The following is a 72,089-nucleotide window of genomic DNA, read 5'->3' on the forward strand; positions in this document are numbered from 1 at the left end:
TCGGTCACGAATTTGGCCAGAGGTTTGGGTTTTTCTTTTCTTAAGGATGGAAATTGGTTGTGCATCCTCATCAGAATCACTGTCTTGTGTGGGTGCGGTTGGTTTGGTTTTACGTTTCTTGGTGGGTGCGGTTGGTTTGGGAGCATCCTTGTTGGGAGTTCTTTGTTTCTTCTTGGTGGCCAATTGCTTTCTTCTTTGAGAAAGATTGGAGAGGGTAGTGGAAGAAGGGACTGTGGTACCTTCAGGGTTAACGATTGAGGATGGATTTTGAAGAGGCGGGGTAGGAAGGTATGGGGAAATACCTTCCGTAGCCTCAATGTGATCTGAGACATCAGCAGTCTCAAGACCAAGAGTAGAAAGTCTTCGAATGGGTCCAAAAATAGATTGATCAGAAGTGGGATTGTACCTTTTCAAATCCTAGGTGACAAAGAAATTGATGTCACTGCCCATGTTGATCCCAGCATTCGCATGGAGGTCTGAAATGCAGAGGGACCAGAACCTTGCGAAAGTGAGTTCGGTTGGGTTCTCCCTTGTACTTGCCTTGGGAATGTATTAAAGAAAGTTGTCCCATAGGATCTGCCCGTAGTTCACGTCATGACCTGTGAAGATACTCCACACCAGCTCTAGAAGTTTAAGTCCCATGTTGTCCATGCCTCCGGTTCTGCCGGATAGACTGCGGATGACGAAGTGGCAAACAAATTGCCAGACCGCAGGCAGTTGGTTTTTCTTGAACTCCCCAATTCCTTTAATCTTTTTCTGATATCCCATTTGGTAAAGTGCTGAAGTAACGTCCGCCATGGATGGGGTGAAAATCTGGATGGAGGGATGAACAAGGAGGTTAATGGCAGAAAGAAATTTTTCTTTGGACAGAATGACCAAAAAATCGTCAACAAGGTTAAGATGAACTTCTTGAGGGTTTTTAAGTGGGCGATAGGCTGAGAAGGCACATTTGAGTAGGGTTGAGATTGGGACAACATCTATGAAGGCATCGAATGGGCCAAACAGGGGGTGATTCTTCAGAAACTTGATCATCAGCTTGATCAGAGCATTGTAGGATGGATGATCTTCGAACACAACTCTGAAGTTGCTTGAAGCAATCGTGGGAGAGTCTGAACCAGTAGGGTTTACTGATCCAGATGCCTTGGATTGTTTCTTGGAAATACCGGATTTCACCATTGTTGAAGCTTGAGAGAAAGAGTAGAAAACAGAGTGCTTTGAAGGAATTTGAGAGGGAAGATTCAATGTTCAGAGAGCGTAAAGGGATTTTGGGGAAGAAGAAAGATTTATATAGGGGTGAATTTGAACAGTAACTGTTTTTACCCTAGTTAAAAAGAAAGGATAAGCTAAAAGGTCGCTTGGGGGGAATCTTTTGAATTGGAAATTAAATCTTTTGAAACGGTTTAAAAAAGTTTTTGAGATTTTTCCAAAAAGGGATTTGCATTTAATGAAAAGTCAGATGTACATCATCACGTCAGATGATCGTATGGTGAGGGGAAAGGAAGTTGTAACGGATGGGACATGCTGGGCAAGAGGAAAAGACAGATTAAGGATGTGTTTATGGAAAAACGTTCTTTTTGTCGTCATACCTAAAATAGGTCTGACACAAGGTTTATTCAGAAAGAGAATGAGACAGTTTCTCAAGGAATGTGTTTTATTTAATGTTTTATTTAATGAAGGATCATTAAATAGCACACCATGATTCAAGGGTTGATGAAACAGTTGAGAAATTATCAACGTGATTGCGGATGGAAACTTCATTGCGGATGGACAGATGTTATTGCGGATGGACAGATGAATGTATGCAGTATGGGAACTGAGGAGAGCACTTGTACACAATGTTAGTAATAACAAACGATAAGGACCCATGAAAAATAAGTATGATATATGGTTGCGGTACATAGACTGCGGTACCAAAACCATCTATTATAAGTAACTTTCAGTTAGAACCGCAACGGAGACCAACGATGGTCTGCGGTATCTATCAATTCAAAAATAATTGCGGGTCTGGATTCATCATTCCTAACATTTGTAGGAAGGTGTTAAGTTTTGTGGAGTCGAGCGCATTTGTGAACACATCAGCAATCTCTTCATGAGTATGGACAAAGATGAGTTCAATGTTACCTTTCAAGATGTGGTCTTTGATGAAGTGATATCGTAGTTCAATATGCTTAGTCTTGGAGTGCTGAATTGGATTGTGAGAAATAGCAATAGCACTTTCAGAGTCACAATAGATCGGTATCCGCAACATTCTATACCCGTAGTCCATAAGTTGTGTCTTCATACATAGGACTTGTGAACAACAGCTGGTTGCGGCCACATATTCAGCTTCTGTGGTAGACAGAGATACACAACTTTGTTTCCTTGATGACCAGCTGACGAGTCTTCCACCCAAAAATTGACATCCTCCTGAGGTACTTTTGCAGTCTAATCTGCATCCGGCGTGATCCGCATCTGTGAAAGCTTGCAGGCTGAAGTCATTACCTGCGGGGTACCATAGACCAAGAGATTTGCTTCCTTTTAGGTACCGTAGTATTTGCTTGGCTGCGGTCATGTGAGACACTTTTGGGTCAGCCTGATACCGTGCACATACACCAGTTGCAAAGACAATGTTTGGTCGGCTTGCGGTGAGGTACATTAGAGAGCCTATGATACCTCTATAAGTCTTGTGATCCACAGGTTCTCCTTAGGGATCAGCAGAGATCTTATAACCGAAGGCCATGGGGACCTTAGCCGAGGAACAATCGTGCATAGAATATTTCTTTAACAGTTCGGTGGTGTATTTTTCTTGATGAATGAAAATTCATTGTGGAATTTGTTTCACTTGAAGACCTAGAAAGAAGTTAATCTCTCTATTCATGCTCATTTGGAACTTGTTAGTCATGAGCTTAGCAAATTCATTCACTATTTCTTGATCAGTTGATCCGAAGATGATGTCGTCCACATATATTTGTACGAGCATAAGGTGGTTACCATTTGCTTTTCTAAATACCGAGGGGTCAATCACTCCTCTCTTGTACCCGGCTGAGAAAAGGAATTCAGAAAGAGTCTCATACCATGCTCTTGGGGCTTGCTTCAGACCGTAGACTGCTTTTTCAAGCTTGTAGCAGTGGTCTAGGAATTCAACACTTTCAAAGCCCGGAGGTTGCTGAAGATAAACCTCTTCTTTTTGTTCCCCATTGAGAAAGGCACTCTTAACGTCCATTTGATGAACCTTGATATTCTTGTGGGCTGCGTATGCTAGGAAGATCTGGATAGCTTCCATGCGTTCTACCGGAGCATACGTTTCATCGTAGTCAATGCCTTCAAGTTGACTATACCCCTTTGCAACTAGCCTTGCCTTGTTTCTGACTACAACACCAGATTCATCCAGCTTATTTTTGAACACCCATCTAGTGCCAACAATGGTGTGACCATGTGGCTTCGGAACGAGCTGCCATACTTTGTTTCTTTGAAATTCTTCTAGCTCTTCTTGCATTGCAGCTATCCAGTCAGGTTCTAGTAATGCTTCTTTGATGGTTCGAGGCTCGACTGAGGACATAAATGCTGCGTAGTGACAATGATCAGATAAGTCCTTAGAAGATCGAGTCTGGATACCTGCGGATGGGTTGCCAATGATTTTACCTGGTGGGTGGTCCTTCGTCCATACGTGTAGACGGGGCTGCAGATGATCGGCAACTGCGGTAGAGGGAATATCTTCAATATCAGAAGATTTTGCGGTTGGAGATGGCAGTTCCCCCTGGACTTTAGAACATCCTGCGGAATCATCTTGGTTTGTTGGAACGAGAATGGATTTCTCTTGAGCAGTTGGAAGAGGTTCCCCCTGGATTGGGGATGGGAGTTCCTCTAGAACCTGAGAAGGTTCCCCCTGGACTGCGGATGGAAGAGTGATAATCCTTGAATCGGTTCTTGTGTCAATCTTCTCTATGACTTCATCATCCGAATCCAAAAATGCGTTTGATGGTAATGATTCTCTGCGGATAGGAATTTGAGCATCATCAAGTTCTGGAACCTCGACGGTTGTTGCTTGATCCGGAGTAGAGCTTTCCACCTCAACCGGAAAGGTGGAAGTATTGAGAGATGCTACTTCGGATAGTGATGGACCAGAAACATCAGCGTGTTGTTGTTGAGCTGCTGGAGACACAAGAACTTCGGATAGTTTTGCCGTTTCAACAGGGTCGAAGAGATCGTCATAATTGACTTCAAGTAGATTTAAAGGACCTGAATAGGTAGGAATATCGCTTTCCATGATTGCGGTGGTTTCAGTAGATGGAGGGGCGTTGCGGATGTGAGAATCATCAAATTTCACATCGAAGCTTTCAATGAATAGCCTTGTACGTCTGATGAGAACTCGATAAGCAACCTTGTTAGTGGAATAGCCGAGGAAGATGCCTTCATCTGACTTCGGTGCAAACTTGTTAAGATGATCGCGGTTGTTGATCAGAAAACATCTACACCCAAAGATATGAAAGAAACGAACGTTTGGCTTGCGGTTGTTGAGGCCCTCATATGGTGTTTTGTTGAGACGTTTGCACACAATGCTACGGTTTTGAACAAAGCATGTGGTGGCTACAGCTTCAGCCCAGAAGTAGAGAGGAAGGTGTGCGAAGTTGAGCATGGATCTGGTTGCTTCTACTAGAGTGCGGTTCCTTCTCTCTACTACTCCATTTTGTTGTGGTGTATAAGGAGCTGAGAAGTTATGAGTGATGCCTTTGGAAACCAAGAAACTGTTGAGAAGGTTATTAGTAAACTCGGTTCCATTATCACTACGGATACGTCTTACTGGAAGCTTAATCTGAAGCTCTATTTCCTTGATGAAATTGATGAGAATCTGCGGTGTTTCTGACTTGAGTCTAAGGAAGAAGACCCATGTGAAGCATGTAAAGTCATCTACAATAACCGGTATGTATTTCTTGTGATGGAGACTGGCTACGGTGGATGGACCGCAGAGATCAATGTGTAAGAGCTCTAGAGGTTCAGAGATTGAAGAATCAATCACCATGGGGTGACTTGCTTTGGATTGCTTCCCACATTCACATGGAGGACAGAGAGTATCGTTTCTGAACTTGAGAATAGGGAGACCTATGACTAGTTCTCCGGTGACCAAATTGTTGATGTACCTGAAGTTGAGATGAGCTAGCTTGTGGTGCCATAGCCAGCTGACTTCGGATACGGCTTTGGATAGGAAACACAACTGCGGTCTACCAATGATCAGAGAGACATCCAAAGGATACATGGTACCTTCGGATCTAGATTTGATCAAACATGGTCTCCTATCACTTGTCATTACATAACAAAATTGATCATCAAATTCAACTCGATGGCCTGCCTTACATAGTTGGCCAACACTGATGAGATTGTGTTTAAGGCTTTCTACATAAGCAACCTTCTGAATAGACAAGTTCCCCGTAGTGAGAACACCGTAACCTCGGATGACTCCATTCGCATTGTTGCCGAATGTGACATTTCCACCATTGCATATTGGCATAAAATCCAGAAGGTATTCTAACCTTCCGGTCATGTGCAAGGAGCAGGCACTGTCAATTAACCATTCATCTTCTTGTTCCTCCTTGCACAAAGCCTGAGAATTACACGGTTAGTTTAGGCATCCAAACTAGTTTGGAGCCTGGGGCAATTGGTGAATTTCTGAATGATGCATGGACCGAGGTTGCAGGGACGGGTCTTTTGTCAACTTTTAATCCTAGTCCTAGGTGTTTGTATAGATTTGGAGTGTTGTGAGTTTTTGAAAAAGTACGAGGTTTCTGACTCTGACTAGATTTGACATAGGACGAATCCTTTTGACAACTACACTGACATTTACAAAAAGAGGTTTTGTCTTTTGATCTGACACTATGCTTGGTCAGCGGTCTATAGGATGAATTGGACTTGTTACCGGTCCGAGGTTGGTAATCCCTGACATGAGTGGTGGTTGGTTTTGAAAAAGTTTGTTTTTGAAAAGGTTTAGCATGTGTAGGTCTTTGAGTTCTTTTTGGTGGAGTTGGTAGAATACCCTTCCACTTTTTGACATTTTGACGTGACTTTAAAAATGTTGGAGTGGGTAAGATGCCCTTCCATTTTGGGTCATCTGAAGAATAGACTTGAAAACCATTGTTTTGAAAAGACTTTGCACCTCTTTGGGTTTTGTCAGATTAATTAGGAATGACTGATGAAACTTGACATTCCTTTTTGTGTGTTTTCTTGATAGGAGAGTTTTTTGAAAAGTAGTGTGAGAAAACAAATTTTTCTGGACTCTTGGACTTTCAAAATCTGACATGCTTCTTGTTTTTCGAAAAAGTTTGTCTATTTGTGCCACGGGATCGAATTTCCTCTTTGAACGCCTTTTTAGCTAAGGATTTTGGTGAACCGCAGTCTTTGTTGTTCAACTGCGGTTTCCTAGAACCCTTTGAAAATTTGTGAAAACGAGGGCTTGAGTCATCAGAACTTGAAGATTCAGGGATTTGAGAGCATTGACCCACTTCAAAGTTTTCTAAGGGTAATTCATGATGGATTATTTGAAGAGTGGCAGTACTTTTGTTCGAAGACTGCGGTAGGGATGACTTGACTACCGCAGAGTAAGTCTTAGTTGGGACTGCACTGGGACTTTTGTGGGACTTTTGGCTACAGTGAGAAACACTGCGATCTGAGGGCAGAGATGGAACGTATTTCGAGACTTCGGGGCCCTCAATGACAATTTCTTCATCAACTACGGATGAGGTTTGAGAATTTGGATAAATGGTGCCACAGATAGGAATTTAATCACATGTGTGACCCGAAACCTCAGACACAGTTTCATCAACTATGTAGTCTACCGAAGTGAGTTTTGATGTCTTCGGGAAAGGTCTTGTCATTGACTGGGAAATGAAATTCTCGGTCTGGAGGGACATACAGTCTGTCTTTATTGAACCGGGGTAAGGAATCCATTGCGGTAGGATATCCATTCGACCAACCCCAATTGTATGTATTGTCCACGGTTCCATTGTTTACCAAATTTTCAATAGCTTCACTTTCATTGAACAATTTTTCGATTAAAAGATTTAAGCGTACAATTTCACTCGGAGTTAAATCTCTTTGGTTCAAAGTTATCTCTAATTGGGTTTTACTCAACATTCTTGCATCTTTTTCTAACTCTAAGTCCTTCTCTAACATAGCCATTTTGAGTCTTTTGTTATCCAATCGTCCTCAAACGTGGAAAATTTATTGGGTCGCAATATTCTTCTCATCTAAGGCTTTGTTATAGTCTGTAAGGACGGCAACACAAGTGTCATTAAGATCATTTATGTAGGGTTGACAGTCATGCATGCTATCGTTTAGAGTTTGGATCATAAGTTTTACCTGTTCGACGATGCTTAGAGTTCCATCCTTTGCCATGTAGCAGTAGTTGTTGTCCATCTTTGTAGGCCCATCGTCATCCGCAGTTGCTGGCATGCCGATTTTCCCTTTTCCTTTGACACTGCTGATGGCATCATCTTCGTCTCCGGATGACCAAACTTGATGGTCTCTTTTGACATGGGCTATGTATGCCCTTGCCTTTTCCTTATCTTCTAACTTTTGAGCCATTCTAAGGTAGAATGCTTTGTCTTTCACTACATTGGCCTTACAATCTCTTGGAAAGTGATTCTCTTTGTTCCATTTGTGACAAATTACAACATCAGTCTTGTCTTCTGAGGGAGTACCGGAGTCAGTGTTTTGAGTAGACTGCGGTGCCTCCTTTGGTTGATTATTTTGAGATTGCAGTGATGGATGAGAACTTTCGGGATATCGAGGATGGTTATTATGGGAACTGAAGTTACAGTTGAATGGAGGTTTGTTGAACTGTTGATTCTTGCGGAAGGAAGGAGGTGGTAGACGGTTGAACTGTTGGCTAACCAGAGCAATAGCCTTCTGAAATTCTTCTTCATCATCATACTCTGAATCAGCTTCGTATGACTGCGGTGGAGTGTCATACCAGGGAGAGTAAGATTGATTATGTGGAGCTTGTGCTATGAGAGCAAGTGGTCCTCCGAAGTCAGCACAGTCTTTGAGTACGGTGGATTCTTGTGCTTGGAATTCTCCATAGAGCTTGTAGAGTGACAAGGAATGAATCTTTCTATCGCCTTGGACTATCATCTTAGCCGTAGTCCAATGTCTACCCAAACCATTAAGAAACTGAAGATTTGTTTCATGGTTACTGCGGATGGTGCCCGCATTGGATAACTTGGTGACTATCAGGTTGAACCTTTTGAAGCAGTCTTCCAGGCTTTCGCCAGTATGAGATTTGAAGTTGTTGAACTCGTTGAGTGCGGTAGTAAGCTTCTTGTCTTGTGCTTGTTCTGAGCCTTTGTACAGATTCTTGAGAACTTCCCAGATCTCTTTTGCTGATTTGCAGTTTATGATAATATCGAATTTGTCAGGAGCAACTCCAGAGGAGATTTCATAAAAAGCAACAACATCATTTTCCATTTTATCGAGATCATCCTTGGTGGGACGGCTCATGACTGGTTGTCCTCCTCCTAGTCTGGTTGTAGCGCCGTCAGTTTGGACTGGTGTAAGGACTGGGACATGTGGTCCTTCTTCTACGGATCGCCATACATCTCTACCAAGTCTCCTTAAGTATCTTTCCATTCTTTGTGACCAGTGATGATATTCATTTGCTACCAGTATTGGGGCTCGGTTAGAACCACCGACATTGTTGGAAACATTCAGAGATAACGATTGTGCGATTTTTGAAGTTTTTTTTAAGAAATGAGATCCAGTGGTATCGAAGGCCCTTTGAAAATCAGAGTTCCGTTTTCAAAAAGCAACCACTATGGCTCTGATACCAATTGTTGAGAGAAAAACTTAGAGACACACATGAACAAACGTTAGAACAAGTAGATTGTGGAATAGTTAATCTCAAAGGATCTAAAAGCTCAACTATAATATAGTTAGAGAGTTAGTTGCACAAAAGTAAAGAAATAGAAATGACAACAATTGTTATATCAAGTATACACTTAAGTCGATTCATAACAAGGAATGCATTCAAACCAAGTTAATAAGGAAGATCAAACTTAGTGATTAAGTCACAAAAGACTTGCTCCGAAGAGAGGTTATAATCAGTTGTATTCTAGTAAGATTTGAGAGTAAGAAGGGATGCGTAGTAAGATAGAGAGATAGAAAAAGATAACTTCAGAAATGTGTATTCAGAATAGATAGATGCGCGTTATGAATACAAGAGAATGAGCTCTATTTATAGAGACTCACGAAGTACACTAGATTAAATCTCTAACAGCAGCCATGAAATGCATACTGGACAATAGAGAGTATTACATTAAAAGACAAGTAAAGTAATCTTGCAAAGTGACTGCGGTAGGTAGAGACTCATGACGCGGTTGCTGATGATGGAGCTTGACTGCGGGTGCTTGACGACTGCGGTAGCTGAAGTTCAAGAGGGTCACTTTTATGATTCAACAGGGTCAAGTCCAGGTTCCTCATATAATAGTTCTCAATAACTAATCGTCTGACTTAGGAAGCGAAAGAAGAACCAAATCAATGGCTTGCTCCCTTAGGAAAACAACACCCATTCTATTCAACTTGTCAATGTACAATTTCATTTCTAGAACATGCGCACCCACACAATTTCCATCTTGATCTCTACATGTCGATAGGGCTTGAGTAGTTTTGTATCTTTCATCTCGAGGAAAACATGATGTGGGGAGAGTCACGGGAGGAGGAGGAGGAAGAGTTGGAGAATCATGACGTCCAGTTCCACCATTTCCGAACAAGAGAAGCATTTTCACGTTGATTAGAAAGTGGAAAATCATCTTCAAAAGGAAGAGGAAAACAATTTACAAAAGAATGAGGAAGACCATTTGTGACAACCCGAAATTTTTATTTTTTTATAAACTCCGCAGTCAAGCACATCAAATAATAGTCAAATTCATCCCTGTACATTTTTGGCCGGTTTTAAGTTCGTTTGGGTGTTTTATTTTAATTTTTCGTCAAACGAACAAATAAATGGAGGTATCCGTTAGGAGTGTTATGTAGCAAATAAACAATTAACACCTTGACTAGGTGTTTACGGCCAAACAAGGGGACTTTGGGCCGTAAACTCCCTTTGACCTTGAACTCATGCATATAGCATGAGTTTACCCTCCATTCCTCACTTTTCACTTCCTAACTAAAGAATACCAAGATTCTGTCTCAAGTATCATATCACATTTCTTCCAATCCTCCAAAAATGTAAGTATTTCCTTCCTTGATTCGTTCATATAACACATTATCTAGTGTTTATACTCGATTTCATCCATGGAAATCTCCTCTTTTCTTAGATCTTCAAGTGTTCTTCAAAACACCAAGAACACAGACTAGTGTTTTTGGCCCTTAAACACTTTTTGAAGCTTCCAATAAGTAAGTACACTCCTCCTAACTAGTTACTGGCTTAGTATACTTGTTAATCCATGGAAAAACACCAAAAACCCTCAAGAACACTTGTGTTTACGGTCAAGGGATATCCTCGAACCGTAAACACCACCAAGTGGTGTTTAAGTGCCCCTAACACTTTCTAATGCTTGGATATTGGACTAGAACCTTGCATGCATGAGCTAGAAACCCCAAATCACGAAATGGTTGGAGTGACCATGATTTTACGGCCGTAAACTCATTGGTTTACGACCGTAAACCCAAGGGTTTACGACCGTAAACTCCCAAGGAGTGGTCCAAGGACCGTAAACTCCACTAAGGGGCCATTTCGAGCCCTAGTCATTTCCTAAGCCTTGGATTCGAGTCTAGCTTACTTCCTTGTGTGGTATAAGACCTTAAAACACCCAATGGTACCATTACCATGAGTTTATGGCCGTAAACTCATGGGGGAAATGGTTCCAGAACCGTAAACCCATATGGAGCTACCATATGGGGAGTAAACTCCAATGTGAGGCCATACTCTGTTAAGATGCAACCCTTAGCACTCCTAGCACTTGAATCAAAGTGTTTTCCATGCATTAGGGTGTCTTAACTTACTTAATTAGTTATTAAATGACTAATTAGATACAGAAATGTATCATTACATGTTCAATAGGATCCGCGTGTGTGTTCAAGTCCTCACTTGACACTTAGCATCCTATACCATCCGTTCATTCGAATCACCCACTACAGGTGAGTTCATACCCCTTAATTAACCATTTAAATGATTTTAAATGCTTTTATGGGGGGGGGGGGGGGGGGAATACAAGTTGAACTGATAAGTTATTATATCAATCACAAGTGATTAATAATTGTCACTCAAATAGATTTTTGCATGTTAAACTGTTTTATCCAGCTAAAGGTTTTCATATCTTGTTTTCAAATCTCTTTCAAAGTACCAAAATCTCTTTTTAAACTACCAAGCTTTTATCAAAGTCTTTTAAACTTATATTCTTGATAGATTCATGTCTGTGCAGATATGGTTATATAAGTAGGGTTTGAAGGACTTAGGACTGATAACCCGCTTTATTTCCTGTTCCTTGTTTGGTTGTGGACTTAGAGCATCCGATTATTTGTCCGAGTGTCATTGAAGTCCTAGTTATATATTATGTATATCTGGTTAGATAATAAAACTCTTATTCCAGTTCAACACCTTTGGGTAGCAAAGGCACCTAGATAACCTCTCAAGTAAACTATAATAGGTATAGTTTAGAAACCAACTATAACTTTCATGAAGGAGAACTTAGTCATATCTACATTCTAAAAACTTGTACTTTTAGTCGAGTGGTAACCAGAGTCTCCTGGAGGGAGAGCGGGTATTGTGTGTATAGATCTATACAGGACAGACCATCCCACATCCTGACTGCTAGCTATAGTCCCGGCCGACCAAGCCAAGGAGTGACAAATGTCACATTCATTTCGACGCCAGCAGGTCGTCGTGTTAACATCCGTCAATGAGTATGGTTACGAGTATCTTTACAATTACCTTATAATTCATGGCTTTAAGGTAAGTATTATCACAGTATTTTCTACATATGAAACCATCATAATATATTTTCCTAGTTATACACTAGGCCACATTTTAAACCTTTAAACTAACCTACTTAGGATTAAAGGTTACTTTAGACTCCCCGAGGTGTATTGTCCATTTAATACCACCTGGAGTCTGTATTTTATTACTTTAGACTCCCCGAGGTGTATTGTCCATTTAATACCACCTGGAGTCTGTATTTTATTACTTTAGACTCCCCGAGGTGTATTCTCCATTTAATACCACCTGGAGTCTGTATTTTACTACTATAGACTCCCCAAGGTGTATTGTCCATTAATACCACCTGGAGTCTGTATTTTACTACTATAGACTCCCCAAGGTGTATTGTCCGTTTAATACCACCTGGAGTCTGTATTTTACTACTTTAGACTCCCCGAGGTGTATTGTCCATTTAATAGTACCTTGAGTTGTATTTTATTACTTTATAAACAGCAACGTCATTGCTGAAGCAAAGCATTATTTTCCCTATTACTTTTACTTGTGATCTTTTCACATATTCATTAAAGTATAAACTATATTTTGATAATGATAGTAACTTTTGGGGGAAAATACTCCTTAAACAATAAAACAGTCGGGTCTTGGTAGAAGACTGCTTTTAGTAGAGAAACTAATTCGTTTAAACATAAAACAATCGGGTCTTGGTAGAAGACTACTTTTATTAGGAAATATAGGATTTTCTGGAAGGAATTCTAATACTCTGTAAACTCAAATCACCATCATCTAATGAGATTATTATGAAGAAAACATGTATTTACATCAATGTCATTAAAATACTTATGAACTCACCAGCATTAAAATGCTGATACTCTCTTTCAAAATAACTTATATTCTCAGGTCATCAGTAGACAGGTACACTCAGGGAGCTTTTGCGAAGTCAGCCTAGTACCAAGCTGCAACTTATGTTATTTTCTATATCTACTTTTGGATGTTGTTGCTAAATGTAACCTATGTAAAACTTATACTATTAATGCAATGGTTGTTGTGCTTTGATTACTATACTGCATGTGTTGTGATACTTGACATGACATCCTCTACCCAGAACGTTTCCGCCGTTCCGGTTTTGGGGTGTGACAGATTGGTATTAGAGCATTGTTTATAGTGAGCTCAGTATATCAAATCATAAAAGATATACAACCTATAAATACAATGGGATAAAATACTCTGACCAAGAATTATACTTTAAAATATAACCATATTTTACAAAAGTATAAGAACATCCAGAATATAAAAACCCGAACAAGTAACACAAAAAGAACAAGAATAAAAGTCTTTGGATGTTGAGCATTACCGTCAAACCTGGGCAGTTATGTAATCGTAAGCTGGAATAAATATAACCTGATCAACTATATTTATTCGATATGTGACTAACATGTGCTTGGGAGTGATGGTGGTGTTGCAACAAATCTGAAACTTACCATATAGGAATTGCTAGAGCCAAACATAAAGTTTAAGATACTATAGGAGTATTTTATGATACTAAAAGACTAACAATGAACCCAAAAGCATGTTCAGAAGTTAAAAATCAAACATGTAATTAAAATACTATAGGGGTATTTTAGGAACCATAAATAACCTTGCGTGAAAACTAAAAAGATCCTTATTGATAGACCTATGATTACATAGTGTACACTCCCAAGGTTATATATAGTGAGGATCTCATAGGCTAAAAATATGTGATTTCACTCTACTTCCTTTTCCTTGTTTGGATGTGGATATAGGGTAGTATCACATATTCGAAGGCCTATCAGATCTAAGTTATATATGATTTGTGTACACTATGTAAGTGTAGCCGGACTCGATATGGATCACCCAGTAAAATGTTTTAATAATCTCTTAAGATTCTTTATACATTCCTATTCTCGCACAAACCCCTTTAGGAAACCGTATCCACTTCAGTAATCAGCAGAGGAGTCGATAAAGACCCAGAAGAGGTTCATTGAGAAAGATTTCCAAGTAGGAAGTAAACGAACAGTGATGAGGCTATTGAAATCACCATGTGCCTATACCTTTTAGGGACATCGGTGGAAATTCGCCTGAACTTCCGAGATTCCAGTCATCCATTATGAAGTGATGACACTCAGAGTCAGAATCAGAAGTAAGGTGGAGGAAAAATTCAATATGTCTACGAAAGCGGAGAACCCTATATAGATACCGGAAGGAAACCAACGCTTGTTCCAGTCATGAATAAGAGGTGGACAGAGGGAGCCAATGCATGGAGCCCGAGAAGTGTTTCTACCTCTTTAACATCACGCTAATGATCCATAAAATAATACAATTTAGTGAGTTAGTGATAACATTACTCACACTATGTGCTAGGCAAATCGTCTTTCCCGTCGTTGTTAATATAAATAGATCGGATCACAAAACCTCGATTGAGAGTGTTTAGCCATAAGTTTTCATGAGCCTTTCTTCCGTGATCTTCGTTTCGAACTTCTCTCAAATCTTTTCAAAGCCGGAGAGCGAACCTCTCCAATATAAAGATAACTTAGTAGGAACGACATCCATTTTATGGCTTTCTGATACACTTACCCCTACTCTGTTACCCAGACTGCATCATAGGGATGTAGGTCGACGCTCAGATAACCATAAATTAAGGTGCGGGAAAAATTTATGCCTATCTTAGTAAAGAAAGATACGTCTAGGGTTAACCATCGCTTCTCATCAGCTTGTGTTCCTTTTCGTGTAGGAAAAACCATGCCTCCAAAGAAACGTAACCAACCCGCTGGTAAGACACCGATTCTTCAAATCGATGAAGCTACGTTCCAAGCTACAGTTTCCGCAGCCGTAGCAGCTGTCATGGCTCACCTGAATGCTAACAACGCCAATGTTAGCAGGAGCCTTATCGGGAATCCCGATTATAACAATGGACAACAGCAACCAACACCCGTGTGCACAGCCACCCAAGAACTCCAACCTAATCCACTGAAAAGAAAGTTTGAGAACGAGGAGGGTAGAACCTCGACTCAAGGACCTTCCAAAGGGCAACAAGTTGAAGTGGTCATTGCCTCTGTCAACCCTTCTGCCCCGACACCTGGAAGACCATACCTAGGAAACCTCCCCCGCTGCAGCAAGTGTGACTACCATCATCATGGTATCTGTCGGGAACTCTTTTGTGTTAGGTGCAACATGAAGAGGCATACCGCTCGCAACTGCAGGACCCCGGTTGAGTTCATTACATCAACCACCAATGTAAGGACCAGTCCAGTATGCCACCTGTGTGGTGAAATTGGGCACTTCAAGATGGACTGCCCAACTGAAGGAAATGACAAGGGCGCATGAGGAGTTTAACCCTAATGCCTAGGGGAAGCATCAAAGAACCCGGTAGAATTTTGGTACGTCTCTCAATCCTGAGTAGCTAATCGAAAACTTTAAATAATCAATTCTAATTCTAATTACTCCCTCGTTAAGGCGAAAGTCGCAGCACTGTTGTAAAACTTAAAAACCCATCAGGTAAAGCTATGATGGCTTAGTATATACGTTAAGTCCATTTATAATTAAGATTGATAGACCCCTTTAGGAAGCCTTATCCACTCCAATAACCAGCAGAGGATTCGATAAAGACCCAGAAGAGGTTCATTGAGAAAGATTTCCAAGTAGGAAATAAACGATCAGTGATGAGACTATTGAAATCACCATGCGCCTTTACCTTTTAGGGACATCGGTGGGAAATGCGCCTGAACTTCCGAGATTCCAGTCATCCATTATGAAGTGATGACACTCAGAGTCAGAATCAGAAGTAAGGCGGAGCAGAAATTCAATATGTCTATGAGGGCAGAGAACCCTATATAGATACCCGAAAGGAAACCAACGCTTGTTCCAGTCAGGGATAAGAGGTGGACAGAGGGAGCCAATGCATGGAGCCCGAAAAGTGTTTCTACCTCTTTAACGTCACGCTAATAATCCATAAAATAATACAATTTAGTGAGTTAGTGATTACACTACTCACACTCTGTGCTAGGCAAATCATCTTTCCCGTCGCGATTAATATAAATAGATCGGATCACAAAACCTCGATTGAGAGTGTTTAGCCATAAGTTTTCATGAGGCTTTTCTTCCGTGATGTTCGTTCCGAACTTCTCTCAAATCTTTTCAAAGCCGGAGAGTGAACCTCTCCAATATAAAGATAACTTAGTAGGAACGACACCCATTTTGTGGCTTTCCGACACACTTACTCCTACCCTGTTAGCCAGACTGCATCATAGGGATGTAGGTCGACGCTCAGATAACCATAAATCAAGGCGCGGGAAAATTTATGCTTGTCATAGTAAAGAAAGATACGTCTAGGGTTAACCATCGTTTCTCATCAGCTTGTGTTCCTTTTCGTGTAGGAAAAACCATGCCTCCAAAGAAACATAACCAACCCGCTCGTAAGACACCGATTCTTCAAATCGATGAAGCTACGTTTCAAGCTGCAGTTTCAGCAGCCATAGCAGCTGTCATGGCTCACCTGAACGCTAACAACGCTAATGTTAGTAGGAGCCCTATCGGGAATCCCGATCATAGCAATGAACAGCAGCAACCAGCGCCGGTGTGTAAAACCACACAAGAACTCCAACCTAATCCACTGAAAAGAAAGTTTGAGAACGAGGAGGGAAGTACCTCGACTCAAGGACCTTCCGAAGGGCAACGAGCTGAAGTGGTCAATGCCTATGTCAACCCTTCTGCCTCAACACCTGGAAGACCATACCTAGGAAACCTCCCCCGCTGCAGCAAGTGTAACTACCATCATCATGGTATCTGTCGAGAACTCTTTTGTGTTAGGTGCAACATGAAGGGGCATACCGCTCGCATCTACATAACCCCGGTTGAGTTCATTACATCAACCACCAATGTTGGGATCAGTCCAGTATGCCACCTATGTGGTGAAATTGGGCACTTTAAGAGGGACTGCCCAACTGAAAGAAATGACAAGGGCGCAGGAGGAGTTTAACCCTAGTGCCTAGGGGAAGCATCAAAGAACCCAGTAGAATTTTGGTACGTTTCTCAATCCTAAGTAGCTAACCGAAACTTTAAATAATCAATTCTAATTGTAATTACTGCCTCGCTAAGGCGAAAGTCGCAGCACTGTTGTAAAACTAAAAAACCCATCAGGTAAAGCTATGATGGCTTAGTATATACGTTAAGGCCATTTATAATTAAGATTGATAGACCTCGAGTGAGTGATGCTGCCTTATCTCCTGTTCCTTGTTTGGTTGTGGATTTAGGGCGGAGTCGCTCAGTCAACAGTCCTTTTAATCTTAATTATACATGACTAGTGTATACTAGGCGGTTATAGAGAGGCCTCGTGAGAAATCCATTCATGAAAAGTACATTATTCCAAAACATCAGGACCCCTAGAGTTCAGCGTCACTCATGTCGGTCCAAGTATCTACGATAGTAATACCATGGACGAAGCCCGAGACGCTAGGAACTTGTGTACCCTGTTCAGCACATGGTCCTATCCATCTTCATTCTATATCTTGTCGATGTTTTCTAATTTCGGCACTACCGTCAGCCATGGTTCGAATTGATGCGACCATGTGAAAATTCCTAGTGCTGTATAAAAAAGAACTTTTACCTTATCCTAAGCGTCAAATAAAGGTTCTTGCGAACCTAATAAGAAAACCTAATGCGAACCGTCAGTCGTCTCTCTCATCCAACCTTCAGAAGTACCCAGGAGAGGGGTACCACGCGCTGTTAACCAACCCCGTTAGACTTTAAAACCTAAAGCAAAAGGCACTATAGATATTCCGGAAGACAATAACCGCCCGAGGCCTACTCAGTAGATACCCCAGAAAGACCATTTGCACCGCACAACCAAGTTCCTGAATCAAGAGAAAGAACTCATGGGATTAACTTACTACTACTGAGTATATGCATTAGGTTGGTATATAATTTAAATCGATAAGATTTAAGATGGGTACTTCCTCCCTTCTCCCTGTTCCTTGTTTGGTTGTGGGTTTGGGGTGGGGCCACACATCTGAACATCCCGTCAATCTCAATTTTATCCGACTTGCATACACGGAGTAATAGTGATTGAGCCGATTATGAGGTCTACCACGAACCTTATAATAAGACCCTTCATCCTATCCCATAGAAAAGGAGCTAGAGTCAAGAGAACCACTGTGGGTTGAACTACTAAAATGACCACAAATTCGAAAGTTGTTGTCATCTCGGTTAAGCCAACATAGTAGCTAACACCCTCAGTTAGGAAAAGTAACTCAAGTCATAAGAGTCAAAAACATTGACTACAACCATCCATTCACGCCAAATCCCACAAATTAAGCATCTCAGTAGTGGGCCAAGAAACCTGAAAAGCTGTGACAGGTTAAACTCTGAGAAGAATGGATGAAGAAATTAGAGGTTCTGGGTAGCAGAATCCATTTCTATCTAGATTTAATCTAGATAGAGAAACTCAGTAACACCGGAAGAGTAGTTGCAAGGGATACTCGCAGTACTCAGGCACTTCGTCCATCCAGATACAGACGAGTAGTGCCTAGGACACAATGCCTCCTCATGCGATAAAAGTCACCGTCGCCCTATAGACAATAGACTGCATTCTCCAAAGTTAATACTAGGATGCTAAGAACCACATTTCTACCTCCGCAACCAAGAATACTTTAATAAAGTATATGGTAAGTTGCGTTAAGCTTTATAACCCATATCATAAAGAGATTGTAGACTCGACACCAGTCTAGGTGTTAGTCGATGGGTTATACAAGAACACACGCTTCCTACAAACTGGAGGGAGCAGACGCGATGGAGAATGGAGGAAGTCTTAGAGATTTGTTAGACTACTAGGTGTTTGTCACACCCCAAAACCGGAACGGCGGAAACGTTCTGGGGTGGAGGACGTCACGTCAAGTATCACAACATATGCATTATAGTACTCAAAGAACAACAACCATTGCATTAATAGTAATAATTTTACATAGGTTACATTTAACAACATCATCATTTTTAATGCTGGTGAGTTCATAAGTATTTAATGACATAGGTATAAATACATGTTTTTCTTCAAAATAAACTCACTAGATAATGGTGATTTGAGTTTACAGCGTATTAGAATTCTTTCCGGAAAATCCTATATTTTCTAATAAAAGTAGTCTTCTACTAAGACCGAATTGTTTTATGTTTAAGGAGTAATTTCCCCCAAAGGTAACTATTATTATCAAAATATAGTTTATACTTTATGGAATATGCGAGAAGATCACAAGAAAAAGTAATAGGGAAAATACTATAGTACTTCAGCAGTAACGCTGCTGACAAAAAGTGAATAAAACATAGAATCCAGGTGGTATCGAATGAACCATACGTCTCAGAGAGTCTAAAGGAATGCAGTATAGACTCCAGGCGGTATTAAGTGAACAATACGCCTCGGAGAGTCAAGTGAATAAAATACAGACTCTAGGCGGTATTAAGTGAACAATACGGCTCGGAGAGTCTAAGTGAATGAAATACAGACTCTAGGCGGTATTAAGTGAACAATACGCCTCAGAGAGTCTAAGTGAATGAAATACATACTCTAGGCGGTATTAAGTGAACAATATGCCTCGGAGAGTCTAAGTTAACCTTTAATCCTAAGTAGGTCAGTTTAAAGGTTTAATTTGAGGCCTAGTGTATAACTAGGAAAATATATTATGATGGTTTCATATGTAGAAAATACTGTGATAATACTGATTACCTTAAAGCCATGAATTATAAGGTAAATGTAAAGATACTCGTAACCATACTGATTGATGGATGTAAACATGACGACCTGCTGGCGTCGGAATGAATGTGACATTTGTCACCCCTTGGCTTGGTCGGTCGGGACTGTAGCTAGCAGTCAGGATGTGGGATGGTCTGTGCCGTATAGATCTATACACACAATGCTCGCTCTCCCTCCAGGAGACTCTGGTTACCGCTCGACAACAGTGAAATCCGTGTCATGAGGATGTATCTCGTGTTTTGATTTCTATATACCTTTCTTTTTACTAAAAGTACAAGTGTTTAGAATAAAGATATAACTAAGTTCTCCTTCATGAAAGTTACGGTTGGTTTCTAAACAATATCTATTATAGTTTACTTGAGAGGTTACCTAGATGCCTTTGCTACCCAAAGGTGTTGAACTGGAATAAGATCATTAACATCTAACTAGATATACATAATATATAACTAGGACTTCAACGATACTCGGACAAATAACCGGATGCTCTAAGTCCACAATCAAACGAGGAACAGGAAATAAAGCGGGTTATCAATCCTAAGTCCTTCAAACCCTAATTATATAACTATATCTATATAGACATGAATCTATCAAGAATATAAGTTTAAAAGACTTTGATAAAAGCTTGGTAACTTAAAAGAGATTTTGGTACTTTAAAAGGGATTTGAAAACAACATTTGGAAACCTTTAGCTGGATAAAACAGTTTAACATGCAGAAATCTTTTTGCTATACAGTTATTAATCACATGTGGTCGATATAATAACTTTATAGTTCAACTTGTATTCCCCCCCCCCCATAAAAGCATTTAAAATCATTTAAAAAGGTTGATTTAGGGGTATGAACTCACCTGAAGTGGGTGATTCGGATGAACGGATGGTACAGGATGCTAAGTGTCAAGTGAGGACTTGAACACACACGCGAATACTATTGAGCATGCAATGATACATTTATGTATCTAATTAGTCATTTATTAACTAATTAAGCAAGTAGAGGCATCCTAATACATGAAAACAGTTTGGTACAAGTGCTAAGAGTACTAAGGGTTGCGTCTAAAGAGAGTATGACCTCACATTGCAGTTTACTCCCCATTTGGTAGCACCATATGGGTTTACGATTCTGGGACCATTTCCCCCATGAGTTTACGGCTGTAAACTCATGGAAATGGTGTATTTGAGTGTTTTAAGGTCTTATACTTCACAAAGAAATGTCATAGGTTCGAATCAAAGGCTTAGGAAGTAGTTAGGGCTCTAAATGGCACACTTTTGGAGTTTACGGTCCTTGGACCACTCCTTGGGAGTTTACGGTCGTAAACACCTGTGTTTACAGTCGTAAACACATGTTTTCCCAACCATTTTGTGTTTTGGTGTTTCCAGCTTATGCATGCAAGGTTCTAGTCCTTTATACAAGTCATGGAAGGTGTTAGGGGAACTTAAACACCATTTGAAGGTGTTTACAGTTGTGGGAGATCTCCTTGAACCGTAAACACATATAATCTTGGGGATTTTGACGTTCTTCAAGGGTTTAGCATGTATTCTAAGCAAACAACTAGTTAGGAAGAGTGTACTTACTTATAGGAAGCTCGAATGAGTGTTTAGAGCCCAAGAACACTAGAGTGTGTTCTTGGTGTTTTGAAGAACACTTGAAGATCTAAGAAAAGAGGAGATTTCCATGGATGAAATCGAGTATAAACACTAGATAAAGTGTTATATGAACGAATCTAGGAAGAAAACACTTACATTTTTGGCGGATTTGAAGAAATGAGATATGATACTTGAGAGAGAATCTTGAGTGCTCTTGAGGTGGGAAGTGAAAAATGAAGAATGAAGGGTAAACTCATGCTATATGCATGAGTCCATAGTCAAAGGGAGTTTACGGCCCAACGGACACTTCCATTTATTTGTTCGTTTGATGAAAAATAAAAATAAAATACTCAAACGGACTTAAAACCGGCCAAAAATGTGACAACCCAAAATTTTCATTCGTACAAACCCTATAGTCCAACACTTCAATTAAAAGTTAAATACTTTTCTGCTAAATTTTAGCCGGTTTAAAGTCCGTTTGAGTATTTATATTAATTATTCATGTAACGAGCGGATAAAAGGAAGTGATTTCTAGAATATCGGGATAGCAATTGACCAACCAACACCGTAGTTAGGTGTTCATGGCCAAACAGAAGGAGTTTGGGCCGTGAACTCTATCATGGCCGTGAACTCATGCCTTAGGCATGAGTTTACTCCCCAAATGGTTCTTTTCTCACTTCCACCTTCAAGAACACTTACCATTCTCTCTCAAGTAGCATCCCGTTCTTCACCCGATCTTCCGAAAATGTAAGTTTTACTTGACTTGATTTGTTGTTATAACCTATCACCTAGTGTTTATACATCATTTCATCCATTCATTGTTGATTTTCAGTTAGATCTTCAAAACAACAAGAACACCAAGAACACACAATGTCACTAAGTACCATGAGTTTACGGCTGTAAACTCATGGGGGAAATGACCTTAGGCCGTAAACTCCATAAGGAGTGGTCCTTGGGCCATAAACTCCAATGCCTTGCCATACAACCTTTAGATGCTACCCTTTGGTACCTATAACACTTGAATCAAAGTGTTTTCATGCCCTAGGGTGTTTTAACTTGGTTAATTAGTTGTTAAATGACTAATTAGATACATATATGTTTGATTATATGTTAACTAGGATCATTGTGTGTGTACAAGTCTTCGCTTGACACCTAGCATCCTACATCATCCGTTCATCCAAACCACCCACTACAGGTGAGTTCATACCCCTTAATCAACCTTTTAAATGACTTTAAATGCTTTAATAGGGGGGAATACAAGTAGAAAACAACATGTTATAGAATCAATCACATGTGATTTATAACTGTGTTTTCAACCAACTGATTTCACATACTTCAAAATGTGATAAACACAATGGTTTTCAGTCCTGTTATACTTTGTTATCAAATGAATTACTTTTGAAATGTTTTATAAAATGACATCAAGTCATCATTATTATTGTTCATAACTCTTAAATGTTTTACAAAACCTCTTTCAACTTATTTTTAAAACCATATCTATACACTTATGTTTCATGTATATATGTATTGATATGAGAGCTTTCATACTTCATTCCGTTCCAACACTCTTGGGTAGCAAGGGTGTATAAACCTACTTGGACACTCAACTTACATTCCAGTAAACTATTATAGTTATAGTTTAGGGGATACAAAACATTATTCCTAATACAAGGAATTACACCAGAGTCAGTTCATTCATGAGTCTATACTAATACATCAATATGAAGAGATACTAATACATCAATATGAAGAGATACTAATACATCAATATGAAGAGATACTATTACATGGATACTTGTACATAGATACTTCTACATGGATACTGTTACATAGATACTATATGATGAGATACATTTACATATTATATGTGTAGATACTATTATATATGTACGGGACTAACCATTCTACACCCAGCTGTTAGCTACAGAGGGAAAATGCACATCGACGGATGTCTACGGTTAATACTATTCGGCATCTTCCATGTGGTGTTTATCCTAGTACCAAAGGATAATACTTAAATGATTATATAATTTCCCTTTTACTTTTATTTTGTGACACATTCACATAAACGATGAGGTAGACTATATATTTATAATAATAGTCACATGGGAAAAACTTTCATTTACATAGAAATGCAAACTTCAAAGCATTCGGGTCTTGGTAGAGGACTACCTTTTACACTAGTAGGAAATATGGGATTTTCTAGGGTTTTCACACTTATATCAAATGTTTCATCATCAATTGCATGTCTTTCATATCAGCTTTCCAAATTAATGACACCATAATACTTATGAATTCACCAGCTTTATGCTGATCTACACTTTCAAAATAACTTGTATTCTCAGGTCACCAGTAGACAGGTACGATGACCAGGTTTTGAGAAGACGGGGCACAGACAAGACTCGTCTTTTATTTTGATTACATATTTTGGTGTCCTATTACTATGAAAGAACACTCATGTATTAAAACTTTACTTTTAATGCAATGGATGATGTTGTTGCTTGTTTACTACTTTGCACTGTTATGATACTTTACATGACGTCCTCCACCCCCGAACGTTTCCGCCGTTCCGGTTTTGGGGTGTGACAGATTGGTATCAGAGGTTTGTTTATAGTGAATTGAGTATATCAACCCATAAAAGATATACTAACTATAAATACAATGGGATTAAAATACTCTGACCAAGAGTATATACTTTTAAATAATAAAATATTTAATTAAGTATACGTGCCTGCATTCATACTAAAATCAGTGTCGCAATGACAAGAACAAAAGTATTACGATTGTTGAATATCACAAGTAAGCTCGGGGATGTATGGTCAGTCCTGGGAGTGGCATAGCCTGATCAACTATGCTGGTCCAAGGAGTGATTAGCATATGCCCAAGAATGGTTGTGATATGGCAACAAGTCTAAAAACTTACCAACACTACCACAATGAAATACCATAAGGGTATTTGGTGTTATTATAATTACTTATATGAGAATTAAAGGTCTTTATTAGTATGCCAATAGTTGTTTAGTGGATACACTAAAATTATATGTATCTAGGATGTCATAGACTTAGAATCTGTGAATCTTTGCTTTATGTCTTGTCCTCGTTTGGTTGGGGGCTTAGGGTTAGGGTCACTTATTCGAAGGTCTATCCTGTCCTGAATACATATAACTAGTATGCACTAAACAAGTATTGGAGTAACTGATAAAGATCATCTTATAATTATCTTAGTTACTTCGTCTATTAAATATTTCTTATACCTCTTTTCTCGCGTAGATATTATGGTTGGATTCCATACCCACAGCGACCCGTACTACCCTAACCACGGCAATGCTGGATGGCTCGAAGAAGAGCCAGAAAATGATCACCCAATCCCTTTGGATGATCACCATGCTGAAGGCTTTTCTGATAGTTCTAACTCTGAGCCTGAAGTCAACAACCTACCCCAAGCTGTTCAAAACCCAAACCTGAACCTCGTCCAACATTTCAAGCACCCACACCCCTGTGGGCCACAAACTTGAATAGATGGAGTCAAGAACAGGGTCAACCCATCCCCTACAATGGAGACAGAAGCTTCTACAACCTCACTGAGGGAGGTTCAGCTGACAGGGTCCTACCCATCATGGTTCGTAGGATTTCCCGGAACACCGAACAGGGTCGAGCTGCTATCGACCGAGTCGTGGAGATTGACGCCAACTCTGGCGTTAACACAGTCCGTATTCGCCAACTAGAGTCTGCCCATGAAAGGACTCTGGTCCACAATGCAGCTCTGCAGAGAGAACTTGCTGGAACCCAAGCTGAAGTCAGGGAACTTCGAGCTCAGCAAGTAAGATCTGACAAGCATGTGAGGGACATAGAACGCCTTCTGTCGGAATAGAGAACTCACTCTAGTAGTTCTCGTCGCCGATAAAATCTCATCGACTTCTCTTTTGGATATAACCTAGTTATGTAAAACTGTGGTCTAATTCCCTACCTTTGTACATCTTAGACCTGTTAGGTCTTGATTAGGTCGTAGTCCTGTCAAAATTTTTCCCATCTTGGTTGATGTAAGGCCACCTTCTGTTGGCCATTTTTCCCGAACTTGTTACGTCTGTATTTCCAGTAATATTGACAGGTACCTAATCTAATGGGAATTATTATCCAATTGCTATCATCTGTTGTTGAACCATGGCGATTTAGTTCATAAGACACGTTCATTTTCTATACTATTGAATTCTTATCATTGCCTTTATCTTTTCAACTTATAGTTGAAAAATGCCGCCTCGCAGAAGTACAAGGCGTATCAATAATAACGAAACACCGATACCACCACCACCTCCACCACCTGCTCAGTTTGACGTTGCTATGTTCCAAGCGGCTGTCACGGCGGCCGTAGCGGCTGCCATGTCACACATCCATACTCCTGTCCCTAGTGGATCGGGAACAGGTGCACCTCCTTCCAATCATGGCGAGAGCCATGGGCATCCCCGGGAATGCACCTACAAGGATTTTACAAATGCCAAACCCCGGAATTTCAATGGATCTGGTGGGGTTATGATCTTAAGTCAGTGGATAGAAAACACAGAAGTGGTCTTTGAAATCTGCGCCTGCCCAGAGGGCAACAAGGTCAAGTTTGCTACTTGTACCTTTTCTGACAGGGCTTTAACTTGGTGGAATGGCCACGTTAAGTCTCTGACTCTAATAGTGGCAAACTCGATCAGCTGGGAAAACTTGAAAGCCATGCTAATGAGAGAGTACTGTCCTCGAGGGGAAATTCAAAAACTCGAGCATGAACTCTGGGGTCTAGAAATGGTTGGTTCCGACATATCAACCTATACAAATAGATTCTGTGATCTGGCAATTCTTTGCCCTGATATGGTTGCTCTGGAGAGCAAGAAAATAGAGAGATATATTTGGGGACTGTCGCCCCAGATCCAGTCAAGTGTGTTAGCATCCAGGCCTGTTACTTTTGACAGCGCTAAAGAGCTGGCACAATATCTCATAGATCACGGAAACCACCAAAACCCAACGATTCCTACACCCGAACCACAAAAAGGAAACAACAACAACAAGAAAAAGGGGTGGAACAAGAGGAAAAGCGGGGCTTCACAAGAATCCTCGAAGAAACAACAGTTAGTTACAGGAAATGTTGTTGTTGTACCTACTACTGTTCCTACTAACCCCTACCCAGCGAAGCCTTATGCCAGTAATCTTCCGAGGTGCAACAAATGCACCTTCCATCACAACGGACCTTGCCGGGAAATGCAGTGCTCTAACTGCCACAGAAGGGGGCATACTGCCCGTTGCTGCAAGACTCCAGCAAGGCCGACCGCCCAAGTTCCTAACGCCGGTGTGGGCCAAGCTTGTTACGGTTGTGGCGAAGTGGGCCACTACAAGAGGAACTGCCCTAAGGCAGGGATAGCAGGCGGAGTAGGAAGAGTTATGGCCATGGGCCACGAGGAAGCCGTAGCTGATCCTACAATAGTTACTGGTACGTTTCTCCTCGATAACTCATATGCTTGCATACTTTTCGACAGTGGAGCGGAGAAAGTTTCGTAAGCCAGAAATTTGCACACCTGCTTAAACAAAAACCACGTGCACTAGATAAATCATTCACTGTAGAAATGGCAAACGGGAAAACGGAAAGTACTAACTGCATATACGTAGGTTGTACTCTAACTTTAGATGGCCATACTTTCAAGATAGACCTCATATAGGTCCCAATTAAAAGTTTCGACGTCATTATCGGCATGGATTGGTTGAGTCTTCTTCGCGCCGACATCATGTGCTTTGAAATAACAGTACATCTTAACCGCCCTAATAGCGAAACCCTAGTTATCTACGGCGACAAACCTAGTACGAGCCTTCGCATCATTTCGTGCATCCAAGCTCAGAAGTGCTTACGAAAGGAATATCATGCATTCCTCGCTCACATCGTCGATATGAGTCAAGAAGTAAAAGACATTCAGAACATCCCGGATGTACGTGACTTTCCCAACATCTTTCCAGAAGAACTACCGGTGTTACCACCACAACGCCAAGTCGAGTTCAGAATCGACTTAGTGCCAGGGGCTACGCCAATAGCCAAATCCCCGTATCGTCTGGCACCAGCGGAGATGCAGGAACTTTCCAGTCAGCTTAACGAACTTCTCAAGAAGGGATTCATTAGACCAAGCTTCTCACCATGGGGAGCACCGGTCTTGTTCGTCAAGAAGAAAGACGGATCGTTTCGTATGTGCATCGACTACAGAGAACTCAACAAGCTTACCATTAAGAATCGTTATCCCTTACCCCGCATTGACGATCTATTTGATCAACTTCAAGGAGCCAACTACTTCTCAAAGATAGACCTACGATCCGGATACCACCAACTACGAGTGTTAGATGAAGATGTTCCCAAGACAGCCTTCCAAACTCGTTATGGACACTACGAGTTTGTAGTGATGCCGTTTGGATTAACTAACGCGCCCGCAGTATTCATGGATTTAATGAATAGGGTGTGTCGTCCTTACTTGGATCAGTTCGTCATCGTCTTCATCGATGACATACTCATCTACTCTCGAAGTAAGGAGGAACATAGTCAACACCTCCAAAGAGTCTTAGAAACATTACGATCGGAGAAGCTCTATACGAAGTTCTCTAAGTGTGAATTTTGGATTCGGAGAGTCGAATTCTTGGGCCACGTAGTTAGTGAAGAGGGAATACACGTGGACCCTTCCAAAATCAAGGCCATTGAGAACTGGTCAGCACCGAAGACACCTACGGAAATTCATCAATTTCTTGGTCTCGCTGCCTACTATCGCAGGTTCATTCAGAACTTCTCCCGCATTGCGAAACCTCTTACAACACTGACCCAGAAAGGCGTGGCCTTTTACTGGGAAGAGAAACAGGAGAGACCATTCCAAACGTTCAAACGACCGTTGTGCACCGCACCAATACTATCCCTCCCCGAAGGGATAGAAGACTTCATTGTCTATTGCGATGCTTCAAAACAGGGGCTCGGCTGTGTTCTGATGCAACGAGGTAAGGTCATCGCCTATGCCTCGAGACAGCTGAAGACACACGAGGTAAACTACACCACACACGATCTTGAGCTAGGAGCAGTCGTGTTTTCTCTGAAGATCTGGAGACATTACCTATATGGTACAAAAAGCACGATCTTTATAGACCACAAGAGCCTACAACATATATTCGACTAGAAGGAGCTCAACATGAGACAACGACGGTGGGTCGAGCTACTCAGTGATTACGAATGCGAAATTCGTTATCATCCGGGTAAAGCCAACGTAGTAGCTGACGCCCTAAATCGGAAAGAATATTCTGGTCGTAGAGTCAAATCTTTGACTCTAACTATCCATTCACACTTGTCCACGCAAATTAAGGAGGCTGAGCTCGACGCTTTGAAACCTGAAAATGTGGCGAGTGAAACCCTAAGAGGTATGGATAAGAATTTAGAAGTCAAGGGTAGCGGAGCCTTATACCTCATAGATCGGATCTGGACACCGAAACTTGGTGGTTTCAGAGACTTGGTGATGAACGAGGCGCACAACACTTGTTATTCCGTCCACCCAGGTTCAGATAAGATGTATATGGATCTTAAAAACCTATAGTGGTGGCCTAACATGAAAGCGGATATTGCTACCTTCGTAAGTAAATGCCTTACTTGCGCCAGGGTCAAGGTCGAATACCAGAAACCCTCAGGTCTGCTGCAACAGCTTGAGATTCCTGAATGGAAGTGGGAGCGGATCACTATGGACTTCATAACCAAGTTGCCCAAGAAAACGGGTGGACTTGATACCATATGGGTCATCGTCGACAGATTGACCAAGTCCGCACACTTCCTACCCATCAAAGAAACAGACAAGATGGAGAAGCTTACAAGAACTTACATTAGGGAGATTGTACGACTGCACGGTGTTCTGATATCCATTATCTCGGACAGAGATAGTCGATTCACTTCGAGGTTCTAGCAGTCGCTACAAAGTTCCCTAAGAACTAGGCTGGACATGAGAACAGCCTACCATCCACAGACCGACGGACAAAGTGAGAGAACTATCCAAACCCTGGAAGACATGCTGAGAGCCTATGTGATCGACTTTAGGAAAGCATGTGATACTCAATTACCCCTTGTCAAATTTTCCTACAACAACAGTTATCACACGAGGATAAAGGCTGCTCCATTCGAAGCCCTCTATGGCCGAAAGTGCAGATCCCCTCCGTGTTGGGATGAGGTGGGTGATACCCAGTTAGCTAAAGGACGAGTTCCTGAAAGCACTCTCACGGGTCCGGAGATCATTCGGGAAACGACAGAGAAGATCGTTCAGATTCGTGAACGATTGAAAGCCTCTAGAGACCGACAGAAAAGCTACGCTGACAAGCGTAGGAAACCATTGGAATTCCAGGTGGGCGACCGTGTTCAACTGAAGGTCTCACCCTGGAAGGGCTTGATACGCTTCGGAAAGCGTGGGAAGCTCAATCCAAGATTCATAGGGCCTTTCGAGATTCTTGCCCAAATCGGCCCACTAGCTTACAAACTCAATCTACCGCGCGAACTCAGTAACGTACACTCTACTTTCCACGTCTCGAACTTGAAAAAGTGTCTTTCCGACGAGACTCTGGTAATCCCACTCGACGAGATCGAGATCAACGAGAGCCTCAACTTCGTGGAGGAACCTGTAGAGATCATGGACTGTGAGGTCATGCGAATGAAGCAAAGACGCATCCCGATAGTGATGGTTCGCTGGAACGCCAAGCGAGGACCTGAATTCACATGGGAGCGCGAGGATGTGACAACCCGAAATTCTCATCTATTTACTTAGTTGATTGTAACTACTTATTTGCTTAAACTCTAATTTCGGGACGAAATTCCCTCTAACGGGGGGATGATGTGACAACCCGAAATTTTCATTCGTACAAACCCTACAGTCCAACACTTCAATTAAAAGTTAAATACTTTTCTGCTAAATTTTAGCCGGTTTAAAGTCCGTTTGAGTATTTATATTATTTATTCATGTAACGAGCGGATAAAAGGAAGTGATTTCTAGAATATCGGGATAACAATTGACTAACCAACACCATAGTTAGGTGTTCACGGCCAAACAAAAGGAGTTTGGGTCGTGAACTCTATCATGGCCGTGAACTCATGCCTTAGGCATGAGTTTACTCCCCAAATGGTTCGTTTCTCACTTCCACCTTCAAGAACACTTACCATTCTGTCTCAAGTAGCATCCCGTTCTTCACCCGATCTTCCGAAAACGTAAGTTTTACTTGACTTGATTTGTTGTTATAACCTATCACCTAGTTTTTATACACAATTTCATCCATTCATTGTTGATTTTCAATTAGATCTTCAAAACACCAAGAACACCAAGAACACACACTAGTGTTCTTGGGCCTTAAACACCCAATCGAGCTTCTATCTTGTAAGTACACTTGCCCTAGCTTCTTGTGTGCATAATATGAACTTGATAACACTTGAAAATCATCAAGAATCATAAGAACAAAGGAGTTTACGGCCAAGGATGTTCTTGGGCCGTAAACCCCTTTCAAGGTGGTTAAATGGACTTGAGTCCCTTCCTAAGCCTTGGATGCCAACCTCGATCCTTCCTAGAAGTATTTAAGACCTTAAACAACAATCAAAACAACTCCCCATAAGAGTTTACGGCCGTAATCACCTAAGGAAGTGGTACTTAGGCCGTAAACTCTACATGTTAGTGTTATTGTGCCCCTAAAGCTTCCTAAGGCTTGGGCTTGATCATAGCATACTCTTGACTTATAGGACCTTAGGTCGTAAACTCTACATGTTAGGCTTGGGCTTGATCATAGCATACTCTTGACTTATAGGACCTTCCCTAAAGCTTCCTAAGGAAGTGGTCCTTAGGCCGTAAACTCTACATGTTAGTGTTAGCATGCATACTCTTGACTTATAGGACCTTAAATCACCAAATGGCAGTAAGTACCATGAGTTTACGGCCGTAAACTCATGGGGGAAATGACCTTAGGCCGTAAACTCCATAAGGAGTGGTCCTTGGGCCATAAACTCCAATGCCTTGCCATACAATCTTTAGATGCAACCCTTTGGTACCTATAACACTTGAATCAAAGTGTTTTCATGCCCTAGGGTGTTTTAACTTGGTTAATTAGTTGTTAAATGACTAATTAGATACATATATGTTTGATTATATGTTAACTAGGATCATTGTGTGTGTACAAGTCTTCGCTTGACACCTAGCATCCTACATCATCCGTTCATCCAGACCACCCACTACAGGTGAGTTCATACCCCTTAATCAACCTTTTAAATGATTTTAAATGCTTTAATAGGGGGGGTGGGGGGGAATACAAGTAGAAAACATCATGTTATAGAATCCATCACATGTGATTTATAACTGTGTTTTCAACCAACTGATTTCACATACTTCAAAATGTGATAAACACAATGGTTTTCAGTCCTGTTATACTTTGTTATCAAATGAATTACTTTTGAAATGTTTTATAAAATGACATCAAGTCATCATTATTATTGTTCAAAACTCTTAAATGTTTTACAAAACCTCTTTCAACTTATTTTTAAAACCATATATATACACTTATGTTTCATGTATATATGTATTGATATGAGAGCTTTCATACTTCATTCAGTTCCAACACTCTTGGGTAGCAAGGGTGTATAAATCTACTTGGACACTCAACTTACATTCCAGTAAACTATTATAGGTATAGTTTAGGGGATACAAAACATTATTCCTACTACAAGGAATTACACTAGAGTTAGTTCATTCATGATTTTATACTAATACATCAATATGAGGAGATACTAATACATCAATATGAAGAGATACTAATACATCAATATGAAGAGATACTAATACATCAATATGAAGAAATACTAATACATCAATATGAAGAGATACTATTACATGGATACTTGTACATAGATACTTCTACATGGATATTGTTACATAGATACTATATGATGAGATACATTTACATATTATATGTGTAGATACTATTATATATGTACGAGACTAACCATTCTACACCCAGCTGTTAGCTACAGAGGGAAAATATACATCGACGGATGTCTACGGTTAATACTATTCGGCATCTTCCATGTCGTGTTTATCCTAGTACCAAAGGATAATACTTAAATGATTATATAATTTCCCTTTTACTTTTATTTTGTGACACATTCACATAAACGATGAGGTAGACTATATATTTATAATAATAGTCACATGGGAAAAACTTTCATTTACACAGAAATGCAAACTTCAAAGCATTCGGGTCTTGGTAGAAGACTACCTTTTTTACTAGTAGGAAATATGGGATTATCTAGGGTTTTCACACTTATATCAAATGTTTCATCATCAATTGCATGTCTATCATATCAGCTTTCCAAATTAATGACACCATAATACTTATGAATTCACCAGCTTTTTGCTGATCTACACTTTCAAAATAATTTGTATTCTCAGGTCACCAGTAGACAGGTACGATGACTAGGTTTTGAGAAGACGGAGCACAGACAAGACTCGCCTTTTATTTTGATTACATATTTTGGTGTCTTATTACTATGAAAGAACACTCATGTATTAAAACTTTACTTTTAATGCAATGGATGATCTTGTTGCTTGTTTACTACTTTGCACTGTTATGATACTTTACATGACGTCCTCCACCCCCGAACGTTTCCGCCGTTCCGGTTTTGGGGTGTGAAAAAAAATATGTTGGGATGAATTTGACTATTATTTGATGTGCTTGACTGCGGAGTTTATACAAATGAAAATTTCGGGTTGTCACATCGTCCCCCCGTTAAAGGGAATTTCGTCCCGAAATTAGAGTTCAAGCACACGCGTAGATACAATTTAGCGAAGCAAAAAGATGAGGATACTTTAGTTCCATCTGATCCTCTCACTCCCAAGTGAAATCAGGTCTTCGCTTAGCGCTACAGCGAACCTTCACTATTGGGGTGCGGCTTTGCTTTGTCGCTCGACCTTTTGGTCCATGATCTCTATAGGTTTCTACACGAATTTGGGCCCTCATTGATTTCGATCTCGACGAGTGGGATTTCGAGAGTCACGTTGGACAAGCACTTTTTCAAGTTTGAGACGTGGGATAGATTCGGATGGAAATTATGGGATCCCTAAAGTAGTCAAGGTCTGACGGATGCTGGACCCATTCTTATCATGAATCTTCGGTGGTCCTAAGTTTTTGGGAAGATGGAATGTTTCAGTACTTGGAACATAATGTACTTCGATGGTTAGATCACCACTTGGCGTGATCGCCATTCAGAAGTTCCACAAGTTCTCTCCTACTGGAGTGCAGTCTTCTGGGTTGGTTCTTAGGAGGCTCAGGTCGTCTTGAGATTCGTATTTCCTAGTGATTGGCTTTCGGAGGTTTTCTTGATCATTGGTGGTATTGGCTATATACTGGCATCTATTGGTTACGTGGCATCTATCTCGACCCTGTGCAACATGGACCTGCATTTATGACTCTCGAGGTGTTTCTAACAGAAACTCTCAAAGTCAGCGAGATAGAGGGTTTTACTAGACGATGCTTAGAAAATTGAAACTTTTCTCATCGTCTAGTAGATGCTTTCACTGTATAATTTCTAACTGGAAAGAATCATTCTCTTACTCGCTTCGCTGTTTCATGGATAGCAGCCTCTGGTCAGGGTTAACTTTGTCCTAAGGGATTTTCTGAAGTGATTGACTATCTCGGGAGGTGGATCTACTATTTCCTTCGGGATAGTATTCTTTGGAACACCTAGTAGTCTAACAAATCTCTAAGGCTTGCACCATTCTCCATCGCGTCTGCTCCCTCCAATTTGTAGGAAGCACGTGTTCTTGTATAACCCATCGACTAACATGTAGACTGGTGTCGAGTCTACAATCTCTTTATGATCTAGGTTATAAAGCTTAACGCAACTTACCATCTACTTTATTCAAGTATTCTTGGTTGCGGAGGTAGTCATGTAGTTCTTAGCATTTTAGCATTTACTTTGGAGAATGCAGTCTATCGTCTATAGGGTGACGATGACTTTTCTCGCATAAGGAGGCATTGTATCCTAGGCACTCCTCGTCTGTATTTGGATGGACGAAGTGCCTGAGTAGTGCGAGTATCCCTTGCAACTACTCTTCTGGTGTTACTGAGTTTTCTCTATCTAGATTAAATCTAGATAGCATAGGGTTCCGTCACTCAGAACCTCTAATTTCCTCATCCACTCTTCTCAGAGTTTAACCTATCACAACTTTCAGGGTTTTGGGCCCACTGTTGAGATGCTTAATTCGTGGGATTAAGCGCGAATGGATGGTCGTAGTCAATGTTTTTGACTCTTACGGCTTGAGTTACTTTTCCTAACTGAGGGTGTTAGTTACTACGTTGGCTTAACTGGGATGACAACAATTTCGAATTCGTGGTCATTTTAGTAGCTCAACCTAAAGTGGTTCTCTTGACTCCAGCTCCTTTTCTATGGGATACGATGAAGGGTCTTATTATAAGGTTCGTGGTAGACCTCATACTCGGCTCAATCACTAATACTCGGTGCATGCAAGTCGTATATAATTGAGATTGACGGGATGTTCAAATGTATAACCCCACCCCAAACCCCTAACCAAACAAGGAACAGGGAGTAGGGAGGAAGCACACATCATAAATTTCATTGATCTAAATTATATACCACTCTAATGCATATACTCAGCAGTAGTAAGTTGATCCCATGAGTTCTTTCTCTTGATTCACGAACCTGGCTGTGCGGTGCTAATGGTCTTTCTGGGGGATCCACTGAGTAGACCTCAGGCGGTTATTGCCTTTCGTTTCTGGTTTTAAAGTCTAACGAGGTTGGTTAACAGCGCACGCTACCGCTCTCCTGAGTACTTCTGAAGGTTGGATGAGAGAGAGGACTGAGGGTTCGCATTAGGTTTTCCTTATTCGGCTCGAAAGAATTTTCATTCGATGCTCAGGATACGGTGAAAGTTCTTTTTACGTAGCACTAGGAATTCTTGCATGGTTGAACCAAGTCAAGCCATGGTTGACGGCAGTGTCGAAATTTACAATCATCGACACGATATGGAATGAAGATAGATAGAACCATGTGCTGAACAGGGCACACAAGTTCTTAGCGTCTCGGGTTTCGTCCATGGTATCACTATCGTGGATACTTGGACCGACATGGTTGACGCTGAACTCTAACGGTCCTGATGTTTCGGAATAATGTACTTTTCATGAATGGATTTCCCACGAGGCCTCTCTATAATCGCCTAGTATATACTAGTCATGTGTAATTAAGATTATAAGGATGGTTGACTGAGCGACTCCGCCCTAAATCCACAACCAAACGAGGAACAGGAAATAAGGCAGCATCACTCACTCGAGGTTTATCAATCTTAATTATAAATGGCCTTAACGTATATACTAAGCCATCATAGCTTTACCTGATGGGTTTTTAAGTGTTACAACAGTGCTGCGACTTTCGCCTTAACGGGGGAGTAATTAAAATTAGAGTGGATTATTCTAAGTTTTCGATTAGCTACATAAAGTTTGAGAAAGGTACCAAAATTCTACCGGGTTCTTGATGTTCCCCTAGGCATTAGGGTTACACTCCTCCTGTGCCCTTGTCATTTCGTTCAGTTGGCCAGTCCCTCTTAAAGTGTCTAATCCATACTAGACTGGCCCTAACATTGGTGGTTGATGTAATGAACTCAACCGGGGTTCTGCAGCTGCGAGCGGTATGCCCCTTCATGTTGCACCTAACACAAAAGGGATCCCGATAGACTCCGTAATGATGGAAGTCATACCTACCGCAGCGGGGAAGGTTTCCTAGGTATGGTCTTCCAGGTGTCGAGGCAGAAGGGTTGGCAGAGGCATTGACCACTTCAGCTCGTTGCCCTTTGGAAGGTCTTTCAATCGAGGTACTTCCCTCCTCGTTCTCAGACTTTCTTTTCAGTGGATTAGGTTTGAGTTCTTGGGTGGTTTTACACATCGGCGCTGGTTGCTGCTGTCCATTGCTATGATCGGGATTCTCGATAGGGCTCCTGCTAACATTGGTGTTGTTAGCGTTCAGGTGAGCCATGACAGCGGCTACGGCTGCTGAAACTGCAGCTTGAAATGTTGCTTCATCGATTTGAAGAATCAATGTCTTGCCAGCGGGTTGGTTACGTTTCTTTGGAGGCATGGTTTTTCCTATACGAAAAGGAACACAAGCTGATGAGAAATGATGGTTAACCCTAGACGTATCTTTCTTTACAATGATAGGCATAAATTTTTCCGCGCCTCGAATTACGGTTATATGAGTGTCGACCTACATCCTTATGATGCAGTCTGGGTAACAGGGTAGGAGTAAGTGTATCGGAAAGCCATAACAGGGGTGTCGTTCCTACTAAGTTATCTTTATATTGGAGAGGTTCACTCTCCGACTTTGAAAAAATTCGAGAGAAGTTCAGAACGAAGATCACGGAAGAAAAGGCTCATGAAAACTCATGGCTAAACACTCTCAATCGAGGTCTTGCGGTCCGATCTATTTATATTAATCGTGACGGGAAAGACGATTTCTCTAGCACATAGTGTGAGCAGTGTAATCACTAGCTCACTAAATTGTATTATTTTATGGGTTATTAACTTGACGTTAAAGAGGTAGAAACTGATGGGTTTTGAGCATTCTAACACTCCTATGGTGTACATGCAACCCTAGAAACCTTGGATCTATGTTTGACTAAGATACATGCAAATAATTATTTTTCCAAGGTTCTTATCCTAGCTAGCATGGCATGGGATATTTGAAACAAATAAAACTAGTAGAATTACTTACCGTGTAGTAGTAGTTGATTGCTTGGAGTTTGAGAGCCTAGCACCAATAATGTGGATGCCTCAAATGGAAGTCAAAAATCACCACAAACTTGGAAACTTGAGAGAATAGTCACAAACTTCTTAAAATCGGCCCTCTTCGTTTACACACATCAACTAGTACAATTTCAAGAACCAAAGCCTCCTTTATATAGTGTGGTGGATTAGGGTTACATCCATGTAAACCCTAATACCCATGTCTTTTCATTTCCATGAGATCCATGGGTTAAAGCTCCATGGAGTATCCATGGACTTTCCATGCAAGCCTAGCCCATTCCAAATAAACATTAGCCCACACTATATAAATACAAGAGCCCATATTTAATTAGTCATACTTTTGATCTCTAAATTAATTCTAAATTAATTATAGATCAATACTAATTAAACAATATGATTTTATATTAATATATTAGGACTTATAATATATTAATAAATCATAACTTATAGTATTCTCAAACGATTATCCATAAATTGTTCGGGTGAAGTGCAACCCAAATGGACAATGCCGTGTCGGGTCAAGTACATACCAAATATAGTTATGGACTTAAACACTATATCCAACAGTCTCCCACTTGGATAAGTCTAATAACTATAGTTGCAAGTATGACTTCAGGAACCGATCAACAATCGTAGCTCTTTAAACTCTGTTGAACTATGAAGCGCCATTTTAGATAATTGATCATATAATCCTCTATTCTAGATATCAGCCGGACAAATACATGGAACATGGTCTTGATTATTTTCCAGCATTTGTTTCCCGATTTCCGATTTGTTTGACATAGAACTTAACTGAACACATCAATTTAGTTCTGACCGGGCCCGCTACATAGGTCAAAACAAAATCATCGACGGGCCCACATATCGCTTCTAATTCTAGAAGGAACAGATAAACTTCGACTCATATGTTTGCTCTACTACTTGTTGAATTACACACAAAAACACGGTTTATAACATCGAGTTACCAATGCGTTTTCGTGCGATCAATGCATAACCAACTCATAGACAACAAATCATATCTCTAGGTTTGAAGACTTATATGATATTACCGTCTCACGATCACTCGAGATAAATTCCATGAAGTGATACAATTGAGCATGGGTTGAATCCAATACTCAGAACTTATGAGCACTCATGAGTGTTGTAGCCCCGCTTTGTCTAACATCTTAGACCTCTACAAGCCATCCCATGACAGTCTTGATTCATATCTACTTCCAACATATGACCGACAGTGGAGAGTTTGAATAATATGATATAAACCATAACATAATTATTCTGGAAGTCAAAACATGCAAAAAGAAATAATAGTAAACGATTGACAAGAGATAGCAACACTTTACTCATAAATAACAGCTTTTATTTATCATCAAATGTCAATTACATTTTACAAATTTCAAGATTATCTAACTACTAAAACTAATATCATCCTTCAGCCCTATGCTCCGAGCATGCTGGATATGCTTAGCCCGAGTCAGTCCCTTCGTGAGGGGATCTGCTGGGTTCTCATCCGATGGTACCCTCTTTGCCACGGGGATTCCTTCTTCTATTCGATGTCTGATGAAGTGATATTTTCTGTCAATGTGTCTGGATCTCCCATGATCTCTTGGTTCCTTGGCTAAGGCAACCGCACTATTGCTGTCACAGAAAATCTCCATTGGCTCCTTTATAGCTGGTACAACTCCAAGGTCTCCGATGAAGTTCTTTAGCCATATAGCCTCCTTTGCTGCCTCGCTTGCTGCTATATACTCTGATTCACAAGTGGAATCAGCCACTGTCTCCTGCTTGGAACTTTTCCAAGTAATTGCCCCTCCGTTTAGAGTAAAGACCCAGCCCGACTGAGAGCGGAAATTATCCTTGTCAGTCTGAAAGCTAGCATCACTGTACCCTACAACTCTCAAGTCCTCACTGCCACCGAGGGTAAGGACCCAGTCCTTAGTCCTCCGTAGGTACTTGAGGATATTCATTACCGCAGTCAAGTGTGCCTTGCCAGGGTTCCCCTGATACCTACTAACCATGCTCAAAGCGAAGGCTACATCAGGTCGAGTACACCTCATCGCATACATGATCGATCCTACAGTGGAAGCATAAGGTATTCGACTCATTTCTGCTATCTCAGCCTCTAGGGCTTTGTGTCTTACTCAATCTGGCGTTACTCTGGATGGGTAACTCTCTTTTCTTGGAGTTATGCATGTTGAACCTTTTCAACACTTTGTCCACATAGGTGCTTTGACTAAATCCAATTAGTCTTTTACTCCTGTTTCTCAAAATCCTTATCCCTAGGATATAGGCAGCTTCTCCAAGGTCCTTCATAGCGAAACACTTCCCAAGCCAGGACTTTACTTCCTGCAGGGTTGGGATGTCATTTCCTATGAGTAGTATGTCATCCACATACAGTACCAAAAAGTTTACTATACTCCCACTAGCCTTGATATAGACACAAGATTCATCTTCACTCCTTGAAAAGCCAAATTCTTTGACTTTCTCATCAAAGTAAAGATTCCATCTGCGAGGTGCCTGTTTTAATCCATAAATGGATTTCTCGAGCTTACACACTCTACTGGGGTACTCTGTACTGACAAAACCCTCTGGCTGAACCATGTAAACATCTTCAGCCAACTTTCCATTAAGAAAAGCGGTTTTGACATCCATTTTCCATATTTCATAATCATGAAATGCAGCAATGGCTAACAGAACCCTAATAGACTTAATCTTGGCCACTGGTGAAAAGGTCTCATCATAATCAACTCCCGGAGTTTGACAATAACCCTTTGCAACCAGTCGTGCCTTATAAGTGTGTACATTACCATCCATGTCGGTCTTCTTCTTGAAGATCCATTTGCACCCAACTATCTTACGATCAGGTACATTGTCAACCAAGTTCCAAACTTGATTGTCATACATGGACTGTATCTCGCTATCCATAGCCTCTTTCCATTTAGCAGCCTCAGGGCCTGCCATGGCTTCCGTGTAGCTGTTAGGCTCATCCAGATTTACTAGTGTGTTATCACTGATAAGTGTCTCACCTTCTGCAGTAATATGAAAACCATAATAATGCTCAGGTGCATTCCTAACTCTGGTGGAACGCCTCAGAGGTATAGATTCTTCAGTCGGCTCAACAGGAGTTTCCTCCTCAGGTTGAGGGCTAGGGTTTGAGGTTCCTTCACCACTTGACTCTTGAATTTCCTCAAGGTCAATTTGCCTCCCACTGTCTCCTTGGCTCATGAATTCTCTCTCTCGAAAGAATCCTCTTCTTGCTACAAAGACCACATTATCACTGGGTCTGTAGAAGATGTAACCAAAGGATTTCGGTGGGTAGCCGATGAAAATACACCTTTCACTTCGGGGTTCGAGCTTATCGTGAGTCTCGCGTCTCACGAAAGCCTCGCAACCCCAAATCTTGATGTGGTCTAGATTGGGAACTTTTCCAGTCCACACCTCGTGAGGTGTTTTGGCAACCTTCTTTGTAGGGACTAGATTAAGGATATGGGCAACAGTCTCTAAGGCATACCCCCAAAATGAGATTGGTAGCGAAGCTCGACTCATCATGGAACGAACCATGTCCAACAAGGTCCGATTGCGCCTCTCAGCTACACCATTCAACTATGGTGTCCTAGGAGGTGTCAATATTGAGACACTCCCACATTCCTTAAGATAGTCAAGGAACTCAGTACAAAGATACTCACCACCACGATCGGATCGAAGCATCTTAATGTTCCTGCCCAACTGATTCTCCACTTCTTGCTTAAACTCTTTGAATTTCTCAAAGGTTTCTGACTTATGCTTGATTAGGTAGACATATCCATATCTACTAAAATCATCAGAAAAAGTCACATAGAACCGATTAGCATCTCTTGTGGCGGTTCTGAAGGGTCCACACACATCTGTGTGTATGAGGTCCAACAAACCTTCACCCCTAGCACAAGTGCCAGTAAAAGGTGACTTTGTCATTTTACCAAGCAAACAAGATTCACAACTATCATCTGACTTTAGGTCAAATGACTCCAAGACTCCATCCTTTTGAAGTTGGCATATGCGTTTCTTTCTTACATGTCCAAGACGACAATTCCATAAGGATGCTTTATCTAAGCTAGTGGAAGAGTTAATACACAATACATTATTTCCTAGATTATCTACAACATATATAGTTTCATACACGCCATCACAAGGTAATGCTTTAAAATAAAGAACATTATTAAAGAAAGCATCAATACTACCATTATTATTATCAAAATAAAAGGTAAAATCTTGTTTATACAATGCATGAAAGGAAATAACATTTCTTGCCATTTCTGGCGAATAATAACATTTATTCAAATCTAATGTAAACCCACTATTTAGCACTAAGGAATAAACTCCTATCTTGGTGACAGGTGAAGCTTTCCTATTTCCCATGATCAAGTTTATCTTTCCCTGCTCCACATTCTCACTTCTTTTTAGTCCCTGCAAATCACAACATATGTGAATACCACAACCTGTATCAAGGACCCAAGACTTAGAATGAGGTAAGTTATTAGACAATATAGTGTATATACCTGCATGGTTTGGTTTTACTTTGCCATGCCCGATTGCCAAGACATTGGCCGCAGTTGGAGTAGGAGTAGGAGTAGTAACAACCGACTTACCCTTTAGACCACTTTCGGCGGTCTTCAAGAGTCCTTGGAGTTTGCTGAGGGTGACTTCTTCCTTGTTCATGTGATATGTCATGCGGAATTGATCATAACACGATGGCAAGGAGTGCAAAATGATGTCTATTGCTAACTCCTCAGGGAAGTTCACATTCAGCTTCAGTAAACGGTCTACATACCTTTGCATTTTCTGCATGTGGCCCGTGATGGGTTCACCATCCTTCATTCGGGTTGTTATCATGGAGGAGATTATTTCATATCGCTCTTGACGAGCACTTTGATGGTAGCGGTCCATCAAGTCCTAGTGCATCTCAAAAGGATAATAGTCCTCATAGGACTTTTGGAGCTCGGCTGTCATGGTGGCCATCATGATGCATGCCATTTTTGTAGCATCTCTTTCATGTACCTCATATTCAGCAAGCTCTTTAGGAGTAGCAGTTGGCTCGGGTACTTTCAGCTCCTTGTCGAGAACATATTCTTTGTTCTCATACCGAGTGACCATCCTGATGTTTCTGATCCAATCTGTAAAGTTGGACCCATCAAAGATGACTCTCCCACAAAGATTCATGAGAGAGAAGGAGCTAGTAGGGTTTGAGCCAGAAGCATTGTTATTGGAAGACATCTGAAAAGAAGAGGGAATAGATTAGATTATATATAGAGATAGTCCTTAACAAAACACCAAAATGTAATATTAAGGCTAGGACCCAACACAATATTTTATAACTTAGAAGAGGGATGCCGTAATCTAAGCTATAAGATATTTGAAGGTAGGTGAATGATGATTCACCAATTTCCACCATGAAAAACAAAATATTTAATTAGGTTTTAATTGGTTTAGAAACTCCTAGATTCTTTGAGATTCATTGAACTTTCTTCAATGGCATGTTTCAATCTCGAGTGTGCCCTTCAAGTTTTGTGACTGGGATGCCGAGGATCACAAAACAAGGTGTGAAGTAACCATGCAAATTACTTGGTACCCTTAATGTATTACCCCTCAATCGATGTGCCGGTTAACCACACACGCTCCATCGATACTATGATAAACATTAAGTCACCCTTTACCTAACTTGTTAAGTTCAAGTTAGTGTGCCGGTTACCCACACACACTCCACTAACGACTTAAACAAAGTGTAAAGTGTAATTTCATGGATTAGCACCTTATTCACATTTTCCTAAAATAACTAAGATTGGGAATTTAGTAAGGTTTAGTTACTTTAGTATTATCATTATACTTTTAATGAGAATTTATAAGTCCTTGTCCTACCCGTTCGGCTAACGACCCTCCACTGATCAAGGAAGCGGTGGGTGAGAGTGGACACCCATTAAGTTTCCATTTTATAGGCAACAACCTTATACCCCCTTATAGACCGGCTTCGTGAATGAGGCGTACTAGCGGTAAGACGACTTGATATTATACATATATAAATATTATTAAACTTATAATATTATAAAGTATAAGGGTTGAATTTTAACTTTTAAAATTCTAGGGGTTGGAACTAAAGTTTTTAATATGACCTTACATGTTCCAAAACTTGAGGGCAAGTTTTGTAAACTTTCAAAACTTTTCATTTCTCATAACTTATGAGGTAATGGTTATTGAAAATGAAGACTCTTCATTTTTTGTAACCTGTGTGTTCTTTTAATGGTTATTTATAAATGTGACTTTTGGTTATCCATAACTTAAGAACTAGTTATGGACTCCATTAAAACACATAAAGATCAAGAATTAATCTAATCAATTATTAGCACATAATTTCTATGATCTTCTAAACTCATTTGTTTATGAATGTTCATATGAAAAATTTCAAGAATCGTAAGTACATATACAAAACTTGAAATTTTGATACGAGCTTTTGAGCAAAACTTCGATTTTCAAGTTTTTTTTTTTTTTTTTTTTTTTTTTTTTGCATCAAGTATCAAATAAACAAACCAGGCTCTGAAACCACTGATGGGTTTTAAGCATTCTAACACTCCTATGGTGTACATGCAAGCCTAGAAACATTGGATCTATGTTTGACTAAGATACATGCAAATAATTATTTTTCCAAGGTTCTTATCCTAACTAGCATGGCATACGATAATTGAATCAAATAAAACTAGTAGAATTACTTACCTTGTAGTAGTAGTTGATTGCTTGGAGTTTGAGAGCCTAGCACCAATAATGTGGATGCCTCAAATGGAAGTCACAAATCACCACAAACTTGGAAACTTGAGAGAATAGTCACAAACTTCTTGAAATCGGCCCTCTTCGTTTACACACATCAACTAGTACAATTTCAAGAACCAAAGCCTCCTTTATATAGTGTGGTGGATTAGGGTTACATCCATGTAAACCCTAATACCCATGTCTTTTCATTTCCATGAGATCCATGGGTTAAAGCTCCATGGAGTATCCATGGACTTTCCATGCAAGCCTAGCCCATTCCAAATAAGCATTAGCCCACACTATATAAATACAAGAGCCCATATTTAATTAGTCATACTTTTGATCTCTAAATTAATTCTAAATTAATTATAGATCAATACTAATTAAATAATATGATTTTATATTAATATATTAGGACTTATAATATATTAATAAATCATAACTTATACTATTCTCAAACGATTATCCATAAATTGTTCGGGTGAAGTGCAACCCAAATGGACCATGCTGGGTCGGGTCAAGTACATACCAAATATAGTTATGGACTTAGACACTATATCCAACAGAAACACCTCTTGGGTTCCATGCATTGGCTCCCTCTGTTCACCTCTTATCCCTGACTGGAACAAGCGTTGGTTTCCTCCGGGTATTTATATAGGGTTCTCTACTCTCGTAGACATATTAAATTTCTGTTCCGCCTTACTTCCGATTCTGACTCTGGGTGTCATCACTTCATAATGGATGACTGGAATCTCGGGAGTTCAGGCGACTTTCCCACCGATGTCCCTAAAAGACATAGGCACATGGTGAATTCAATAGTCTCGTCCCTGTTCATTTATTTGCTAATTGGAAGTCTTTCTCAATGAACCTCTTCTGGGTCTTCATCGACTCTTCTGCCGACTACTGAAGTGGATAAGGCTTCCTTAAAGGGGTTTGCACGAGAATGGGAATGTCTAAAGAATCTTAAGAGATTATTAAAACATTTCACTGGGTGACCTATATCGAGTCCTGCTGCAATTACATAGCGTACACAAATCATATATAACTTAGATCTGATAGGCCTTTGAGTATGTGATACTACCCTATATCCACATCCAAACAAGGAAAAGGAAGTAGAGCGAAATCACACATTCTTAGCCTATGAGATCTTCACTATATATAACCTTCGGAGTATACACTCTGTAATCATAGGTCTATCGATAAGGATCTCTTCTAGTTTTCACGCAAGGTTATTTATGGTCCCTAAAATACCCCTATGGTATTTTAATTACATGTTTGATTCTTAACTTCTGAACATACTTTTGGGTTTATTACGAGTCTTTTAGTATTCTAAAATACTCCTATAGTATTTTAACTTTATGTTTGGCTCTAGCATTCCTATTTGGTAAGTTTCAGATTCATTGCAACACCACCATCACTCCCAAGCACACGTTAGTCGCATCTCGAATAAATGTAGTTGATCAGGTTACATTTATTCCAGCTTACGATTACATAACTGCCTAGGTTTGACGGTAATGCTCAACATCCAAAGACTTTTATTCTTGTTCTTCTTGTGATACTTGTTCGGGTTTTTGTATTCTGGATGTTCTTATACTTTTGTAAAATATGGTTACATTTTAAAGTATAATTCTTGGTCCGAGTATTTTATCCCATTGTATTTATAGGTTGTATATCTTTTATGATTTGATATACTGAGCTCACTATCAACAATGCTCTGATACCAATCTGTCACACCCCAAAACCGGAACGACGGAAACGTTCTAGGGTGGAGGACGTCATGTCAAGTATCACAACATATGCAGTATAGTAAACAAAGTACAACAACAATTGCATTAATAGTAATAATTTTACATAGGTTACATTTAACAACAACATCAAAAGTAGATATAGGAATATAACATAAACTGCAGCTTGGTACTAGGCTGACTTCGCAAAAGCTCCCGGAGTGTACCTGTCTACTGATGACCTGAGAATACAAGTTATTTTGAAAGCGAGTATCAGCATTTTTAATGCTCGTGAGTTCATAAGTATTTAATGATATTGGTATAAATACATGTTTTTCTTCAAAATAAACTCACTAGATAATGGTGATTTGAGTTTACAGAGTATTAGAATTCTTTCCAGAAAATCCTATATTTTCTAATAAAAGCAGTCTTCTACCAAGACCCAATTGTTTTATGTTTAAGGAGTAATTTCCCCCAAAGGTAACTATTATTATCAAAATATAGTTTATACTTTAAGGAATATGTGAGAAGATCACAAGCAAAAGTAATAGGGAAAATACTATATTACCTCAGCAGTAACGTTGCTGACTAAACGTGAATAAAACATAGACTCCAGGTGGTATCGAATGAACCATACGTCTCGGAGAGTCTAAAGGAATGAAGTATAGACTCCAGGCGGTATTAAGTGAACAATACGCCTCGGAGAGTCTAAATGAATGAAATACAGACTCTAGGCGGTATTAAGTGAACAATACGCCTCGGAGAGTCTAAGTGAATGAAATACAGACTCTAGGCGGTATTAAGTGAACAATACGCCTCAGAGAGTCTAAGTGAATGAAATACAGACTCTAGGCGGTATTAAGTGAAAAATATGCCTCGGAGAGTCTAAGTTAACCTTTAATCCTAAGTAGGTCAGTTTAAAGGTTTAATATGAGGCCTAGTGTATAACTAGGAAAATATATTATGATGGTTTCATATGTAGAAAATACTGTGATAATACTGATTACCTTAAAGCCATGAATTATAAGGTAAATGTAAAGATACTCGTAACCATACTGATTGACGGATATAAACATGACGACCTGCTGGCGTCGAAATGAATGTGACATTTGTCACCCCTTGGCTTGGTCGGCCGGGACTGTAGCTAGCAGTCAGGATGTGGGATGGTCTGTCCCGTATAGATCTATACACACAATGCCCGCTCTCCCTCCAGGAGACTCTGGTTACCGCTCGACAACAGTGAAATCTGTGTCATGAGGATGTATCTCGTGTTTTGATTTCTATATACCTTTCTTTTTACTAAAAGTATAAGTGTTTAGAATATAGATAGAACTAAGTTCTCCTTCATGAAAGTTACGGTTGGTTTCTAAACAATATCTATTATAGTTTACTTGAGAGGTTATCTAGATGCCTTTGCTACCCAAAGGTGTTGAACTGGAATAAGAGCATTAACATCCAACCAGATATACATAATATATAACTAGGACTTCAACGATACTCGGACAAATAACCGGATGCTCTAAGTCCACAACCAAACGAGGAACAGGAAATAAAGCGGGTTATCAGTCCTAAGTCCTTCAAACCCTACTTATATAACTATATCTATATAGACATGAATCTATCAAGAATATAAGTTTAAAAGACTTTGATAAAAGCTTGGTAACTTAAAAGAGATTTTGGTACTTTAAAAGGGATTTGAAAACAACATTTGGAAACCTTTAGCTGGATAAAACAGTTTAACATGCATAAATCTTTTTGCTATACAGTTATTAATCACATGTGGTCGATATAATAACTTTATAGTTCAACTTGTATTCCCCCCCCCCATAAAAGCATTTAAAATCATTTAAAAAGGTTGATTTTGGGGTATGAACTCACCTGAAGTGGGTGATTCGGATGAACGGATGGTACAGGATGCTAAGTATCAAGTGAGGACTTGAACACACACGCGAATCCTATTGAGCATGCAATGATACATTTATGTATCTAATTAGTCATTTATTAACTAATTAAGCAAGTAAAGGCATCCTAATACATGAAAACAGTTTGGTACAAGTGCTAAGAGTACTAAGGGTTGCGTCTAAAGAGAGTATGACCTCACATTGGAGTTTACTCCCCATTTGGTAGCACCATATGGGTTTACGGTTCTGGGACCATTTCCCCCATGAGTTTACGGCCGTAAACTCATGGAAATGGTGTATTTGAGTGTTTTAAGGTCTTATACTTCACAAAGAAATGTCCTAGGTTCGAATCAAAGGCTTAGGAAGTAGTTAGGGCTCTAAGTGGCACACTTTTGGAGTTTACGGTCCTTGGACCACTCCTTGGGAGTTTACGGTCGTAAACAGCAGTGTTTACGGTCGTAAACACCAGTGTTTACGGTCGTAAACACCAGTGTTTACGGTCGTAAACACATGTTTTCCCAACCATTTCGTGTTTTGGTGTTTCCAGCTTATGCATGCAAGGTTCTAGTCCTTTATACAAGTCATGGAAGGTGTTAGGGGCACTTAAACACCATTTGAAGGTGTTTACGGTTCTGGGAGATCTCCTTGAACCGTAAACACATATAATCTTGGGGATTTTGATGTTCTTCAAGGGTTTAGCATGTATTCTAAGCAAACAACTAGTTAGGAAGAGTGTACTTACTTATAGGAAGCTCGAATGAGTGTTTAGAGCCCAAGAACACTAGTGTGTGTTCTTCGTGTTCTTGGTGTTTTGAAGAACACTTGAAGATCTAAGAAAAGAGGAGATTTCCATGGATGAAATCAAGTATAAACACTAGATAAAGTGTTATATGAACGAATCTAGGAAGAAAACACTTACATTTTTGGCGGATTTGAAGAAATGAGATATGATACTTGAGAGAAAATCTTGAGTGCTCTTGAGGTGGGAAGTGAAAAATGAAGAATGAAGGGTAAACTCATGCTATATGCATGAGTCCATGGTCAAAGGGAGTTTACGGCCCAAACTCCCTTGTTTGGCCGTAAACACCTAGTCAAGGTGTTGGATGTTTATTTATTACACAACACTCCTAACGGACACTTCCATTTATTTGTTCGTTTGACGGAAAATAAAAATAAAATACTCAAATGGACTTAAAACCGGCCAAAAATATGCTGGGATGAATTTGACTATTATGTAATGTGCTTGACTACGGAGTTTATACAAATGAAAATTTCGGGTTGTCACAGTGTTCCAAAGAATACCATCCCTAAAGAGATAGTAGAACCACCTCCTGAAATAGTCAAGCGCTTCGGGAAAATCTCTAAGGACGAAGTTAGCCCTGATCAGAGGCTGCTATCCATGAAGCAGCGGAGCGAGTAAGAGAATGATTCTTTCCAATTAGGAATCATACTGTGAAAGCATCTATTAGACGGTGACAAAAGTTGAAATTTTCTAAGCATCGTCTGCTAAAACCCTCTATCACACTGACTTTGAGAGTTTCCGTTAGAAACACCTTAAGAGTCAGAAGTGCAGGTCCATTTTGCACTAGGTCGAGATAGATGCCACGTAACCAATAGATGCCACGTAACCAATAGATGCCAGTATATAGCCAATACCTCCAGTGATCCAGAAAACCTCCGAAAGCCAATCAGTAGGAAATACGAATACGAAGACGACCTGAGCCTTCTAAGAAACAACCCGGGGACTACACCTTTAGTAAGGGAGAACTTTGGAACTTCAAAAATGGCGATCATGCCAAGTGTTGATCTCACCATGGAAGTACATTATGTTTTAGTTACCGAAATGTCCTATCTTTCCAAGAACTTAGGACCACCGAAGATTCATCATAAGAGCTGGTCCAGCTTCTGTCAGACCTCAACTACTTTTGGAATTCCATAAATTCCACCCAAATCCACCCACGTCTAAAACTTGAAAAAGTGTTTGTCCGACGTGACTCTCGAAATCCCACTCGTCGAGATCGAAATCAATGAGAGCTCCTACTTCGTGTAGGAACCTATAGAGATCATGGACCGAGAGGTCAAGCGAACAAAGCAAAGCCGTATCACGATAGTGAAGGTTCGCTGGAACGCCGAGCGAAGACCTGAATTCATCCCGGTGCATTGTTGGCCGGTTTTAAGTTCGTTTGGGTGTTTTATTTTAATTTTTCGTCAAACGAACAAATAAATGGAGGTATCCGTTAGGAGTGTTATGTAGCAAATAAACAATTAACACCTTGACTAGGTGTTTACGGCCAAACAAGGGGAGTTTGGGCCGTAAACTCCCTTTGACCTTAAACTCATGCATATAGCATGAGTTAACCCTCCATTCCTCACTTTTCACTTCCTAACTCAAGAACACCAAGATTCTCTCTCAAGTATCATATCACATTTCTTCCAATCCTCCAAAAATGTAACTATTTCCTTCCTTGATTCGTTCATATAACACATTATCTAGTGTTTATACTCGATTTCATCCATGGAAATTGTGACAACTGTCAATTCAGGTCAATCTCGGACTCATGCATCTTTATAAAAACCATTCATGCACAACATGCCATGGCCGAGTAGTATACATTAGGTCAAAATCTTGCATAAACTAGGATCCAACTAAGATCTAGGACTAATATACTTGACTTTAACGATTCTAGTAAGTTGTTTAACTACAATAGGAAATGCCAATACCATAATTAGAATGAAACTTCAAACTTTGTTACAATTGAAAAAGGGTATAAAACCCTAAAAATAAATTAAAATATTCTAATTTCATCCCAATATGATGGTGAATATCAAACAATGTTCCAAAAACTCTAAAGAGCCCAAAAATCCAAATTTATAAACTTTAAAGCTTAAAAACTTTATAAAATTTCTATAAACTTCCTAATATCAAATTTTTATTAATCAAATTATAGATTATAATCAATGAAATAGAAATTTAAATTATCATACATTAATCATAATTTATTAGTTAAAAAAACAAGATTTTTAAATAAATCAAAAATTGCTTAAAGAGACATTTTTATATAAATTTAGGTTTTATAAAAATTGAAGGGAGAATTATATAATTTGAATTTTAGGAGAGAGGGAGCCTCTCTCACTCATAAAATTCATGCATCCTCTCCCCCATGCCCTCTCTCTTCCCAAAACTTTAATCATTAAAACACAATCCCCACTCTTCCACTTCTCTCTTCACTCTCTCTCACACTCCACCTTTCAACTCTCAAACTCTCCTCCTCTCTCTCCAAACCCACGAAAATCATCAGCCAAGAACACCTCTCCACACTCAAATCTTCATCTTCTAAGGTTGTTCTTCAAGGTATTCACGAAAATCCTTCATTTTCCTTACTTTTCCTTCTTGTTTTTAAAGGGTTTTCTTGTACTTCTCCTCCTTCTACACCATTCTTTGTGAACATTCATGAACATGTTCATGAATGTCGTGTTTGATGATGATGGTGGTAGGGTTTCACCCAAGAACAACATGCATGTTGTTTAATGGTGAAATCCAAGGACCAAAACCTATGTCAAACACTAAGGTTCGGATTTTTACAAGTTTTAAAGGCTCATACACCTTATGCATTCAAGTATTTCCTTTAAAAACATCACTATAACAAACATATGTCCATGCATGGTCTTCAAACCGTGATGCATGTGAAGAACACCAAGCTAAAGAGCTTGATGATCAAAGTACATTGTTAATAGTGCATGTAAATGATTTTGTCTAGAAAAATATCTAAAAGTTCTTTTCTGATCAAATAAAAAATTTTCCAGATTCCCATTAAGGTAATATGAATATCTGGAAAATCCCAAGAGTGTTTATCGTTTCCTTGATTTATTAAAATTGTTGCAAGAAAACAAGGGCATAAATCACATAAAATACTTCCAGAGGTCTATAAAGCCGGAATAAATTCGTGGATGACCCCTATGGTGAATAATGACCTCTCATTAAATTTCATCGATTTATATTGCTGTTTAGTATGATTTTCGATTTTCTTTTTGTTTGGGTGCAATAAATCACAAAACCACTTTAAAGAGTGTCAAAATTGTATCTAACAATTTTCGCAATTCTTACCTGTGGTTGGAGACTCAGAAAAATAATTTCAGAATTTTTCATCATGCCGTTCTATTTTTCCCAATTTTTGGTAGTTATAATGGCCTAAAAATAGGAAAAATATCCAAGATTCATAACAATTTACCAGAACATCATGTTGTACATTAGGAGGTTACATAAAAATTTTGATGATTTTCCTCTACTGTATACTATTTTTCTCCTATTTTCTAAGGTTAAATACACTTAAATACACTTAAATACACATAAATACCCACAACCGGATTATACAATATGAAAACCACTTTTGGTATTTTTCCTAGATTACTTACACTGTAAATGATGTTACAAAAATTTTTGGTAATTTATTTTAACTGTTTGTTATTTATTCTTCAATTAATGATTATTTAAGGGGATAAAACAAGGACAAATAGAAATAACCACTGAAAAATATCTTTTATATTTTTTCCAGCCTAGTTATGTATAATAACAGTTAAATAAAAAGTTTGAGTAATTTTCGAAACGGTTTTCTATTTATTTCAATTTTTATTAGAATAAATGCTCAAAAATCATAAAATATAATTAAACAGCTTGGAAATCCATTTTTATATTTTTCCTAGCTTAGTAATGTATAATAACAGTTAAATAAAAAGTTTGAGTAATTTTTGAAACTGGTTTCTATTTATTTCAATTTTTATTAGAATAAATGCTCAAAAATCATAAAATATAATTAAACAGCTTGGAAATCCATTTTTATGTTTTTCCTAGCTTAGTAATGTGTAATAACAGTAAAATAAAAAGTTTGAGAATTTTCATCCTTTGAATGCTATTTTTCGTTAATTTATTTGCTTATGAAGGCTTAAAAACTTGGAAAAATAGTTAACCATATCAAAAAAAATTCAAGGGAAATTTTCTGGAAAACCTATATTGTATTTAGAATCAAAATACAAGGTTTGACAATTTTTGGAAACTATTTGATAATATTTTGCGTTTTTAGGAATTTAAAACACCTTTAAATGTGTTGAAATACCCTCAAATTATATTACTAAATCTGGAAAATTAATATCCAAAATTTTCTTAATCACATGACTTATAGAATTTCACCATTTTAGAAAAATCGTAACCAATTAATATAAAACCGATATTAGAACATAAAATCGGCATTTGTCTATATGTAGAGTTTAGTATATTAGCATTAGATTTCGACATGGAAACTCACTAGTGTGTGTCAGGAAGGACAGCAAGGAAGAGTGTCCCTATCCCGGGAAGGATAGCAACCAGTACAGCAGGACTTGGCACGGCAGGAACCAGTCGGGTAGGACCCAGCATGGCAGGACCGAGAGCACCCCCACCTCAGCGAGTTATAGGGATACCTGTCAGGCGGTCAGGTATGACCCCGGAGGAGTCCCGGAGGATGCATTCGATGGCAGCGGGCCTACATCACAGTCTTGCTGTGATAGCTGAGCATCGGGAAGTTTTGGATGAAGTGTTGACAAGGATGGAAATCCTGTTTCAGCATTCGATGGAGACTGCTGACACTGCTAGTGCTGCTAGACGAGTGGCAGGTCGTGCGATGACCGCATGTTATGTGTTTGGAGGGCTATTACTGATTGTGGTGTGGATGTTTCTTGTTGGGATAGTGATTCGTACATTGGTTCTGATTTTAGTATTTTATTGTGTCATGAAATGAAAACCCATGTTGGGTATCTTTTGGGGAAAGACATTAAAACTTTATTTTGGGATTGATGTATTGTTTTGGTTTTAAGACTATTTCAAATGGTAATGAAGAAGTTTATTTTATGTTTGAAAACTTTTACTATGAGGTCAAACCCTAGAACTTATTTAGTCAATAGTTGAATAAAAAGATTTTTCTTTTTCTTTCCTTTCTCAAATCTATGTGCATAGTATTAATGCAAACCATTAATTTGACAACACTTATGGTTTTCAAAATAGTAGTGAACAAAAAAAAATTATACATTATTTTATGTATTCATACGTATTTCTTCTCTTGTGTCTTAGAACCATGTCAGGAAGGCCTAATCGCGGGCGCCCACAGAACGAAACACCCGATGTTTCTCAAGTGGTAGCACAACAACTCATGGCAGTAATCCCAAACATTGTCACTCAAGTAACTGCGGGTCTTAATGCTAACCAAGGAAGTAGTGGAGGAAACCGGGGAAACAATGAAAGAGAATGCAACTACAAGTCCTTTATGGCCTGTAAACCTAAGGAATTCCATGGAAAGGAAGGTGCGGTCGGGTTGCTGAAATGGATTGACAGTATGGAGTTGGTCCTTCACATTAGCAAATGTCTCGAACACAACAAAGTGGAGTATGCAACTTGTCTACTTCAGGATAGGGCATTGACCTGGTGGAATACTTTAGTGCAAACCCGAGGTCGTGCAGCGGCATATCAGCTAACTTGGGAAGACCTAAAGAAGCTACTGATATAGGTGTATTGTCCCAAGGATGAAATTCAGAAGCTTGAATCTGAGTTCTGGAACCATTCTATGGTTGGAACACAAATAGAGAAGTACATAGTCCGATTTCATGAACTAGCAAAACTGGTACCTCACATGGTTACTCCTGAGGAGAAACGGATAGACCGTTACATCTGGGGTCTGGCACCAGAGATTCGGGGAATGGTTACTTCAGCAAACCCAACTACCATTCAAAGTGCAGTAAGTCTAGCAAATCGACTAACCAATGATGTGATAAGGACGGGAGCATCGGCAAAGGAAAACTCTAGTAGAAAGAGGAAGCCAGCAGATCAGGGAGAGAAGAAGTATGGAGACAAGTCGGGGAGGAAGCAGAAAGTCTCAAGAAACTTTATGGTAAGAGCCCAGGAGCAAGAACCAGTGAAAACTCAGGAACAGAAAGTCATGGAAGTGCAGGAGCGAAAGCAGTACACGGGACCGCACCCGAAGTGCAATAAGTGTAACTTCCATCACAAGGGAGCTTGCCCAGTGTGCCAAAACTGTAAATAGACAGGCCATTACCCGAAGTATTGTAAGCTGAATAAGGATGGAAAAAGGGCATGTTACGAGTGCGGGAGTACTGATCATCTGCGTAGTGCTTGTCCCAAACTGAACAAGGGGCCTGGTAACAATGGACAAGGCCAAGCTAGGCAAAATTTCCAAGGAAATCAAGGTGGGCGGCCAAGAGGTGTAGCCTTTGTGATTGGTGCAGAAGAAGCTCGTCAGAACCCTGAGGTGATAACAGGTACGTTTCTCCTGAACAACCATTTTGCATCAGTAATATTCGATGCGGGTGCAGAAAGGAGTTTCGTTTCTTTAGCATTTAGACCGTTAATTGACTTGAAATCAAGAAAGATGAGGAATACTTATACTATTGAACTTGCTGATGGGTATGAAATTAGGGCCAATGAAATAATTCCTGGCTGTACTCTGAATTTAGCTGATAAACTCTTTAGCATTGACCTAATTCCTATCGTGCTAGGTAGTTTTGATGTAATAGTAGAAATGGATTGGTTATCCAAGAATATAGCGGACATTGGTTGTTACGAGAAAGTCATTAGGATACCTCTCCCTAGTGGAGAAACCCTTATCATACACGGTGAGAAGCCAGGAAGAAGTTTAAACATTGTATCGAGCATAAAGATTCATAAGTACCTGAAAAAGGATTGTATCGCATTCATGGCCCACGTGATAGAAAGAGAACCTGAACCTAAGCAACTCAAGGAGATCCCGGTGGTTCAAAACTATCCTGAAGTGTTTCCGGAGGAATTACCCGGTCTATCCCCTCACAGACAGGTCGAATTTCGAATAGACTTAATTCCCGGAGCGGCACCGGTTGCAAAAGCACCATATCGCCTCGCGCCATCCGAGATGCAAGAACTGTCCGGACAACTTCAAGAACTTCTAGACAAAGAGTTTATTCGACCAAGCTCTTCACCATGGGGAGCCCCAGTGTTATTCGTCAAAAAGAAAGATGGGTCGTTCGGAATGTGCATTGATTACAGAGAACTGAACAAGTTGACAATCAAGAATCGATATCCTCTTCCTCGAATTGATGACTTGTTCGATCAGTTGCAGGGCGCTTCATACTTCTCAAAGATCGACCTCCGATCAGGATACCATCAACTAAGACTTCACGAAGGAGACATTCACAAAACAGCATTTAGAACCCGTTATGGACATTATGAGTTCTTAGTCATGCCTTTTGGACTAACGAACGCACCCGCTGTTTTCATGGATTTGATGAATAGGCTCTGTAGACCATACCTAGAAAAGTTTGTAATTGTATTTATCGATGACATACTTGTTTACTGGCAAACCAAAGAAGATCATGAGAGACATCTGAAGCTAGTGTTGAAGCTGTTGAAGGAGCAGAAATTGTATGCCAAGTTCACTAAGTGTGAATTTTGGATTCGGGAAGTACATTTCCTTGGTCATGTGATCGGCGAAAGAGGAATTCATGTACATCCAGCTAAGATCGAGGCAATCAAGAAATGGGAAGCCCCCAAAACCCCGACAGAAATACGACAGTTCCTAGGATTAGCTGGGTACTACAGGCGCTTCATTGAGAATTTCTCTAGGATTGCTCAACCATTAACATCTTTGACCCAAAAAGACAGAAAATTTCTCCGGGAAGAGAAACACAAAGAGGCGTTTCAAATCCTGAAAAACAAGTTGTGTAATGCACCAATTCTGGCTTTACCAGAGGGATCAGAGAACTTTGTAGTGTATTGTGATGCGTCTCATCAAGGACTAGGATGTGTGTTAATGCAAAAAGATAAGGTCATTGCGCATGCTTCCAGACAACTCAAACCGCATGAGAAGAATTATACCACCCATGATCTAGAACTAGGAGCAATAGTTTTCGCTCTTAAAATATGGAGGCATTATTTGTACGGAACCAAGTGCACCATTTATACCGATCACAAAAGCCTTCAGCACATCCTAGATCAGAAAATGTTAAACATGCGGCAGAGGAGATGGGTAGAGTTGTTTAGTGATTATGACTGTGAGATACGATATCACCCAGGGAAGGCTAACGTAGTAGCCGACGCTCTTAGTAGAAAAGAAAGAGTGAAACCTTCCCGTGTGAGAGCTTTGGGAATGGTAATTCAAGACAAACTTGAAATCTCAAATCATTGATGCCCTGGAGAAAGCTTCATTCAAGGAAAATCTTCCAGGTGAAACTTTACATGGTTTAGAAGTGAGATTTGAAACCAAACCTGATGGAGTTCGTTATTTTAAGGACAGAGTTTGGATTCCAAGGGTTAACAATCTGAGAGACATGGTACTAGAGGAGTCTCATCGATCTAAATACTCAATCCACCTTGGAGCGGATAAGATGTACAAGGATCTTAAAGAGTACTATTGGTGGCCTGGAATGAAAAGGGATATTGCCTTACATGTTGGGAAGTGTTTAACTTGCTCAATCGTCAAAGTTGAACATCAAAAACCATCCGGCTTATTGCAACAACCTGAAATTCCCCAATGGAAATGGGAGCAGATATCTATGGATTTCGTTACCAAGCTTCCTAGAACTGCTAAAGGTCATGACTCAATTTGGGTCATAGTGGATCGACTGACGAAATCTGCTCACTTTCTCCCCATTCGGGAAGACTTCAAGATGGAAAAGTTGGCCCAAATCTACATCGACAAAATTGTTTCTTTGCATGGTGTACCCCTATCCATCATTTCTGATAGAGATAGTCGTTTTACATCACGATTTTGGTGGATGTTACAGAAGGCACTAGGAACCAAGATAAATTTGAGCACAGCTTACCACCCTCAGACAGATGGGCAGACAGAGAGAACAATACAAACATTGGAAGACATGCTACGGGCGTGTGTCATTGAGTTCAAAGGAAATTGGGATACTCATTTGCCTCTAATTGAGTTTTCCTACAGTAACAGTTACCACACGAGTATCCAATGTGCCCCATACGAAGCATTGTATGGACGCAAGTGTCGTTCTCCATTGTGTTGGACAGAAATCGGAGACAGACAATTGACTAGACTCGACCTTATCCAGGAAACAACTGACAAGATTGCTATCATCAAAGATAGGCTTAAAGCCGCGAGAGATCGTCAGAAAAGTTATGCGGATAATCGTCGAAAACCATTAGAATTCCAAGTTGGAGACAAGGTACTTCTAAAGGTGTCGCCTTGGAAAGGGCTTGTACGTTTTAGTAAGAAAGGAAAACTAAGCCCAAGATATGTTGGACCCTTCGAGATCATTGACAGGATTGGTCCGGTGGCATATAAACTTCGATTACCCCAAGAGTTAAGCGCCATTCACGACTCATTCCACGTCTCCAATCTTAAGAAATGTTTAGCCGACGAAGCATTGATAGTACCTCTGGAGGAAATTAAGATCAATGATAAGCTAAACTTTGTTGAGGAACCGATAGAAATCCTTGACAAGGAGGTGAAACAACTTAAGCGGAGTAAGATTCCGATTGTGAAAGTTCGATGGAACTCAAAACGCGGGCCGGAGTACACCTGGGAGCGTGAGGACTTCATGAAGGAAAAGTATCCACAACTTTTCCCATGCGATGACAAACGATGACATAGAATGAATTTCGGGACGAAATTCTTTTTAAGTGGGGGATACTGTGACAACTGTCAATTCAGGTCATTCTCGGACTCATGCATCTTTATAAAAACCATTCATGCACAACATGCCATGGCCTAGTAGTATAAATTAGGTCAAAATCTTGCATAAACTAGGATCCAACTAAGATCTAGGACTAATATACTTGACTCTTACGATTCTAGTAAGTTGTTTAACTACAATAGGAAATGCCAATACCATAATTAGAATGAAACTTCAAACTTTGTTACAATTGAAAAAAGGTATAAAACCCTAAAAATAAATTAAAATATTCTAATTTCATCCCAATATAATGGTGAATATCAAACAATGTTCCAAAAACTCTAAAGAGCCCAAAAATCCAAATTTATAAACTTTAAAGCTTAAAAACTTTATAAAATTTCTATAAACTTCCAAATATAAAATTTTTATTAATCAAATTATAGATTATAATCAATGAAATAGAAATTTAAATTATCATACATTAATCATAATTTATTAGTTAAAAAAACAAGATTTTTAAATAAATCAAAAATTGCTTAAAGATACATTTTTATAAAAATTTAGGTTTTATAAAAATTGAAGCGAGAATTATATAATTTGAATTTTAGGAGAGAGGGAGCCTCTCTCACTCATAAAATTCGTGCATCCTCTCCCCCATGCCCTCTCTCTTCCCAAAACTTCAATCATTAAAACACAATCCCCACTCTTCCACTTCTCTCTTCACTCTCTCTCACACTCCACCCTTTCAACTCTCAAACTCTCCTCCTCTCTCTCCAAACCCACGAAAATCATCAGCCAAGAACACCTGTCCACACTCAAATCTTCATCTTCTAAGGTTGTTCTTCAAGGTATTCACGAAAATCCTTCATTTTCCTTACTTTTCCTTCTTGTTTTTAAAGGGTTTTCTTGTACTTCTCCTCCTTCTACACCATTCTTTATGAACATTCATGAACATGTTCATGAATTTCGTGTTTGATGATGATGGTGGTAGGGTTTCACCCAAGAATAACATGCATGTTGTTTAATGGTGAAATCCAAGGACCAAAACCTATGTCAAACACTAAGGTTCGGATTTTTACAAGTTTTAAAGGCTCATACACCTTATGCATTCAAGTATTTCCTTTAAAAACATCACTATAACAAACATATGTCCATGCATGGTCTTCAAACCGTGATGCATGTGAAGAACACCAAGCTAAAGAGCTTGATGTTCAAAGTACATTGTTAATAGTGCATGTAAATGATTTTGTCTAGAAAAATATCTAAAAGTTCTTTTCTGCTCAAATCAAAATTTTTCCAGATTCCCATTAAGGTAATATGAATATCTGGAAAATCCCAAGAGTGTTTATCGTTTCCTTGATTTATTAAGGTTAAATACACTTAAATACACTTAAATACACATAAATACCCAAAACCGGATTATACAATATGAAAACCACTTTTGGTATTTTTCCCAGATTAAATAAAAAGTTTGAGTAATTTTCGAAACGGTTTTCTATTTATTTCAATTTTTATTAGAATAAATGCTCAAAAATCAGAAAATATAATTAAACAGCTTGGAAATCCATTTTTATATTTTTCCTAGCTTAGTAATGTGTAATAACAGTTAAATAAAAAGTTTGAGTAATTTTGGAAACTGTTTTCTATTTATTTCAATTTTTATTAGAATAAATGCTCAAAAATCATAAAATATAATTAAACAGCTTGGAAATCCATTTTTATGTTTTTCCTAGCTTAGTAATGTCTAATAACAGTAAAATAAAAAGTTTGAGAATTTTCATCCTTTGAATGCTATTTTTCGTGAATTTATTTGCTTATGAAGGCTTAAAAACTTGGAAAATAGTTAACCATATCAAAAAAAATTCAAGGGAAATTTTCTAGAAAACCTCTATTGTATTTAGAATGAAAATACAAGGTTTGACAATTTTTGGAAACTATTTGATAATATTTTGCGTTTTTAGGAATTTAAAACACTTTTAAATGTGTTGAAATACCCTCAAATTATATTACTAAATCTGGAAAATTAATATCCAAAATTTTCTTAATCACATGACTTATAGAATGTCACCATTTCAGAAAAATCGTAACCAATTAATATAAAACCGATATTAGAACATAAATTCGGCATTTCTCTATATGTAGAGTTTAGTATATTAGCATTAGATTTCGACTTGGAAACTCACTAGTGTGTGTTTGATGTCGTAGGATCCCGGTAGTATGGCGTTGGTGTATTCCGAGGCACTACTTGTACCTACTCGAAACATTGTGAGTATTCACGCACTCCCCTATTTTCAGTTTTTTTTATGTTTTCGGGTGGAAAAGCATGTCCCGAAAAACTATTATTTGAATGTTGTATGTAAATTGATTTGTATCAAACATGATTGCTATTTTATTGCTATGTCTCTCTATGTATGTCTATGCAACACGGAACATGAGAACTTATCGTACTAAGGCCCTTCCCTTATCTCTAACCATTAACTCTTTGAGCCAATGGTCATTATGGATAGCGCTATTAGGAATTGACAACTCCTCACTCGCCCTATTGCTGGAGTGCATGATACCATATTCATCTATGGAACGATAAGCATAGATCTTGATAGGGCTTCAGTCATAGGTTTGGTTGAGACTCATTGTTTGCTCATACACATACAAACTCGTTTCTCGTTATAGCAATAAACTTGTTATTTATTATGGCAATAAACTCGTTTATCAATTTTAGCAATCAACTTTGTTTCTCATTATAGCAATGAACTTTGTTCTCATTAAAGTAATGTACTTGTATTTATGAAAAGTCTTATATCAAATCTTGATTTTATAAACCTGTGAACTCACCAACTATTTTCATAGTTGACGCTCGTTTTATATGCTTGTTCAGGAAATAATTAGTAAGTGGATATAGAGATTCATCATCATAGAGCATGTTGCATCGTGTGGAAGTTATTTTATGAAGTTATATATTTTGAACAATGTCATTTTGGAAAACTTGTACTTTGTTTTGTTTAAGCTATGGGTTGTAAACTTTTAAAATATTGCTATGGTGATGTATCTTTATCTTTTGCAATGAAACCTTTGTCGCTGTCATACCTTGCGTTTCCGCTTTAGCGGGGTGTGACAGAAATCTCCTATTTTCTTAGATCTTCAAGTGTTCTTCAAAACACCAAGAACACCAAGAACACACACTAGTCTTTTTGGCCCTTAAACACTTTTTCAAGCTTCCTATAAGTAAGTACAATGCTCCTAACTAGTTACTTGCTTAGTATACTTGTTAATCCATGGAAAAACACCAAAAACCCTCAAGAACACTTGTATTTACAGTCAAGGGATATCCTTGAACCGTAAACACCACCAAGTGGTGTTTAAGTGCCCCTAACACCTTCTAATGCTTGGATATTCGACTAGAACCTTGCATGCATGAGCTAGAAACCCCAAATCACGAAATGGTTGGAGTAACCATGAGTTTACGGCCGTAAACTCATGGGTTTACGACCATAAACCCAAGGGTTTATGACCGTAAACTCCCAAGGAGTGGTCCAAGGACCGTAAACTCCACTAAGGGGCCATTTCGAGCCCTAGTCATTTCCTAAGCCTTGGATTCGAGTCTAGCTTACTTCCTTGTGTGGTATAAGACCTTAAAACACCCAATGGTACCATTTCCATGAGTTTACGGTCGTAAACTCATGGGGGAAATGGTCCCAGAACCATAAACCCATATGGTGCTATCATATGGGGAGTAAACTCCAATGTGAGGCCATACTCTCTTAAGATGCAACCCTTAGCACTCCTACCTCTTGAATCAAAGTGTTTTCCATGCATTAGGGTGTCTTAACTTACTTAATTAGTTATTAAATGACTAATTACATACATAAATGTATCATTACATGTTCAATAGGATCCGCGTGTGTGTTCAAGTCCTCACTTGACACTTAGCATCCTATACCATCCGTTCATCCGAATCACCCACTACAGGTGAGTTCATACCCCTTAATTAACATTTTAAATGATTTTAAATGCTTTTATGGGGGGGGGGGAATACAAGTTGACCTGATAAGTTATTATATCAATCACAAGTGATTAATAACTGTATATCAAATAGATTTTTGCATGTTAAACTGTTTTATCCAGTTAAAGGTTTTCATATCTTGTTTTCAAATCTCTTTTAAAGTACCAAAATCTCTTTTTAAACTACCAAGCTTTTATCAAAGTCTTTTAAAGTTATATTCTTGATAGATTCATGTCTATGCAGATATGGTTATATAAGTAGGGTTTGAAGGACTTAGGACTAATAACCCGCTCTATTTCCTGTTCCTTGTTTGGTTGTGGACTTAGAGCATCCGGTTATTTGTACGCGTGTCGTTGAAGTCCTAGTTATATATTATGTATATCTGGTTAGATAATCAAACTCTTATTCCAGTTCAACACCTTTGGGTAGCAAAGGCACCTAGATAACCTCTCAAGTAAACTATAATAGGTATCGTTTAGAAACCAAATATAACTTTCATGAAGGAGAACTTATTCATATCTACATTCTAAAAACTTGTACTTTTAGTAAAAAGAAAGGTATATAGAAATCAGAACACGAGATACATCCTCATGACGCGGATATCACCGTTGTCGAGTGGTAACCAGAGTCTCCTGGAGGGAGAGCGGGCATTGTGTGTATAGATCTATACGGGACAGACCATCCCACATCCTGACTACTAGCTACAGTCCCGACCGACCAAGCCAAGGGGTGACAAATGTCACATTCATTTCGACGCCAGCAGGTCGTCATGTTTACATCCGTCAATCAGTATGGTTACGATTATCTTTACATTTACCTTATAATTCATGGCTTTAAGGTAATCAGTATTATCACGGTATTTTCTACATATGAAACCATCATAATATATTTTCCTAGTTATACACTAGGCCACATTTTAAACCTTTAAACTAACCTACTTAGGATTAAAGGTTACTTTAGACTCCCCGAGGTGTATTGTCCATTTAATACCACCTGGAGTCTGTATTTTACTACTTTAGACTCCCCGAGGTGTATTGTCCATTTAATACCACCTGGAGTCTGTATTTTATTACTTTAGACTCCCCGAGGTGTATTGTCCATTTAATACCACCTGGAGTATGTATTTTACTACTATAGACTCCCTAAGGTGTATTCTTCATTTAATACCACCTGGAGTCTGTATTTTACTACTATAGACTCCCCAAGGTGTATTGTACGTTTAATACCACCTGGAGTCTGTATTTTACTACTTTAGACTCCCCGAGGTGTATTGTCCATTTAATACTACCTGGAGTTGTATTTTATTACTTTATAAACAGCAACGTCATTGCTGAAGTAAAGCATTATTTTCCCTATTACTTTTATTTGTGATCTTTTCACATATTCATTAAAGTATAAACTATATTTTGATAATGATAGTAACTTTTGGGGGGAAATACTCCTTAAACAATAAAACAGTCGGGTCTTGGTAGAAGACTGCTTTTAGTAGAGAAACTAATTCGTTTAAACATAAAACAATCGGATCTTGGTAGAAGACTAATTTTATTAGGAAATATAGGATTTTTTGGAAGGATTTCTAATACTTTGTAAACTCAAATCACGATCATCTAATGAGATTATTATGAAGAAAACATGTATTTACATCAATGTCATTAAAATACTTATGAACTCACCTGCATTAAAATGCTGATACTCTCTTTCAAAGTAACTTGTATTCTCAGGTCATCAGTAGACAGGTACACTCAGGGAGCTTTTGCGAAGTCAGCCTAGTACCAAGCTGCAGCTTATGTTATTTTCTATATCTACTTTTGGATGTTGTTGCTAAATGTAACCTATGTAAAACTTATACTATTAATGCAATGGTTGTTGTACTTTGATTACTATATTGCATGTGTTGTGATACTTGACATGACGTCCTCCACCCCAGAACGTTTCCGCCGTTCCGGTTTTGGGGTGTGACACCATTATTTTCCTGACTTGGCATCTACAATGGAAGAAAGGAAAATTCAAGTTGGTTGATTTTAATCCTTAATTATTAACCTATAAATTTAAGTTAAGATTAGGATCCATATTTTCTATTCGAACTTTCAAGAGGGATGTTGTAATCAAATTCAAATATGTTTTAGGTATGTAAGGCTCTTACCAGTTTCAATGTTATGATACTCGTAGATCTTTTGAGATTCATTAAATCTAATCAATGTCATATTTAATCTTGGATTATGCTCTCACTTTTATGATTGGGATTTGAGGATCACAAATGAGATGTGAATAACCATGCAAGCCCACTTGGCAACCTTGATGTCATTTATCATCTCACATTGATATGCCAATTAACCACACACACTCCATCAACAACGATAATTTTCAAGATGTACATCATATCCTTTTATAGCCCCCCATTAGTATGCTAGTTAACCACACACGCTCTACTAACAACATATAAAGTGTGATGTGTGTTTTCATGGATTAACATACATTTCACATTTTTCCTAAAGTAACTAAGAGTGGGATCAATGTGAGATGATAAGCGACATCAAGATTTTCAATATACTTATTAATGAGATTATGTCCTATCAAAGCCATTTAGCTAATGACCCTCCACTAATCAAGGAAGAGGTGGGTGAGGGAGAACAGCCATTCAACTTCCATTTTATAGGAAGTTTCCTTACCCCCCCCCCCCCCCCCGGTTATAGTCTAGCTTTGTGAATGAGGTGTACTAGCGGTTCGACTGGCTTAGTCTTATACACGTAGTAATTATTAAACCTTTAATTTTACAGTAGTATAAGGTGTATTTTAAAACAGTTTCAAAATACTATGTTCATTTTTAAAATTTAAAATTTAAATAATTAATTTAAATTTGAATAAACCAAATAATTATACATTAATTAAACATTTAATTAATCATGTAAGAATTATCTAATTAAATTAATCAAATATTTTAATTTAATCCTCAACCCTTATTTTCGAAAAGAATGGGTGTAGGATTTATCTAATTATATAATTACCTTATTTAGTCAGATAAACTAACAATTACCAAAATTAGGAAACCCAAACCACATTTACCATTTTCGAAAAAGGCTTGTTTGGGGAAGAAGGTAAGGGTTTTAAACCTTTACCTAAAATTCGATATCCTTGGGGAGGAGTGTTAGGGTTTCAAAACCCTAACCCTAATTTCGAAACTTAGGGGGCAAGATTAGGGTTTCAAAACCCTAACCCTAAAATCGAAATTTATGTCATTTAGGGTTTAATTTCTATAAACCCTAATTGATCTATTCTTCAATTATAGCTAGTCAACAGAAAACAAAACCTAAGCTCTGATACCACTGATGGGTTTTCTGCAAAACAAATAATCTTAAACTCTTAAGTGTCCATGCAACCCTAATAAAAATCTATGTTTTCTCTATTGAACCTATAACTAAGAACTTCAAAAAGAAACCCTAACAACCCTAGGATATTTTTGAAAGTACCAAATAAGTGTTAAGTATTACATACCGTGATTGTTATTTTAGCAAATAACAATGAACACCTTCTTGCTGGTCTCTTGGAAGCAAGCACCATAATTGTCGTGCCTCTAATGGAATCACACCCGAGCTAGCGAGAGGAAAACTATACAGAGAGGATAAGAGAGCAAATATTTCGTCCAAGGCACTTAGGAGAAAGGCATGGACGAAATTAAGGGGATAAGGACTCTTATATAGCTTTGGAAACTTGGTGCCAAAGCTAGGGTTAAGGGGATATGCCCTGGATCTTTTGCGTTGTGACCAAGCAGCCCATCCCCTTATCCAAGGGGCTTGTACGAAAACTTTTGGGGTTGACCAAGTGATTTTCATCCACCTCATCCAGTGAGGTTCTTGGGCCTTCCTTCTTTAACTTTCAATAAATAACCAAACAGTCCCTTCACAATTAATTAATCCAATTAATCCCAAAATTAATTCCAATTAATTTATGATTAATAATTAATTAAAAAATATGTTTTCTAATTAATATATTATTTTTATAATACATCAATAAATCAGTTATTTCAATTTATTAATCATATAATAAAATAATTTCTCTCTCTAAAAGTAATCTTGTCCAATTGTTAGGTTTGAGGGCAACCCAAAAGAACTGTGCTACTATCAGGTCAAGTTTATACCAATTATAATTATGGGATTAGACACCTAATCAAACAATGGATGGTGTCAACATTATGTGTATGAATTATTATGTTTTATATGAAATGTGTTCTGTAAAATTCACTCCTCAACGCTAGGCTCTTGTCGCGGGGGCACTACCGCCTTAATGATCAGAAAACCACATTTAGATGCAAGGAAAAATATGAAGAGTTCCTAATTAATGAAATACAAAGTATGTGGTGATTTGTTTTACCATTGTCCTTCTTAAGCCTATAGTTTCAATATTTAGGACTTGTGAGCTTAAATTGTTATCAATAATTACTAAGTGGGAGGTAAAATGAAAATGAATTATGCTATTTGGATATAAAATTGTATTTAGCACATTTTTGTAGCCGAAGAATGAAAGTTAAATTTAATAATGCTTCAACCCATAGAGTTTATCAAAGCCTATTTTCACTCTATTTAAGAAAAAGCATTAGAAAAAACCATAGAGATTAGTGAAAATTTTGGTCAAGATTGTTGTTGCTTAATCGTAATTTCACAACCAATGGTAATCTAAGGTATGTATGTAATCGATTTGCTTTGTTAGGAGTCGGATTTGTTTTAAAAATAGTGTTATTTATCATGGACACCCTGATCCGGTTGAGTGAACAAGAAAATGACAGAATATAGCTTATTCTCAAGTAAGACAAATTACACTCTTATCTCTTATCTCCCAACAGGGGGAATAAGGTTATGGTTGGTACCAACATTATGTGTTATGTATGTTTTTGTTTTATATGAAATGTGCTACGCGTGTTATGTGGAAGTAAGTGATCTATATAATGGTAGAATAATGTGTATAGTGTATAATCACTAAGAATTTCACTTACTCAAAGTTTAATATTTTTCACGATCTTCAGGTACTAATAAGGGAAAGAGATATGTGTGAGTGCATGCGACATCCTCTTGAAGACTTTTATTTTTATAATCATATTTCGTGTAAACTTGGATATTATATATATATATATATATATATATATATATATATGCATATTCAGATTTTATAGTTATTTTTCGTCCACAACATGATTGTACAAGCTTTTTATGCATAAAATCTGGTTAAAATCAAATAGATCCATATTAGCGGCAGTTGACATAATTCGCATCTCTTCCGTATCTGCAGTTGAACTCCTTCCCCACGTCGTTCCTTCTTCAACATCCATCATAATTGGTAGAATGTTCCCTATCTTGTATCAGTTACAGACTTCTAAGTTCTTCACGCATGTTGTTACCTTCCCACGATTGCTTGATTGTGCATGGGAGTTTTTTGTGAGGCAGTATAAGAAAGGCCTTCAACCCTCATTTCATTCTTTTTTTTTTATTTTCCTTCCTCTTTAGTTGTTCCAAATTTGATTTGATTCGTTGTTGCAGATCTCAAGGAATTTGAATGAGTTTATAGGTTGATGACATCAAATCTGCCAAGTCATAAAATCTCATTCATTCTTGGTTTTGCATCATCTTCGGCGAGGTAATATTCTTTACTTACACAGTTGTATACTATTTCTAAACGTTGTTTTGAGTCAAGGGTTTTGTTAATTTTATTTTATGTAAAGGTCAGCTGATGATTTTAATGCTTTCGTAATTAAACCAAAGGAAACAGTTCTACTCCAAGACATATGTTGTCAGGTTTGTTGTTATTAGTTGTATTTTAATTCATCTTCTTAGTTGTATTTTTAATCTTCTTCTAGTTTCTGTAGAATTTCTTTTAATTTTACCTTAAACCTTATGTATTATAAATAAATTTCTTAAACATGACTTCAATTATAGGTGGTCAGTGGTGATTTATCATCAATTAGAGGGCGCCAATGGATTAATCCCTGACTATAAAATGAGTGAAGCGGTAGAAAAAATACAATTTTAACACTTTGAAGAGGTTCTACCTTAATGTAAACCATTTGAGGAATGATTAGTATTGTATTTATCCGATTAACCTATTTTATTATAATATTAGTGATATTTACGAACTTTGTTATGTTATAAATCATATTTAATTTTTAAAAATTCAACGAATTAGAAATTAATGGTTCCCGATTAATCTCCACCTAACCGATTAATCTCTTGACCCCAATGCACCGACTAGCTAACGTCGAACTTTTTTTTACAACTTTGGTATTTATAAAAGTCTCTCGAATACTGATAACTATGTCGACAAGTGGTACTTAAAGTTGTTAAAATGTATAATTTGTCTTTGTGATGTACATTTTACGCATTGTAGTTTTGTATACTTTGTTCCGTCATTGCTTTAGAGTTTGGTGTACATGATACAAATTCAATTGCAGTCATACCATTTAAGATGTGGCAACGACATCTCTAGTCATCGTTTTCTCACTTTGATATTTTCCTTGACACTTTCAAGTTTTCATCTTCGGCATATTCAGGTAGGGGTAGTCAAAAAATACACTACTTTAAGTGTATTATTATTACAATTTACGTATGAAAATGTTTCACTTATGTAAATTGACATGTTATGGAAATGTACGTGTTACCTACTTTGTTTTATTAAATAATACATCTACTTTTCTATTAAAGACTTTATGTCTTAAAGGTTCATTAAATTTAAATGACAATATGCAGGGACAGTTACTATCTTTTATAAGTCATAAATCACTCTCAAAATTTCAATCTGACAATTACATTCACCCCCATCAATTACATTAACTTTACCTTCCCTATTAACCTTATTGACCTTTCATTTACCTTGTAGCTCTTATAAATGTCCTAAGTTAGTCTCACAATTTTAAACTATTTTTATTACACGATTTGATACTCCTTTTGTGAAATTCCTTTGATAAGAATGGCTAACTACAATGTTCCTTGGGTGATCAGAGGATCATCACCTACAACACCTCCTTCTTATATGTATAGATAATATAATGCCATGTATTTCATGATGAGGGTGCATCTGATGGGTTTTGAGCACTACAACATTCCTATGGTGTACATTGTGACAATCCGAAATTTCTAGCTTGTATAAACATTCAAATTTATCAGAGTTAGTCTTGTTTGTAAACTTTTAGCGCTATTTGGAGTCTATTCGAGTATTTTAAACTTAGTACATCAAAGGAATCAGTGTTACGATGAATTGGTTGAAGTTCTAGTCATGAAGCAAACCGAAAACCTCCTCAAAAAGGAGCTTTCGGTCAAGATCTTTGGGTTTTTGGTCAAGGTGACCAAAAACTCCCTTATACATATATATTTCATGATCATTTTGATCATTCTTTCCTTTACAAGTCAAGAAAACTTCCATTCTCTCTCAAGTATCATCGAGTTCTTCATTCCAATCTTCAAAATTGTAAGAATTTCTTTCATCTAATTTGTTGATACAAAGCTTTATCTAGTACAACCCTTTGATTTCATCCATGAAATCATCTCTTTTGGGTTAGATCTTCAAGAACACCAAGAACACCAAGAACACACACTAGTGTTTTGGTCCAAAATCAACTCTATTAGCCTCTACTTCGTAAGTATTACTTCCCTATACTTGTTATCTAGTTGAAAATCTTGATTTAGGGCCTTGAAATCATCATTTATCCAAGAACAAAAGGTGTTTTTTGTCTAGTGCATCTCCTTAGACCGAAAATCCTTATGAAGAGTGCAAAATGACTTTAAGCCTTTCCTAATACTCAGTATTGAGTCTAGAACACTTCATTCATTGTGGAAAGCCCTTAAAAATCACCAAACATCATGAGTTATCGGCCAACCATTTGGACCGAAAACATCTTTGGACCGAAAACTTCTTTGGACCGAAAACCCTTTGGGCCGAAAACCTCAAGAAACATACTACTTGGACCGAAAACTCCTTTAAGTGGCTATACAACCCTTTTATGCAATCCTAAGTGATTGTATTACTTCCATTTAAGGATTTCTTAGTCCTTAAAGTGTTATTCTTTACCAGATTAGTTGAGTAAACACTAATTGTATTTATATATGTGTCTTTATATGCTAAATAGGATCCGTGTGTGCTCAAGTCTTCACTTGACACTTAGCATCCTTTTTCTGATCTTACATTCGCAGCACTCACTTCAGGTGAGTTCATACCCCTTAATCAACCTTTTAAATGATTTTAAATGCTTTCATGGGGGGGGGGGGAATACAAGTAGGTACATTATAGTTATTATATCAATCACATGTGATTAATAACTATCAAACAAATGGATTTTACTACTCTGTTAGCTGTTTTATTAAACAAATGGATTTTACTACTCTGTTAGCTGTTTTACCAAACATATGGATTTTCGTACTTTTCAAACAGTGTTATCAAATAAATTACTTCAAAAGGTTTATCAAACTTTTTACATGTTGAACCCTTTATCAAACTTGTTTCTATACGCCAAACTGTTTTCAAATCGTTTTATGAAATAACATCAAGTCTTCAATACTTATTTAAACTCTTCAAAGGTTATACAAATGTCCGTTGCCTTTTAAACTTATATGATGTCAAATGTATATCTATATAGATATAGTTATATAAGTAAGATTGAAAGGACTTAGGACTGATAGCTCACCTTACTTCCTGTTCCTTGTTTGGTTGTGGACTTAGGGTATCAAATGTTTGTCCGAAGGTCGTTTGAATCTTAGTTATATATTATGCATATATATATATATATATATATATATATAGATATAAAGGTTCCTTCATTCAGTTCAATGCCTTTGGGTAGCAAAGGTATACAAACATGTTCATTCATACAGTCAACATTTATAGTAAACTATAATAGGTATAGTTTAGGAAGTTACTAATACTATTACTAGAACAACGAAACATACAAAGAGTCAGTTCATACATGAGTCAATATATACTATTATGAGAAACTAGAAGAGTATACTATACATTAGTATAGAAAAAACATTTCTACATTATGACTTACTATACAAACACTGTTATACGATAAAACAATGTGACACATCATTTAAGGATACAACGACACTGTGTTGTATCAATTTGTAATCAGAGTCTCCTGGAGGGAGAGCGGGCATCTTGTGTATATATCTATACGGGATAGACACTCCCACACCCTGACTGCTAGCTACAGTCCCAGCCGAGACGGCCAAGGGGTGACAAAATGTTACCTCATTACATATGACACCGGAGGGTCATCTTTTATTCAGTCGTCGATTAGCATGGTTACATACGAGCTCACATTTAAACATTTAATTAACCGACTTAGGATTAAAGGCAAATAGACTCTCCGAGGCGTATTGTTCATTTAATACCACCTGGAGTCTGCATTTCATTACTTTAGACTCTCCGAGGCGTATTGTTCATTTAATACCACCTGGAGTCTGCATTTCATTACTTTAGACTCTCCGAGGCGTATTGTTCATTTAATACCACATGGAGTCTGCATTTCATTACTTTAGACTCTCCGAGGCGTATTGTTCATTTAATACCACCTGGAGTCTGCATTTCATTACTTTAGACTCTCCGAGGCGTATTGTTCATTTAATACCACCTGGAGTCTGCATTTCATTACTTTAGACTCTCCGAGACGTATTGTTCATTTAATACCACCTCGAGTCTGCATTTCATTACTTTAGACTCTCCGAGGCGTATTGTTCATTTAATACCACCTGGAGTCTGCATTTCATTACTTTAGATTCTCCGAGGCGTATTGTTCAATTAATACCACCTGGAGTCTGCATTTCATTACTTTCGACTCCCCGAGGTGTACTGTACATTTGGCACTACCTGGAGTCTGTATTTTATCACTTTATAACCAGCAGTGTCACTGCTGAGGTAAAACATTCTTTCCCTATTACATTTAATTTGTGATCTTATCACATACTCATTAACGTATATCTATATTTAGTTAATGATAGTCTTACTTGGGAAAATACACA

The sequence above is a fragment of the Lactuca virosa genome, chromosome 3, assembly GCF_052849685.1.
Source record: "Lactuca virosa cultivar CGN04683 chromosome 3, Lactuca_virosa_CGN04683_v6, whole genome shotgun sequence".
Taxonomy (NCBI): Eukaryota; Viridiplantae; Streptophyta; class Magnoliopsida; order Asterales; family Asteraceae; genus Lactuca; species Lactuca virosa.